Source organism: Lolium perenne, chromosome 4 (assembly GCF_019359855.2).
Source record: "Lolium perenne isolate Kyuss_39 chromosome 4, Kyuss_2.0, whole genome shotgun sequence".
Taxonomy (NCBI): domain Eukaryota; kingdom Viridiplantae; phylum Streptophyta; class Magnoliopsida; order Poales; family Poaceae; genus Lolium; species Lolium perenne.
Genome location: NC_067247.2, coordinates 24,943,125 through 25,014,328, shown reverse-complemented (window position 1 = coordinate 25,014,328; position 71,204 = coordinate 24,943,125). Strand labels below are relative to the sequence as shown.

Genomic DNA, 71,204 nt, shown 5'->3' with positions numbered 1-71,204 from the left:
GCGGGATGTAGTGCGGCGCAACACCAGGGATTCCGGCGCCAACGTGGAACCTGCACAACACAACCAAAGTACTTTGCCCCAACGAAACAGTGAGGTTGTCAATCTCACCGGCTTGCTGTAACAAAGGATTAACCGTATTGTGTGGAAGATGATTGTTTGCAGAAAACAAGAGAACGATATTACGGTATGATTGTATTTCGATAGAGAATTGGACCGGGGTCCACAGTTCACTAGAGGTGTCTCTCCCATAAGATAAACGGCATGTTGGGTGAACAAATTACGGTTGGGCAATTGACAAATAAAGAGGGCATGACCATGCACATACATATTATGATGAGTATAGTGAGATTTAATTGGGCATTACGACAAAGTACATAGACCGCCATCCGGCATGCATCTATGCCTAAAAAGTCCACCTTGAGGTTATCATCCGAACCCCTCCGGTATTAAGTTGCTAACAACAGAGACAATTGCATTAAGTATTGCGCGTAATGTAACTAGTAACTACATCCTTGAACATAGCACTAATGTTTTATCCCTAGTGGCAACAACACATCCACAACCTTAGAACTTTACATCCTTTGTCCCGAGATATCAATGGAGGCATGAACCCACTATCGAGCATAAATACTCCCTCTTGGAGTTACAAGCATCTACTTGGCCAGAGCATCTACTAGTAACGGAGAGCATGCAAGATCATAAACAACACATAGATATAACTTTGATAATCAACATAACAAGTATTCTCTATTCATCGGATCCCAACAAACGCAACATATAGAATTACAGATAGATGATCTTGATCATGTTAGGCAGCTCACAAGATCCGACAATGAAGCACAATGGGGAGAAGACAACCATCTAGCTACTGCTATGGACCCATAGTCCAGGGGTAGACTACTCACACATCACTCCGGAGGCGACCATGGCGGCGTAGAGTCCTCCGGGAGATGATTCCCCTCTCCGGCAGGGTGCCGGAGGCGATCTCCTGGATCCCCCGAGATGGGATCGGCGGCGGCGGCGTCTCTGGAAGGTTTTCCGTATCGTGGCTCTCGGTACTGGGGGTTTCGCAACGGAGGCTTTAAGTAGGCGGAAGGGCAGGTCAGGAGGCGGCACAAGGGCCCCACACCACAGGGCCGCGCGGCCAAGGGGGGGTCGCGCCGCCCTAGGGTGTGGCCACCTCGTGGCCCCACTTCGTCTCCTCTTCGGACTTCTGGAAGCTTCGTGGCAAAATAGGACCCTGGGCGTTGATTTCGTCCAATTCCGAGAATATTTCGTTACTAGAATTTCTGAAACCAAAAACAGCAGAAAACAAAGAATCGGCACTTCGGCATCTTGTTAATAGGTTAGTTCCAGAAAATGCACGAATAGGACATAAAGTGTGCATAAAACATGTAGATAACATCAATAATGTGGCATGGAACATAAGAAATTATCGATACGTCGGAGACGTATCAATGATATCTACATGTTTTATGCATACTTTATGTCATATTTATGCATTTTCCGGCACTAACCTATTAACGAGATGCCGAAGAGCTAGTTCTTTGTTCTTGCTTTTGGTTTCGTAAATCCTAGTAAGGAAATATTCTCGAATTGGATGAAATCAACGCCCAGGGGCCTATTTTGCCACGAAGCTTCCAGAAGACCGAAGGGAAGACGAAGTGGGGCCACGGGGCGCCGCCACACTAGGGCGGCGCGGCCCAGGGGGGCCCGCGTGGCCCTAGCGTGTGGGGCCCCCGTGAGGCCCCCTGACCTGCCCTTCCGCCTACATATAGTCTTCGTCGCGAAACCCCCAGTACCGAGAGCCACGATACGGAAAACCTTCCAGAGACGCCGCCGCCGCCAATCCCATCTCGGGGGATTCAGAGATCGCCTCCGCACTCGCCGGAGAGGGGAATCATCTCCCGGAGGACTCTACACCACCATGGTTGCCTCCGGAGTGATGAGTGAGTAGTTCACCCCTGGACTATGGGTCCATAGCAGTAGCTAGATGGTCGTCTTCTCCTTATGTGCTTCATTGTCGGATCTTGTGAGCTGCCTAACATGATCAAGATCATCTATCTGTAATGCTATATGTTGTGTTTGTTGGGATCCGATGGATAGAGAATACTATGCTATGTTGATTATCAATCTATTACCTATGTGTTGTTTATGATCTTGCATGCTCTCCGTTATTAGTAGAGGCTCTGGCCAAGTTTTTACTCTTAACTCCAAGAAGGAGTATTTATGCTCGATAGTGGGTTCATGCCTCCATTAAATCTGGGATAGTGACAGAAAGTTCTAAGGTTGTGGATGTGTTGTTGCCACTAGGGATAAAACATTGATGCTATGTCCGAGGATATAGTTATTGATTACATTACGCACCATACTTAATGCAATTGTCTGTTGTTTTCAACTTAATACTGGAAGGGGTTCGGATGATAACCTGAAGGTGGACTTTTTAGGCATAGATGCATGCTGGATAGCGGTCTATGTACTTTGTCGTAATGCCCAATTAAATCTCACAATATTCATCATATCATGTATGTGCATGGTCATGCCCTCTCTATTTGTCAATTGCCCAACTGTACTTTGTTCACCCAACATGCTATTTATCTTATGGGAGAGACACCTCTAGTGAACTGTGGACCCCGGTCCATTCTTTTAATCGAATACAATCTACTGCAATACTTGTTCTACTGTTTTCTGCAAACAATCATCATCCACACTATACATCTAATCCTTTGTTACAGCAAGCCGGTGAGATTGACAACCTCACTGTTTCGTTGGGGCAAAGTACTTTGGTTGTGTTGTGCAGGTTCCACGTTGGCGCCGGAATCCCTGGTGTTGCGACACACTACATCTCGCCGCCATCAACCTACAACGTGCTTCTTGGCTCCTACTGGTTCGATAAACCTTGGTTTCTTACTGAGGGAAAACTTGCCGCTGTACGCATCACACCTTCCTCTTGGGGTTCCCAACGGACGCGTGCTGTACGCGTATCATACTACTATAGCAACCTCTCCTTATCTATATTTTGTTGCATTGTTGTGCCAAGTAAAGTCTTTGATAGCAAGGTTGATACTAGATTTGGATTACTGCGCAGAAACAGTTTTCATTCTGTCACGAATTTGGGCAGGGTTCTCTGTAGGTAACTCAGAAAAATCTGCCAATTTACGTGAGTGATCCACAGATATGTACACAACTTTCATTCAATTTGAGCATCTTCATCTGAGCAAGTCCAGTGCCTCTAAAAAATTCGTCTTTACGGATTGTTCTGTTTTGACAGATTCTGCCTTTTATTTCGCATTGCTTCTTTTGCTATGTTGGATGGATTTCTTTGTTCCATTGACTTCCAGTAGCCTTGGGCAATGTCCAGAAGTGTTAATAATGATTGTGTCACCTCTGAATATGTGAATTTTTGATTATGCACTAACCCTCTAATGAGTTTGTTTTGAGTTTGGTGTGGAGGAAGTTTTCAAGGATCAAAAGAGGAGGATGATATATGATTAAGAAGAATGAAAGCTCTAAGCTTGGGGATGCCCCCGTGGTTCATCCCTGCATATTTCAAGAAGACTCAAGCGTCTAAGCATGGGGATGCCCAAGGCGTCCCCTTCTTCATGAACAATTTATCAGGTTTCTTCTATAGAAACTATATTTTTATTCCGACACATCTTATGTACTTTACTTGGAGCGTCTGTGTGCTTTTATTTTCGTTTTGTTATTCTCTGAATAAATTCAGGCTTGTGTGGGAGAGAGACACGCTCCGCTCGTTCATAGGAACACTGGTGTTCTTAGCTTTACTTTTAATGTTCACGGCGAAGGTTGAAACTGCTTCGTTAATTGTTATATGGTTGGAAACAGAAAATGCTGCATGTGGTAATTGGTATAATGTCTTGAATAATTTTATACTTGCCAATTGTTGTGCTCATATAGATCATGTTTAAGCTCTTGCATCATGTACTTTGCACCCATTAATGAAGAACTATCGTAGAGCTTGTTGAAATTTGGTTTGCATGATTGGTCTCTCTAAAGTCTAGATATTTTCTGGTGAGGTGTTTGAACAACAAGGAAGACAATGTAGAGTCTTATAATGCTTGCAATATGTTCTTATGTAAATTATGTTGTACCGATTCATACTTGTGTTTGCTTCAAACAACCTTGCTAGCCTAAGCCTTGTATTGAGAGGGATTACTTCTCGTGCATCCAAAATCTTTGAGCCAAAAACTATGCCATTTGTGTCCACCATACCTACCTACTACATGGTATTTTTCTGCCATTCCAAAGTAAATTGCTCGAGTGCTACCTTTAAAATTCTATTCTTTGTCTTTGCAATATATAGCTCATGGGAAAAATAGCTTAAAAACTATTGTGGTATTGAATATGTACTTATGTATCTGATTTCTTAATAAGTTGCTTGTTGAGCGGTAATCATGCTCCTGGGGACGCCATCAACTATTTCACCTTTGTTGAATACCATGTGAGTTGCTATGCATGTTCGTCTAGTCTGAAGTAGGGGTGATTTATCATGAGTTGAATGGTTTGAGTATGCATATTGTTAGAGAAGAACATTGGGCCACTAACTAAAGCCATGATCCATGGTGGAAGTTTCAGTTTGGACAGCAATCCTCAATCTCTTATGAGAATATTATCTGTTATTGAATGCTTATGCATTAAAGAGGAGTTCATTATCTGTTGTCTATGTTGTCCCGGTATGGATGTCTAAGTTGAGAATAATCAAAAGCGAGAAATCCAATGTGAGCTTTCTCCTTAGACCTTTGTACAGGCGGCATAGAGGTACCCCTTTGTGATACTTGGTTAAAACATATGTATTGCGATGATAATCCATGTAAATCCGAGCTAATTAGGACAAGGTGCAGGCACTATTGGTAATCTATGCATGAGGCTTGCAACTTGTAGGATATCTTATACATAACACATATGCTTTATTACTACCGTTGACAAAATTGTTTCTTGTTTTCAAAATAAAAGCTCTAGCACAAATATAGCAATCCATGCTTCCCTCTTCGAAGGGCCATTCTTCTACTTTTATGTTGAGTCAGTTTACCTACTTCCTTCTATCTTAGAAGCAAACACTTGTGTCAACTGTGTATTGATTCTTACATACTTGCTTATTGCACTTATTATTTTACTTTATGTTGACAATTATCCATGACATATGCATGTTGAAGTTGAAAGCAACCGCTGAAACTTATATCTTCTTTTGTGTTGCTTCAATGCCTTTACTTTGAATCTATTGCTTTATGAGTTAACTCTTATGCAAGACTTATTGATGCTTGTCTTGAAAGTACTATTCATGAAAAGTCTTTGCTATATGATTCAGTTGTTTAATCATTATCTTTATCATTGCTTTGAATCGCTACATTCATCTCATATGCTTTACAATAGTATGATTAAGATCATGTTGGTAGCATGTCACTTCAGAAATTATCTTTGTTATCGTTTACCTACTCGAGGACGAATAGGAACTAAGCTTGGGGATGCTGATACGTCTCCAACGTATCTATAATTTCTGATGTTCCATGCTTGTTTCATGACAATACCTACACGTTTTGTTCACACTTTATATCGTTTTGATGCATTTTCCGGAACTAACCTATTGACGAGATGCCGAAGTGCCAGTTCCTGTTTTCTGCTGTTTTTGGTTTCAGAAATCCTAGTAAGGAAATATTCTCGGAATTGGACGAAATCAATGCCCAGTATCTTATATTTCAAGGAAGCTTCCAGAGCACCGAAGAGGGGCCAGAGGAGAGGCCCAGGGCCACCACACATGGTGGCGGCGCGGCCCAGGGGGGCGCGCCCCCTGGCTGCCCCGTAGCCCCTCCGACTCCGACTCTCCGCCTATAAGAAGCCTCCTGACCTAAATCTTCGAGAGGAATAAGCCACGGTACGAGAAACCTTCCAGAGCAGCCGCCATCGCGAAGCCAAGATCTGGGGGACAGAAGTCTCTGTTCCGGCACGCCGCCGGGACGGGGAAGTGCCCCCGGAAGGCCTCTCCATCGACACCACCGCCATCTTCATCACCGCTGATGTCTCCCATGAGGAGGGAGTAGTTCTCCATCGAGGCTAAGGGCTGTACCGGTAGCTATGTGGTTAATCTCTCTCTCCCATGTACTTCAATACAATGATCTCATGAGCTGCCTTACATGATTGAGATTTATATGATGAGCTTTGTATCACTATTAATCTATGTGCTACTCTAGTGATGTTATTAAAGTACTCTATTCCTCCTCCATGATGTAAAGGTGACAGTGTGTGCATCATGTAGTACTTGGTGTAGTTTATGATTGTGATCTCTTGTAGATTATGAAGTTAACTATTACTATGATAGTATTGATGTGATCTATTCCTCCTTTCATAGTCTGTTGGTGACAGTGTGCATGCTATGTTAGTACTTGGTATAATTGCGTTGGTCTATCATGCACTCTAAGGTTACTTAAATATGAACATCGAATGTTGTGGAGCTTGTTAACTCCGGCATTGAGGTGCTCTTGTAGCCCTACACAATTAATGGTGTTCATCATCCAACAAGAGAGTGTAGAGTGGTTTTATTATGTGATCAATGTTGAGAGTGTCCACTAGTGAAAGTATGATCCCTAGGCCTTGTTTCCAAATACTACAATCATCGCTTATTTACTGTTCTACTGCATCTTTACTTCCTGCAATATTACCACCATCAACTGCACGCCAGCAAGCTATTTTCTGGCGCCGTTACTACTGCTCATATTCATTCATACCACTTGTATTTCACTATCTCTTCGCCGAACTAGTGCACCTATACATCTGACAAGTGTATTAGGTGTGTTGGGGACACAAGAGACTTCTTGTATCGTGATTGCAGGGTTGTTTGAGAGGGATATCTTTGACCTCTTCCTCCCTGAGTTCGATAAACCTTGGGTGATTCACTTAAGGGAAACTTGCTACTGTTCTATAAACCTCTGCTCTTGGAGGCCCAACACTGTCTACAGGAATAGAAGCGTGCGTAGACATCATCGTCATAACCAAACTATTTTATTAACATCAATAGTAAGGGGAACCTTAAATTTTTTAACGCGGGGAGTAATATACATTATATGAAATTAACACCAATAGTCTTCAAAAGTACCTGACTTATGATTTTATATCACACTATCCAAATGCTTGTACATTGCTACAAAAGTTTTTGCGCAGCTCGAGTTAGTAGAACTCTTGCCTGCTCATAGTTCTTTACTTTATGCAAAAAAAAATCATCCATCTAAAGTTATGGAGTACAATAATAAATTAATGAAAATTCAACAATTAATGTGTCTATTTGTGGTAATTAATTAATTGGATTACTAAGGACTTGTTTGGAATTTTGTATGCTTCTTACCCATATACAGTAAATTTTTTCTATAGAGGACATTTGTTTTAAAGGATTGAATCCTCCAAAATTCACATGGATTAATTTCCTATATTATAATTTCATAGGATTTCTAGCAAGAGGTTAGACCTCTTGAAATAAATCCTATGTATCTATGATAACTATGGCATGTACTATATCTCTACAAAAAAAAAAATCCTTATCTTGTGATGCAACCAAACGACTTATGCAACTAATTTAGGATTTCACATGTCATGCCATACTATTCGTGTGTTTTTCCTACTCTTGTGCATTTGAAATCCTTTGGATCAAAACAGGCCCTAAGAGTGAACTGACCACCACGAATTCAGATTCTTTATATTTTAAAAATAAACGAAATTAATAGGGTAAATATTGTTCAAAGTTACTGTTTGTGCTTCTTCCTTCTACAGTATTCGGCAAAAGGAAAAAAAAAAAGATACTAATAAAATGTGAAAACATAAAAGAACCCTAAGACTACCCACAATGGGAGTATCATAGGTAGTATCATGCATTCCATGCATGCAAAATGCTGATGTGGCAGTGCAATTAAGGATGAAAGAGAGGGTACTAGTATCATAGGTAGATACTGTATCATAGCACATACTACTAGAAAAGTTAATGCCAAGTAAATCTTGTACATATATTTGCATTGAGATTCTACAAAACAATTAATACATAGAGACTATGATACTAGTATATGATACTATGCATTGTGGAGATAGTAACATGTAGTAGTATCATACGCATGATACTTCTATATGATACTATGCATTGTGACTAGTCTAAATGTCAAAACATAAATAAAAGAACCCTAAATGAGTACTACTACGTAGTACACTAGCAAGTACCGTTTCCCGAGTCTCCTATCTATATAAACACCTGCACCATCTGCTTCCTCTTCGCACAACACTAGCTGGCTAGCCGCCTCAGTATTCGCGCTAGCTCTCGCGCCGCCGGCCGACGCCATGTCCAAGGCATTCACTAAGTCCCTCCTACTCTACAACAAGATCCTAGTCCGACGGCTCAGATCCCTCATCGCCCGCACGCCGCTACCGTCGGTCACCGCCACGGAGAGGCAGCCACCACCTCACAAGAGCGCGTCGTCCATGACGCCGTCGACGGCACCGCCACTAGAAGCGCTCACGGCGCCTGATACGACAACGGACGGGGACAGCGGCGCCAGTGCCGGCACCGTGGTCTGCGCGGTGGAGGGCGGCCTCCTGATGTCCACCTCCACCTTCCCATACTTCATGCTCGTCGCCCTGGAGGCTGGCGGGCTCCTCCGGGGCCTCCTCCTCCTCATGCTCTACCCTCTCCTCCGCGTCCTCAGCCACGAGCTGGCCACGAAGGCCATGGTCATGCTGACCTTCGCCGGGCTCCGGAAGGACGCGTTCGGCCGGCTGGGCATGGCCGTCATGCCTAAGCTGTTCCTGGAGGACGTCAGCGCCGAGGTGTTCCAGGCGGCGACGTCGTCCGCGGCCGCGACGCGGCGGGGACGCCGAAGGCGGTGCGTGTGCGTGAGCGGTATGCCGAGGGCGATGGTGGAGCCGTTCCTCAAGGAGTACCTCGCCGTCGACGCCGTGGTGGCGCCCGAGCTGAAGGAGCTCGGGGGTTACTACCTAGGAATCGCGGAGGACGAAGGCGAGGTGGTAAGGAAGATGGACGTGGAGGAGGTTATTGGGGACAAGGGCGGCGCGGTCGTCGGTATTGGTGGGCTGGGGTGCTCGTTTCAGCAGCTCTTCCAAACGTATTGCAAGGTGAGCAATTACCGGTTAAGGACGTAAGTAAGTGTATTATATTTTGTACACCACGAGGCTTGTTATTGGTAAAACGGCAATTACTATTAAAGTATTAAGTGGGTGATAATTATTTTGTTAACATATATGCTAGTAGTACTAATGTTAGTGGCTCTTTGATTCCCATGATTTCGAAAACGTAAAAATATGAGTATGATAGGATTGCAAGTTCAGAACACAAATGATTCTCAAAACGCATGGATTTCGCGGAATTGAGTTTGAATCACACGAATAGGAAATACATGGAATTGCTAGAAAAACACAGTTAAGTGAAGGTTAAAAATATGACAAAGTAAGATTAGGCTGTTAGTAGGCAATGTTATTGCCTTTCCTTGTTCTTTGTAGATATCATTGCGAAAAAAAGAGGTTTGGGTGAATTTTGATAGTTCCTTTGTTTTTTTTCCTTTGGAACTAAAACTATTAGATATAAAAAGTTCTCCATTTTCCATCTTCCATTCCTTCGAACCAAATGCATGAATAGAAAAAACTCTTATTAATATGATTTCCTTCACTTTTAATACAGTATAACCAAAGAGACCCCTAATTGCAATGGCGGAGGCAGGAAAACTGAATCAGGGGGGCCAAAGTGGAAAAAACATCTGTTAGGGGGGCCGAAGCGAAAAAATCTGTAGCATTTAGCTGTAGTTTGGCATAGAGAGGCGGGGATCTAGGCGTAAATACGAAATCTTAGGGGGGGCCAGGGCCCCTGCTGGTCCCCCCCTGTCTCCGCCAGTGCCTAATTGTGAGTGTCATTAAAGATTTAAAACGAAGAAAGGGGAAATACAGAAGAATATATTACTTCTTCGTTTGGCAATAGATGATGTTTTGGACGACAGGAGATTGTGCAGTGTTGTTTTCAATGATAGTTTTATATGAGTTTTAGATGTTGTTGTTTTTACGACATGCATACTATAGTAGTAAAAATACAAATTTCACTTGACCAAACTAGTAGTACTTCTAATACTTGACCAAACTAGTACTAGTAGTATGAGTTAAAGTTAAGCGAAACTAGATTGACTATATATGCGCATTCTAGGATGCTTGTCATAACTTGCAATAAATTTGCATGCAAGCCGGCCATTTTTTGTTGCTGAGATAACTAGAATAAATTTCTAAACGAAGAAATTTTTGAAAGCCTAGCTATTCTGTTCGGCGAGATCTTTTGAAGTGTGCACTTTTATCGAAATGTTTGTGCAACTCAAGTATATTTTATACAACCAAAAATGCAAGGTGCCCTAGTACTTCAGATATTTTCCATTACACCTACTTTAGTCATGTGTGTAGGTTCTCCATGATGTTAATTCGCTAGGTTTGCGTCGACTTCAATGAGTCAAGCCTATAGGTATACTATATTATCCATGGATGTCATGCACCGATTAATCAACATAGCTAGCCCTCTCTAGGAGTGTTTCCCTGACTGGGATGTGCACCCTCTCATCTTTCTCTCAGAAAATAAAAATAAAAAGTAGTACGTGGTTGAACTCTTCCATGTCGGCCATGAACTGCATGCATCATACGTCTCCTCTAGTCCGAATGCCACATGCAGCTCGATCAGTAATTGCGAACCACCATGCAGCTACCCACAGTCCTGCTACAGTCCGTCTAGAGTTTATATGGAAACGTACATGATCGTGCCAACTAGCTAAAATATATTTTCTAATGTGAATGAGAAAGAGACAGGGGGACTTTATACCGCATGACTCGTGATTGCCATTTCTCAGGTACTCGTAATAAGAGTAGTTATCTTTCATCGTGAAGTACTTCCTCCGTCCTAAAAGAGTGTCATAGATTTATCTAAATTTGAATGTTTAGATAAATACGAGGTAAATTTTTTACATGGAGAGAGTACACTACTACCTCCATCTCAAGGCTTAAGGTTTATTTAAAAAAAAAAGTCAAACAAAGTAAAGTTTGATCAAAATTTTAGAAAAATCTATAAACAAATATGATATTATGTAGATTCCATATGAAAATATATTTCATTATCTATCTAATAATATTGATTTTGTACTTTTCATGTTAATATTTTTTGATAAAAACTTTTATCAAACTTGACATAGTTTTACTTTCTGAAAAAAAAATGTAGGCCTTAAACTTTGGGATAGAGAAAGTATTAACTAGCTACTCCTGTAGGTTAACTATATAAAATATCCATGTGGTATTATAAAGTGAATGGCGTTGAACAGCATATTGTGTGATCACTCATGGTTTAGTACACCCTGCCCGGTGGATCTATGTTGCCGTCCCAGCAGTACGCCGCCAACAGTACAAGAAAGCTAGCGATACTAGTTCTTCAGCACCTTTGGGAAAATGACATCTACGGCTGGTTCTACGTACTCATTAACATATGGTCCCTAAACTCGACCGTATCTAAAACCTCAACTTTGGCATTCAGGACATTAACATGAAGTAGTCTTTAACTTTGATCATCGGTTTGTACAGCACACGTTGGCTCACGGTAAAAATAATTATACATTATGGAACGTACTATATATATATAGTATTATGGAACGGAATTATTTGAGGAATGTTTAACTAGTAAAGAAATGGTAAAGGTGTCTATATTTTGGATGGGGCAGGGTTCTAGTTTCAGAATCTCAGAATTATTCAAAATAGGTGCTCCCGCAAAAGTTTTGCTTTGGTCTCGATCGGTAATTATTTATAGATTTGGTCTCGATCGGTAATTAATTAAGAAGAGTTTACTTCGAGCAATTCGACGCCCAAGGCCCTTGCTCAGCATGGCAGCGATGCTCACTGGAGGAGGTGGGCGTGACTCCTAGGCACAGGAGAAGCAGAAGCCGGACGGCGCGGGGATGCGCGGCATTGACGCCCGAGTTGACCTTCTGAAGGCGGTTTTGTCCGTGCCGCCCTCCATCGAGCGGCGAGCTACAGCCTACAGCCAGGCACCAGGCCGGAGAACGGGGACGATTCCAGATCTAGCGCATCCAATGCATCTGGGCTCTGGTCATGGCAACGGCATGGACCAGCTAGTGGCGGGGTAGGGTTGGGGTCTGGGGAAGGCGTTGAAATATGCAAATTTCAACCACTAAATAAATTTATTTCTGAATTATTTTTAAGAATTATAATTCGATAGAAATATGAACTGTCGGTACTAACAATGTGCTCTATGCATGCAGGAGGTGTACGTGCCGACCGAGTCCGCGCGGCGGCGACGCGGGGCGCTCCACCCGCGGCGGTACCCGAAGCCGCTCGTCTTCCACGACGGCCGCACGGCGTTCCGGCCGACGCCCACGGCCACGCTCACCATGTTCATGTGGCTCCCGCTGGGCGCGCCGCTGGCCCTGCTCCGCGCCGCCGTCTTCCTCCTGCTCCCATTCTCCCTCTCCGTGCCCCTCCTCGCCGCCCTCGGCATGCACAACCGCATGATCGCATCCTCCTCCTCCCCGGACCCCTCGCCAGACCTCGCCGCTGCCGGAGGCACCAAGAAGAAGAACAACAGCCTCTTCGCGTGCAACCACCGGTCCCTGCTCGACCCGCTCTGCGTCTCCGCCGCCGCCCGCCGCCGCGACCTCGCCGCGGCCACCTACAGCATCAGCCGCCTGTCGGAGCTGCTCTCCCCGATCCCCACGTTCCGGCTCACCCGCGACCGTGCCGCCGACCGCGCGGCCATGCAGGCCCAGCTCTTCCGCCGCTCCAGCGGCGGCGGCCTGGTGGTGTGCCCGGAGGGGACCACGTGCCGGGAGCCGTTCCTGCTGCGGTTCAGCCCTCTGTTCGCGGAGCTGGCGGCCGGCGGCGTGGACGTGGTGCCGGTCGCGCTGCACCTGGCGGTGGACATGTTCCACGGCACCACCGCGGGGGGCAGGAAGATGCTGGACCCGCTGTACCTGCTCATGAACCCCGTGCCGTCCTACCTCGTGCAGTTCCTCGACCCCGTCGTCACAGGCGAGGGCGCTGGGAAGGAGGGGGCGCGCGCGGTGGCGAACGAGGTGCAGCGCCGGGTGGCGGAGGCGCTCGGGTACGAGCGCACCGGACTGACCAGGAGGGACAAGTACCTCATCCTCGCCGGCAACGAAGGGGTCGTCGGCGCCGACGACGGCGGCAAGAAGAATTGATCGCTGCTGATCGAAGCCGACGCATGCAGTTACTATACATTGACGACTACTAGTACAAGCTTTTTGTTTCTGTCGCTGCTGAATGCTGATGTTGTACAGTGCATACACGTGTCGTGTGGGCTCGTGGCTCGTCAGGGTTTATGTTGGTTAATCTTTTGTTGTGCTGAGTGCTTTGTGCAAATGTCACAAATATACAATGTAAGACGGTTTTGCTTGATTCTTAGTTGGCTGGAATTTTCGAATTATCCTTCAAAAAAATGGTCGAATGTCATTATGTCATCTAAGCTTATTCCAAACATCTAGCTAGAATCTAAGCTTATTTCAAACAACACAATGACTAGGATGCACAACTGCACACACCAACACATGATGACAAGAAATGTGATGAGTGAGATGAGGTTGATCAGAACTATAGGAATATAGGATGTGTCCTGGAAATTAGGTGTCCAAACTTTCGACTCAATGACCATTCTTTGCTTAAGCTGACCAGATGATGCCAAGGGTTTCAAGGTTTCTGTCATCATCGACCATAACTATGCTATCAAGGAGAGACACGTTAGTGACATGGTGGCTAAGCAGAGACAGGTCACTGTTGCTGTGGCGCTTGTTCTCTACTCACTGGGAGGGCTTAATAGTACCGATGAGTGATGGCGACGTACAGCTTCACGCTTCAGCAGCTAGGATTTGATTCCACCCCTCCCTCGCCATCAATCGTGTTGGCTGGGGGCCTTTTCAGGAGTCAGGACTATACTCTAGAGGCTCTAATGAATCACATCTGATTCACACTCATAGCTGCTTTCGAAGTAACAACACGAAGAGCCACTCTACACCACAAGTCTTGATTTCGAACCATATCACTTGTATAGTCTTACTTAAGTCTGCAAGTCTGATATGAATCGATACCGTACATGGATTACAGACCAAATTTCGTCGCAAGTTACAAGTGAGCAGCCAATATAACATCTCTAAATACAACAACGATCCATGCACCTCTTCAGTTACACCTTGAAACATCCTCGGGCAGCAGCCCGTAACGGCGAGTGCGCTGTTTTCAGACACAAGAAGAAAATTTAATACAAAGCCCACATAAGAGTCATGAGTGCAGAGTTGCAAGAACTTTTGGGGTGAAAGTCAGAAATACAGTAGCAAATAAGTGAGAGCACGAACTTCAATCAGTTGATAGAGAACTTACGTATTCTATGTACTCTTTAAAAGGAAGGCAACGCTGGCGAAGTCGTGACGATGATGATATAGTTGGACTGATGCAAAGCGTCCCAATGACAGTTTTAATAAGGCTTACAGCCTCCTTGTTTGTCAGGTGTACGTCAGGTTTCCTGTAATGATTATCAGAATCAACAAAAACCTCGAGCTTGGTCAGGGCCAGAAGGTGCCGGATACCAAAATCTGAAACACCATTCAGACACTCCATTCTGTGCACAGGAAGTTCCAACTCGAGGTGCTCAAGCTTTGGCATAGCTCCTGCTTGAAACTCCAGTGCGGTCCCACAGAACAAGAGATTCAGCTTGAAATATTTCAAACCTGTGAACCCACGGATGAGTATCCTCCCATTAGTGCCGTGATTGACGCGTAGACTCAGAAAAAGCAAAACTGGCATTGCTCCAAGGATCGCAACATCTTCCGGTCCCATACTGAAGATTAAAAGTTCCAATTCTCTAAGATTTCCAAGTGAGCTCATCCACTTTGGAACCTTGTTGATGCACCATGATGATATGCGGAGCTTCCGAAGACTACAAGGAGTAGCATGGGACCACGATTCTAGCGACATTAGGATATAAAAACTGTAGATATAACGATTGCCAGGGAAATATAGATGATGGAGAGTTTCAGAAGAAATTAATGTCCCCACATGACTCCATAATTCCTTGAATTGCCTTCTTGCTTCATCTACGCTATCTGGGTCTTGAATAGAATCGCTGCATCCTACTTTCAGTGTCCTCAGATTGGTGAGCTTGGAGAATTCTTGCAGAGATTTCACTGCATCCCAGGAAGAGATCCCAAACTCATTAAGGTCTTCTAAGCACCGCATCTGTCCAATTATTCCATCCGGAAATCTTGTGTACTTATTAACATATAGACGGGCCAACCTTGGAAGCCTTGCAAGTGACGACGGCAATTCTTTAATATCTGTATATCTTAAGTTCAATGTTTCTATGTTCTGCAATTGTTCAATGTTTTTTGGGAGCTTATTTATATTTCCTTGTCCAAGACTCAAATACTTCAGAAGAAACATCTTTTGAATATGTGTGAGATCCCAGTCACCTATATCTCTACAACCCTGTAGGTCCAATGTGAGAAGGGATGGAGCAAACATCCAAAAGTTCTTCATGCGACCCAAAGATACAGTAAGTGATCGGACATGAGAGAGTTCCATGTTTTTCGGCATTGTTAGGTCTCCTTTGTTGGGATTGATGACACAAAGCCTGCGCACCTTACAATCTGAATTATGTGTAAGCTTTGTTCCATCAAATGAAGTCATGAAATTCTCTTCAGTAGCCTTGCAGGTGATGAAATCAAGAATGATGTCATGAACTCGGCATGCCTTTGCCTCGCCATATATTACCTTATAAGGCTGGATCAAACTTCTATTGATAAGATCATTAAAATAACCCTCCCCTACTTCATATTTGCTTTGCCCTTGTTTTTCATGAATGAATCCTTCAGCGATCCATCTACTTATCAATATTCGTTTCTTGATAATAGTATCTTCTGGAAACGCAGTCAAGTACAGCAAACAGGTTCTCAGATGGTGAGGAAGATCAATGTAACTAAGAGACAGAATCTTTGTCATGTTTCCGGCAAGTGGGTCCTTTGCAAGTGAAGCACCAATGCCAGCTAGCACCCTATTCCATTCTTCCACGGCATGCCGATCAGCCAACAGGCTAGAGATAGTAATAATGGCTAATGGCAGACCGGCACATTTTCCCAATATTTTATCTGATACTTCTTCTAGGTGAGGATGGTGTAAATTGTCGGAACCAAATGCTCTTGCAAGAAGCAACCTTTTCGAGTCAGTAAAACCAAGGGGCTTCATCTGGTAAACATGACCGCCTTGAGAAGAACAGTACGATGCAACTGGACTAACACGTGTTGTAGCAATAAGTCTGCTCCCACAATTATTATTCACAAATGCAAGCCTCATAGTTTCCCATGCTTCTGTCCCCCATACATCATCAACTACAACAAAGTACCTGCAAAGAGGTAATAGTAAATGCGACTACAGGTACTGAAAAAAATCATGATAAGAAGAAGCCTCGTCTGACAATAAGTGCAGTCCAAAAATATCCTTACAACGAAAATGATATTTGTAAATTCTCGATAATAATATTTTTTATAATATTTTTTCAAAAAGGAGGCAGGAGTTCTATGTATCCTTCTTTCAGAAGGAGAAGAGAGCAAAGAATGTATGTACAAGATCAAGCATCACAAACCGCAGAGTCCCAACCAAAGGAAAAGGCAAAAAATAGAGATCTTTGAACATAATTAAGTAATCTAAATGTGTAGTTCAATTCCCCAGAACAAAAAAATTTATAGTACAATTGTAAAAAAAATACTTAGTTGAAAAATATTGGTCATGTATAACCTTCCATGCTTCCATAAAAAGCATTACTATGTACAAGCTTTGTGCAGCCAAATGCAAGAATATGTGAAGGTCCTGCTCAGCTTCATGAATCTTTTTAATGGCTACTAGAAGTGCCTACCAGCGAGTAAATAATGCATGCAATTAGTTGGTGTAATTAATATATATGTGCTAGTTAGCCTGAAGCGCAGCTAGTGCTGACACTTTCACACCAGATCCACCTAGGAAGATGTGGAATGGTCATAAGAATAAGTCTCACATTATTCAGTACTAGTGTATTCTATATATCAATGATTCTTCCTTCTGGATTAAGAATATATTGACAAAAGGACAAGCACAAAAAGTACATTGTAAATCGTAGTAATGGATTAATCATGAGATCCCTTTCTAAGTTCACCAACACAGCTTCCAAAAGGAATTAGCAAAATATCATCTCATTTAGAACTAAATTGCTCAAATCATGCAATATACTCCGCTACATCGTTGTAGGTGTATATCAAGCTTACCTTTTATCTTGGAGGTATTCTCTGATCCTATCAATGAGTTGTTTCACATCATCATCAGATCTGTAGCTAGTTATCCCCACTCCTTTAGCAATCTCTCTGAGAATCTTTCTGAAATCAGGTTGCTGAGAAACTGACACCAAAGTTGCACATGAGTATTGGCTTTTGAGCGTATTGTAGACTTGGTTGGCCAAAGTAGTCTTACCAAGACCACCTGGCCCAACAATTGACAACACTTTGAGCTGTTGGGAAGAATTGTTCTTCTGAAACCACTCAATGATCTCCTCTTTAGGACCCCTAATGCCGACAAGTTTATCAACCTCCACATAAAGGGCATGCAGCCTAGGATCAATGGCAGGGATGCTAGAGGAAGGTGTCAACCTCCACACAAAGGGCATGTACCCACCGTCAATTTTGTACCTCTCGTGCCTATTGCTCGCCTCAATAGCACGGGCCTTGAGCTCTTCGATCTCGCCGGCAATCTCATGGCGAAGTTTGAGATTCTTCAGGTTTTGAAAGAACCCCTTGAAACCCGTAGGTTCAGAGAAAAACATGAAGTCGTTGATGCAATCTTCCATGTCATAGGAGAGCTCACGAATATGCTCCTTCCAGATCTTCATCTCAGGGTTAAGGTCCTCTGAATCAGCAAGGATATCGAGTGTGGCACTCATGGTGTTGAGCTCATCTCTTATGAATCTGGTGTTCCGGCGCACACCTTTGAGCTTGGAGCTCTCTTCCTCCAGCAGCTTGGTGAGCTTGGCCATGAGCGGCCTGATCACCCCCGTGGCAACACTGACAACAGCAGCCTCCGCCATTGCTCCGTCAGTGAGAGGACCTTCCTGGTATGTGTGATTCTAGAATCTGCGGTTTGGTCAGGACTTGGAGCAACTAAGCAAGAGATTGCGTAGAGGATTTTCTGGTTGCAGTAGACTTCTTGTTCTCTGAGATCCAGTTGACTTGGCACGGACAGAGACAGGCCATGTGCTCATCACTTGCGGAGCATTGGGAGGCACAAAGACAATGCAAAATTAATCATGAACGGACATGGACGATAGTTTGATGTAGATCGAGGAAAAGAAATTAATCAGTCGGCATAGCATTAACAGTAGTTCCACACTTCCACTGTCAGGTGTCCACCGCGGCCGCTGGAGCTTCTTCACCGAACGAACTGGTCTAGCCAGCGGCGGCGGTGAATCGGGCGGAGGAGGTGGAGGGAACAGGCGCCGCAAACCCAGCGGGATGAACAGGACGCGGTGGAGCGCCGCCGGCCAAGCGAGATGCGGTGGAGGGTGGGGCGGCGCTCCGCCGGGGTTGGAGGCGAGGTCGGCGCCTGAGCCCGGGGTGTGAGGCGCAGATCGGGTCGGGGATCGAGAGCACGAGGGAGGGGAGCAGCGCCGTCGGCGGGATGAGGGAGGCTATGCACCCCATGGTTGGCATGTCCAAGACCATGCCTCCTCGGACCGACCAAGTTCCGCCATTGATTTTTTTATGGTGAGTTGATAAGGAGGGGATTTTAAGTTGTTGCGAGACGCGGCTTTGGTTTTTTTTTTAGAGAAAAAGGGGCACGCCCCCGATTCCAATATATTGAAACCAGAACAACAGTTTACAGCATCCAGAATTTATCATCACAGGCACCCAAACTCCACAACATAACACCCAACATATTTTGCACCTAACAGGAAGGACAACACACAAACAGGTGTTTTTGCGAGGAAACAGCACACACCACCACACAGCAACATAAGAACGGCAGGCTAGCCCCAGATCATCCAGCGCACTCACTGACGATCCAAGACCTGGAAGTACGCTCCATCACCCACCAGGACCAAGTCATTCGCCTCCAGGGTCCTTGCCAGATCTTCAGCTGTCATTAGCATTGGGCCAAATCCTCTTGAGCTATTCATCTCACAGACCTCCAGTGTTGTCCTTGCTCTCTTCTGTGGAATCACCCAGGATCCGGCCACAAGAGCAGAGGCCTCCTGGCCACTCCCTCCATCTTGTTCATCATACACATCAGCCCTTCTTTTTCCTCTTCCTTCAGTAAGATCTTCCACTGGGCACAACTGCATACCAAGCGTTTCCACAAAACCTGCATACCCAGCCATTGCACCCGATTGAAAACATGATCATTCCTGGTAATCCAGATAGTTCTCAAAACAGCCGCAAAAATCAAATTATGTTTCTTTTTATTCTTTCTGTCATTCCACAAGGCAGCAACATCATGTATGTTTGAAATTTTCAAATCAATATCTAAAGCATCTAAGGTCTCTTTCCAAATATTAGCAGCAACCACACAATCAAAGAACAAATGTTGACAGGACTCTACTTCATTGCAAAACACACAAGTCAGATCATCAACATTTTGTCTTTTGACCAGGTTGTCTCTAGTGAGAAGCTTATTATGGAAGAGCAACCAGAGGAAAAAATGTATTTTTTGGGGGTACTTTGATTTTCCAAACACAATGTATGTCAATAGTTTGAACTCCCCCAAAGTTAACTCCCCCAAAGTTAACCACAGCATATAAAGATTTGACACTATAAACCCCATTATCTTCCCACTTCCTGATGAGGTCTAAGACCCCGTGTGTGGCCCGATCTCGCGGATTGACTTCGAAACCAAGGGGGAAGATGGGAAAACGCGAGGAACACGAAGAACACGACGAACACGAGGAACTCCGATACTCACGCACACACACAACCCGATACACCCGATGCTTACCTCCGTGGCTCGATGGACCACGCCAATAGAATCTCCGAGGAAGAGACACGTGGTAGAATTCCCCGGGGAGAGATTGGAGTTGGAGAGGAAGAACTTGGTGAGGGAGAGAGAGTAGCTTGTACTAGAATCTCACTCAACAAGTTCAAAGTCAACAACTAAGGTGCCTTGATTACAGAGGGATGATACCCAAGGGAGACTAAGCTCAAAGGTAGGTTTGAGTTCAAAACAAGTCTAAAGAGCTAAAGGGGCGTCCTGGGGGTATTTATAGTCTTACAAGGCTTCATGGGCCGAAAAGGTACAAGTGAAACGATTCGGGCCGAAATAGTGACTTAAGTTGTGCAGGCCGGTCGAGGCCGTCGACCGGGCTCAGGACCGGGCAGGCCGGTTTCAGACCGGGCTCGTGACCGGCGGCGACCGGCGAGGCTCCAAGTCCCCTGGATGGCGCCGGATGTCACGAGCGCAAATCCCGGTTGACCGGGCGGCCGGTCAGAGGCCGGTCGACCGGGGCCGTGGACCGGTGATCCGGTCAGAGGCCGGTCCCGACCGGGTTCGGACCGGCCATCCATCTTCTCTTCTTTGCGCTCTTCGGCGACTTCCGATCCAGCTCCATGTCCATCTTCGCGTCCATCTTCTGTCCATTGCTCCTCCCCTCCCATTGACCATGGTGTGTCCTCCTCTTGGTGACCTTGATGCTCCTTGTATCTAATGACACATAATACGTCGGCATGAGGTAGCAATCCATCCAAAGGGGTACCAAGATCAAGGGTGGTGAGGAGCGAGTTCACCTCATCATGTAGTGCTTTGACTCGGGCTCGTGTCATCGGTCCACTTGGGGGACTTGTTGGTCTTGGTGTAGCGACGTCGGTGACCGGGGCTACATCATCTCCCCCCCCCTTGGGAAAGAGTCGTCCTCGACTCTTGCACCTCCTCATCTCCATGATAGGGTGACAAGTCCGAGACGTTGAACGTGTTGCTCACCAAGTACTTGGATGTTGGTATGTCGATGACGTAAGCGTTGTCGTTGATGCGTTTGAGGACCTTGAAGGGGCCATCTCCTCTTGGCTTGAGCTTGGAGTTGCGCTCATGAGGGAACCGTTCCTTCCAGAGGTGGATCCAAACGAGGTCTCCTTCTTCGAATACCCTTGCCTTCTTCTTGGCGTTGATGCGGTTGGCTTGACGAAGAACATGTGCTTGTATGGTTGCCCTTGTCTCTTCATATAGTTTCTTGACGGCGGCGGTGCGCTTGTCGAAGTCCATGTTGATGCGCTCGTGGAGGGGAAGCGGAAGTATGTCGAGTGCCGTGTAAGGTTCGAAGCCATAGACGACCATGAAGGGGCTCCTTGACGTAGTCTTGTGCTTGGCGCGGTTGTAGGCGAACTCGGCGTGAGGAAGGCACTCCTCCCATGACTTCAAGTTTTTCTTCACGAGGATGCGTAGGAGGGTGGAGAGGCTTCGATTGACCACTTCCGTTTGGCCATCCGTTTGCGGGTGCGAGGATGATGAGAACAAGAGCTTGACTCCAAACTTCGCCATGAGTGACTTCCAAAGATAACTCATGAACTTGACGTCTCGATCCGACACAATGCTTTGTGGTACTCCATGTAGGCGAACGATTTCCCTGAAAAACAATGAAGCAATGTGTGAAGCATCGTCGCTCTTATGGCAAGGTATGAAATGAGCCATCTTAGAGAATCTATCCACTACAACAAATATGGAATCATGACCATGCTTAGTGCGAGGCAAGCCTAGAACGAAATCCATGCTAATATCGGTCCATGGTGCATAAGGAATAGGCAATGGCATGTAAAGACCATAAGGGTTGGAGGTAGACTTAGCTTGTAAGCATGTTGTGCACCGACGGCAAAGGCGCTCCACATCTCGCTTCATCTTTGGCCAATAGTAGTGGGTTGAGAGCATGGCATATGTCTTGTCACGGCCAAAGTGGCCCATAAGACCTCCTCCATGAGACTCTTGCAAAAGCAATTTTCGAAGCGAAGACTCGGGAATGCAAATCTTGTTAGCTTTGAACAAATAGCCATCATGCAAATAGAAATCATCTACTCCTCGCTCAACGGAGCACTTCTCAAAAATGGGAGCAAAGAAAGAATCGGAAGGATAGAGTTCTTTGATCTCTTCAAGTCCCAAAACATGAAAATCCAAACGAGTTAGCAAAAGGGTGTTTTTGCGGGAAAGAGCATCCGCCACAACATTGTCCTTGCCCTTCTTGTATTTGATCACATATGGGAAGGACTCAATGAACTCGACCCATTTTGCATGTCGTTTGTTCAAGTTGTGTTGGCTTTTCAAATATTTCAAGGACTCATGGTCGGAATGGATGATAAACTCTTTTGGCCAAAGATAGTGTTGCCAAACTTCAAGAACACGAACCAAAGCGTAGAGCTCCTTGTCATATATAGGATAGTTGAGGCGTGCGCCATCTAACTTCTCACTATAGTATGCCACGGGTTTGCCCTCTTGCATAAGAACACCACCAATACCAAGCCCACTTGCATCACACTCAATCTCAAAAGTTTTTGCAAAATTTGGAAGAACAAGAAGTGGAGCTTCGGTAAGGTGTTTCTTCAACTCATCAAAAGCATTTTGTTGGGCCTTGCCCCAAACAAATGGAACATTCTTTTTGGTAAGCTCATTCAAAGGGCAAGCAATGGTGCTAAAATCTTTCACAAAGCGGCGATAAAACCCGGCAAGTCCATGGAAGCTTCGGACTTGGCCAACATTTGTAGGGGTAGGCCAATTGTGGATGGCCTCCACCTTGGAAGAATCAACTTCAATCCCATTAGCGGAAACCACAAAACCAAGAAAAACCAATTTGTTTTGAGCAAATGTGCATTTGGGGAGGTTAGCATAAAGCTTTTCATGGCGCAAGATGCACAAGACTTCTCTCACATGTTGCACATGGTCCTCGAGGTTTTTGCTATAAATAAGAATATCATCGAAGTAGACAACCACGCTCTTGCCAATGAGAGGACGCAAGATGTGATTCATGAGGCGCATGAAAGTAGATGGTGCATTGGAAAGACCGAAAGGCATAACGAGCCATTCATAGAGACCAAGTTTGGTCTTGAATGCCGTTTTCCATTCATCACCAATAGCCATGCGGATTTGATGGTAACCACTTCGCAAATCGACTTTAGAGAAAATCGTGGCACCACTAAGTTCATCTAGCATGTCATCTAAACGCGGAATGGGATGGCGGTAACGGACGGTAATGGCATTGATGGGGCGACAATCCATACACATCCGTTGCGTCTCATCCGGTTTAGGCACAAGGATCACGGGAACCGCACAAGGGCTAAGGCTTTCACGGACATACCCTTTGGCGAGGAGATCTTGAATTTGACGGTTGATCTCCTTGGTCTCTTCGGGGTTGGTGCGGTAGGCGGCACGGTTTGGTAGCGGAGCGCCAGGTATGAGGTCGATGCGGTGTTCTATGCCGCGGAGTGGTGGTAGTCCATGAGGGAGCTCGTCGGGGAAGACGTCTTGAAATTCCTGCAAAAGAGACAACAAAGACGGAGGAATGTTGGTTAAGTCGTTAGTCTCCGACGAGGGTCCCTTGCATATGAGCACATAGTGCAATATGGTGGATGGGTTCTCTTGGAGCTCTCTCCACTCACTCTTGGTGGCTAGAAGGACACTCTTGGACTCACTCATATATGGCTTGTGGCGCTCACTCTCTTTGTGGTGGGTCGCTCCCTCACCTCTCATCTCGCTATGGTGGGTGTGGAGTTGTGCCCTCGCTAAAGCCTTCGCATTGTCCGCGATGATTTGGCTAGGAGTCATCGGGCGCAACTCGAACTTCTTGTCGTTGACCTTGAAGGTGTATGTGTTGGAGAGTCCATCATGTATAGCCTTCTTGTCATATTGCCAAGGGCGGCCAAGCAACATGTGGCACACCGTCATGGGTACCACGTCACACTCGATGGTGTCCGCATAAGGGCCGATCTTGAAGTTGACGGTGACGGTATGTTGTATCTTGACGTTGCCCTTGTCACTCAACCATTGGATATGGTAAGGGTGAGGATGCTTGCGGAGAGTGAGGTGGAGCTTCTCACACAACTCGGTGCTTGCAAGGTTATGGCAACTTCCACCATCTATGATGACTTTGATCGACTTGCCACCAATTCCGGCACGGGTTTGGAAGATGTTGCACCGTTGTTCTTCCATATCATGAGGTTGTGTGGTTAGCACCCTTGTGACCACAAGTGAGGGACTTGGGTCATGCTCACATAAGAGAGGATCTTCTCCACTTTCTTGCTCATAAGCTTCTTCACTTTCCACGGTGGCTTGCACAAGGGCTTCATATTCATCTTCATCAAGAGTCTCGATGTCACCATTCTCCATAGTGATCATGACCTTGGTGTTCTTGCACTCAAACGATTTGTGACCTTGGGTGCCACACTTGAAGCAAGTGACACTAGAGGGTCCCGTGGATGCCTTAGAGGAGGCGGTGGAGGAGACCGTTTGCTTCATTCGACTTTGGATAGTCGGTCTCTTGGATGGTGTAGAGGATGCGTCGGCCTTGGCACTTGTAGCATGAGGAGTAGATGTTGTAGTAGGAGTCGATGTAGCGAGCTTGGAGGAGAAATAGGACTTGGCCTTGGAGTACTTGATGTCCTCAATCACTTGGCGCTCGGCCTTCGATGCTTGGTGGACTAACTCAACCATGTTGGAGTAGGGTTGGAACTCGACAATCCTCTTGATGGGATAAGTAAGGCCATTGAAGAAGCGGGCAATTGTTTGCTCCTCGGACTCTTGGATGTTGGCTCGCATCATAGTGAGCTCCATCTCCTTGTAGAACTCCTCAACGGTTTTGGTGCCTTGCTTCAACTTTTGGAGCTTGTTGAAGAGGTCGGTCATGTAGTGTGCGGGGACAAAATGAGCATGCATCTCCTTCTTCATATCTTCCCAAGTGTCAATAGGAGGTTCACCCTTCTCTTCCCGAAGAGTGAGGACTTGCTCCCACCAAGTGTTGGCGTAGTCTTCAAACTCGAGTGATGCCATAGCCACTTTCTTGGCACCGGAGTAGTTGTGGATGCGGAAGATCTTGTCCACCTTGAGTGCCCATGAAAGGTAGGCCTCGGCATCTTCTTCTCCCTTGAACTTTGGCATGGTGAACTTGAGTCTTCCAAACATGTTCTCTTCATCCTCCAAGGTTCTTCTACGAGGAGGGGCGCCGTCATCTCTTGCGGCTAGAGGTGGAATAGGAGGTCTTCTACGGCCAACCATAGCATTGGGTTGGCGTTGGAGTTGAACACTTGCTTCACTTGGTTCACGGTGAAGATGTGGTTGAAGATCTTGTCGCGGTTGAGGACGATGCTCAAGGTTGGGTCTCTCATCTTGATCATGGTGTAGTTCTCCTCGTCCACGTTGATCATGGTGAGGGTGGCGACGAAGATCTCGCCGAGGTGGATCTTGAGGATCTTGGTCTTGGGGATGGCCATCACGCCCATGGTGAGCATGGCGATCCGCTTGGTGACGATCTTGTTGAAGGCCTTGAGCTTGTGGAGGACGCTCATGTGGACGAGCATGGCGATGTATTTCTCCACGCCTAGAGTTGGAGCGGGAGTCTTCATGACGAGCATGTGAGCGATGATGTCGATGATGGTCTTCATGCCTTGAAGAAGAGCTTGGGGACGAAAGGCCACCATGAGAGTAATGGTCTTCATGCCTTGAGGGAGAGCTTGATGAAGAGGAAGTAGAACGGTGTCGACGATGGCGACCCAAGTTGGTGATGGCGCGCTCGAGGCTATCCATGCGCCGCTCCATGTTGGCATCATTGGCCGCCATTTGGCCATTCAAGTTGTCCGTAGCTTCACGAAGAAGGGCCAAGTCTTGGTTCACGGTGGAGAAGTTGTGAGCCACCTCATCGTATTGCTCATCGATGCGCGTCTCGAAGAGGGAGAGTTGCTCCTTGAACTCTTGTCGTTGCGTCCATAGGTTGTGTTGAGTAGCCAACCTCTCGGTGTTGCGGAGGATCTCTTCATCCCTATTGGTATCTCCGTTCCTATCCATGATGGAAAGACAAGAACTATGTTGTGTATGTTAGTGGAAGGAGACTACCTCGCACTCTTACCAAGGTAAGATAGTATTGAGGCAATCCACCAAACCGAAAGCAAGATCAAGTGTATCGGGAACACACACAAAACCACACGCAAAAGCTAGCAAATATGGTGTTAGGCGAGTGTTGTGGAAAGCCAAAAGACAAATCGAAGATCGAGTATGTTGTTAAAAGTGGGTGAGGACCAAAAATCCAAATGTCAATGTGAAGATCACTATAAACACGGAAAAAGTTGTGGAACACACACACGAGATAAGCGGGGTTAGTGCAACCAAAAGTGAGCGGAAAAGTGTATGTATAAGTGCTCGGTGTCACACTAACACAAGGAGAGCCAAAGCTTTGGTTGCAAAGGAAGAGACAACAAGATTCACACGTGGCCTCTCTTCTCCTATCTCTCTTTGCTTAAAAGCTTTTTCTCTTTTGTATATGGCGGCACTTGCACTCGTTTGTATCTTTGGTGGCACGTGGACACTTTGTATGTATGGGCGTATGGATGTATGGATGTATGGATGTATGGTGCTACTCGCACTCTTTTTGTGTTTTTGGGGCTTTTTGACGCACTATGTTAGCGTTAGCCTCGCTTTTGCTATCTTGCCACACGAGTGTTTGCTTGGGTGCCTTACTCAACGCGACACACACTTCACAATGCGGGGCCACGTGCAATGTCTCGCAACACTAGACAAGCAATGCTCGATGGGATAGATCGCAAAAGGAAGAGGGGTTACAAGGTGAAACCTGCAAGTTATACCTGCGATGGTGGTGGTGGTGGTGGTGGTGGAGATCGCCGGAAGACGAGGTCGACGGAGGGGATGCTGCTGCACCCGGTCAGGGGCCCGGTTGGACCGGCTCCTGGACCGGACTGGCCGGTTGTACGGCCGGTTGACCGGATTCTCGGCTGGCCCGGCCGGTCTGTAGTCCGGTCGACCAGCTGCTCAACCGGATTTCGCGGGATGAAGGTTTCTCTCTCCTGTTCTTCACGAAAACCAAGCCAAATCGACCAAATCGAAGGGAAACGATGGAATTGGAGGCTAAAAGTTGGGGAAATAGTAGATCAAGCACAACAACACCAGATCCACGGACCAAAACCACTCAAAACGCAACCAAATCACAGATCGGTCAAGAGGCAATTTAGGGCTATTTTTTTGGGGATTTTTTTTTTTTTGGAAAATTTTCTAGGAACGAAATCGGGTGGGTGGGAGGTCAAATCCGCGGTAACCAGGAGCTGCTGATACCATATGATGAGGTCTAAGACCCCGTGTGTGGCCCGATCTCGCGGATTGACTTCGAAACCAAGGGGGAAGATGGGAAAACGCGAGGAACACGAAGAACACGACGAACACGAGGAACTCCGATACTCACGCACACACACAACCCGATACACCCGATGCTTACCTCCGTGGCTCGATGGACCACGCCAATAGAATCTCCGAGGAAGAGACACGTGGTAGAATTCCCCGGGGAGAGATTGGAGTTGGAGAGGAAGAACTTGGTGAGGGAGAGAGAGTAGCTTGTACTAGAATCTCACTCAACAAGTTCAAAGTCAACAACTAAGGTGCCTTGATTACAGAGGGATGATACCCAAGGGAGACTAAGCTCAAAGGTAGGTTTGAGTTCAAAACAAGTCTAAAGAGCTAAAGGGGCGTCCTGGGGGTATTTATAGTCTTACAAGGCTTCATGGGCCGAAAAGGTACAAGTGAAACGATTCGGGCCGAAATAGTGACTTAAGTTGTGCAGGCCGGTCAGGGGGCCGGTCAGACCGGGCCTGTGTGGCCGGAGCGGGCCGGTTTCGCACCGGGCTGTGGACCGGCGGCGACCGGCGAGGCTCCAAGTCCCTGGATGGCGCCGGATGTCACGAGCGCAAATCCCGATTTCGACCGGGCGGCCCGGTCGGAGGCCGGTCGACTGGCTGTGGACCGGGTGATCCGGTCAGAGGCCGGTCTCGACCGGGTTCGGACCGGCCGTCCATCTTCTCTTCTTTGCGCTCTTCGGGCGACTTCCGATCCAGCTCCATGTCCATCTTCGCGTCCATCTTCTGTCCATTGCTCCTCTCCTCCCTTTGACCATGGTGTGTCCTCCTCTTGGTGACCTTGATGCTCCTTGTATCTAATGACACATAATACGTCGGCATGAGGTAGCAATCCATCCAAAGGGGTACCAAGATCAAGGGTGGTGAGGAGCGAGTTCACCTCATCATGTAGTGCTTTGACTCGGGCTCGTGTCATCGGTCCACTTGGGGGACTTGTTGGTCTTGGTGTAGCGACGTCGGTGACCGGGGCTACATCACTTCCAAATCAAACAATCCTTAGAATCATTCAGTAAGATAGTTTGTGCAATTTGCTGAATTTCAAACCACTGCAACATCAACTTATGGTCAAAACATCTTCTAAATGTCATTTTCAAAGAAACACCATCCCACAGCTCTGCAATAGTTTTATTTTGCTCATTTAACAGGAAATAGACTTCCCAAAATTGAATAGCTAAAGAGCAAGATCCAAACCAATGGTATTCCCAGAACTTAATAGTCCTACCATTCCCAACTTTCCACATATAACCCATCTTAGCAGCCTTGGCAGCCCAAAGCACCCCTTTCCAAAAGGGAGAGGCCCCATTGACTGAGCAAGCAAAAATATTAGGGTTACTCACATTATATTTACTATCAATAATCTGTTTCCAAATCTTGTTATCATCCAAATGATACCTTTTGATCCAGGAAGCTAGGAGGCACATGTTCATCTCTGATAAATCAGGGATGCCCAAACCACCATATTCCTTCTTCCTAGTGACCAGACCCCAATTAGCTAAATGATACTTATGGTGCCCCTCATAATTATCCCACAGACAGTGAGCCATCTGAGAGTTAATAAGGGTAATGGCCCATTTAGGGAACTTAATCACCCTAAGAAGATAAATGGGAATACTGGCCAACACACTCCTAACCAACTCCAATTTAGCAGCATGGTTAAGCAGCTTCCCTCTCCAACCAGCAGCTTTTTTTATGATTTTATCAACAATAGGTTGGATATCCTCTTTTTTAAGTTTGCAATGATACAGAGGAACCCCTAAGTACTGCAGGGGAAACTCACCCAATTTGCAACTCAAAGATTGTGCAAACAGATGTGCATCACTTTCAACCACATAAACAGGAACTAGATCACACTTGTAAAAATTAATCCTCATCCCAGACATATGTTCAAAGCAAGCCAAAATCCATTTTAGGTTAATAGCAGAAGTTAACTTTTTCTCCAGGAAGAGTAAGGTATCATCAGCATATTGCATACTAATGATACCTCCCCTTCCAAGGCTTTGCATAAGCCCAGCAATTCTTCCTCCAGAAGCAGCTTTGTATAAAATCTTAGTAAACACATCAGCCATAAAATTAAAAAGAATAGGTGAAATGGGATCCCCTTGCCTTACACCTCTACTAGTAAGGAAAAAATTGCTATTGCAATCATTGATCCTAACACCAACAGACCCATTATGTAGTAACCCCTCAATGATCAACATCCATTTGGGGCTAAAACCCCTCAACTTCATGACTCTCAAGAGGAAGTCTCTATCAACTCTATCATATGCCTTTTCATAATCAAGTTTAAAAATAAAGCCACTCTGCCCATTATGAACAACATCATGAATTACTTCATGGGCAGACACCACACTCTCAAGTATATATCTCCCCTTAATAAAGGCAGTCTGATTAGGAGAAATAAGCTTCTCACTAACCACACCCAACCTATTAGTAGCACATTTAGAAAAAAATTTAAAACTGCAATTTGTCAATGCAATAGGTCTGAACTTCTGTATAGTTACAGCATCAGGCTCCTTTGGAATCAGGGTCAAAAGAGAAAAATTAAGCCTAAATAGATCAAGATTTCCCTCATTTCAATCTTTAACCATGGCCATAAAATCAGCTCTAATGAGCTCCCAAAAATGTTGATAAAAAAGAAAAGAAAACCCATCAGGGCCAGGAGCACCTTCAGCATAAGAGCCAAAAATAGCATCCTTCACCTCTTTTTCAGAAAAAGGAGCATTAAGCATATCATTATGATCCTGTGACACCATATCTTCTGGGTCCCAGAAATCATCAACTATATCAACATCAAGACAAGGCTCCTTGCAAAATAAAGTCTTATAGTAATTAACAGCAATATCCAGCATACCTTTATTGTCTTCCACCATCCCCTCATCTCCTTGCAATTGGCAAATTTGTTTCTTCCTTCTCCTCTGATTAGCTACAGAATAGAAATATGCAGTATTACGATCACCCTCTAAAATATATCTTTCTCTAGATCTTTGTCTAGCCTTAATTTCCTCATTGCTCCAAATTTTAGTGAGCTCAAGAGAAATATCTTTCATCCTTTTCTTAGAAACAGGGGATAAACATTGTGTTTCAGCAATGATATCAAGCAGATCATATTCAGCAACCAGCTTTTGCTTATTTTTCCTTTGAGCAGATTCAATATTAGCAGCCCAACCTTTTAAGCCTTTTCTAGTATTCCTAATCTTAAAATTCCATCTGTCAATAGATTTTTGGAGATGACAAGGGGCTTGCCAAAATTTGGCAACCACCTGGTCAAAACCCTCAATATTAAGCCACCACTTCTCAAACCTAAATTGCTTATTAACAGGAACCTTCAAGGCCCCAGTATCCACAACCAGTGGAGTATGATCACTTCCAACCCTAGCTTTAGAGGCTAGACTACTAGCAGGGAAAAGAGAATCCCAACTAGTAGTCACAAACACTCTATCAAGTAAAGCCATAACCAAATTATTTTGATTATTAGCCCAAGAGAATTGCCTACTAGGATTCTTAAGCTCCATCAAATTAAATTTATTAATCCAATCATTAAAAAGATTAGCCCAATGTTGATTGATGTTCCTAGTGTTTTTCTCACACTTTTCTCTAATGAGATTGAAATCACCACCAACCAGGGTAGGACCATTCCAACAAGACATGACATTATGCAGTTCATTAATAAAGTCTAGCTTGTATTCCTCATATGCAGAGCCATATACAGCAATAATTCTCCAAGGAATATTATCTTTCTTAGCTTTAATGTGCACAGATACACAATAAGAAAGAATATCCCATTTAACAATATCAAACATATCACTACTAACCCCAACAAGAATCCCTCCAGCAGTTTTTACAGCAGGCAACCAATTCCAGGCAAACTTTTCCTTTGGATCTAGTTGCTTAAGCTGTAGGCTAGAGAAATCTTCTTTCTTAGACTCAGAAAAACAAATAATATCAGGACATGTCTCTCTAATGAGGTCATGTACTCTAGTATGTTTATCAGGTCTATTTAGACCTCTAGTGTTCCATATTAGAGCTACTACCATTTTTAAAGATCAATTTTCTTCTACCCTTCTTCCTACTATGGACTAGTGTCCAAGGTTCATCCTCATCAGGTATATCACTAGTGTAATCTTCCTGATCAGGAACAACCTCATCCTTACCATCCAAACCCACCCTCAGTTCTTCCAAAGATAGACTAATATCACTAGGAAGAAAACTCTCAGGGTTTGAATTATGAAAATCAACAAGCCTTTTAGTTTCAGCTTTTTTAATTTCATCAATAACATAGTCAGCATTAAGATTTTTGTGGCCCAGGCTAATGCCAGCAATTTTAGCAGTATCATGTAAAGTTGAATTATCAAGGGCAGCAAAAGAATTTGAGAAGCCATGTATTTTATTACCTTTAGGAATCTCCAAGTTCTTGGCCTTCTTCAAATCTTGAGCTTTCTCTATGGCTGATTTACCATCCCTTGCAATTCTGGAACTCATTCTTGTAGCTTGTACAGGTCCCCAGTTCTTCTTTTCTTTCCAAGCCATGGGAGGCATCACAAGAGCAGGTTTGTTAGGCACCAAGTTACTTTCCTCCTGATTGCCATCATCAGCTTCTTCATCACTCTCCTCATCAAAGTGCTGAAGGAGATTCTTCCCAATATTTTCCTCAGCTCCCCTAAGGACAAGAGCATTACTGACTTGGACAATTGGTTCTTTTCCCAGCACCTTTTCTTGGACAGACACTTCCAAATTCTGGTGAACAGCAGATTCACTCCTTCCACCAAGAGGCATGGCTGGCTCTGTCTCCATCTTACTGTTATCTCCATTTCTTTTACCCTTTTCCAAGCTCTTGAAATCATCTCCAACCTCATTATCATCATCCACTGTATCACCCTCATTGCCCTGTCCAGGATCTTCATCATCATCTTCATCTACATCAATTGCTTCTCCTTCATTCTCAACTTCAAAATTGATTAGATAAAAGCACTGTTCCATTTCAAAAAGCTTGTTAGTTGGTATCTTGGACTTGTCCCTCACAGCCACCTTAACCCTGACCTCCTTGTAGAAACTTCTGAATATCCCTTGCCAATCAATATTGACAAGCACACCCAGAGAGGTTGAGATTTGACAGATAGTTTTCCAAGTCAACCATTTTGCAGGAATACCATAGATTTTGACCCAGATCTCTTGGAACTCCTCAAAAGGCTCAGCTTCACCCTCCCATTTCTCAAAGTAGATCACCACACCATCTTTTTTTAGGTTGATGGAGGGATATTCCACTAGATCTTTAATCCTTTTACTAGGAGGAAACCTCACTAGGAACTTCTTGGGGCCAACCTGTCTAATTTGCCAAAACCAATTAGCTTTCCACATGTCAATGAAACACTTCTCAAGTTCATCAGCTGAAATATCACCTTCCTTAACCACCACCACACCCACATTATCCATGTTTCGCGGCTTTGGTTTTTAGCTTAGGAAAGTTGTGTTGTGTTTGCTTGGTGAGTGGTGCACAAATGTAAAGATGTTTTAGACATTTCAAAAATAGATTAGATACATATTAAAAGAAGTGAACCTACATATACTAAAATTAGACTAAATACAAACAGAAGTGAGTGAATCAAAAAATAGCTAAAACGTCGTTGTACCGATGGAGTAGTAGGAGTAGTTGTTTTCGGACTGTGCGGTGTAGAGTTGATTTAGGAGCTCGCGAGTGGTGTCATTTTTGTAATTAAACCTCTGTCCTTCTAAAAAGGTATGGTGCCTTTTTAATGTATTTTCAAAAAAAAAGATAGTCGTAGCTAAGATTCGGATAGATTCACTTAGGCCGTCAGGCCGTCTCTAGCGGGGCGGTCCAAATAGTTATGTCATGTTTCGACCGGTCCACACGTACAAGTGGATCAGTTGCGTACGCTTTTGCGGCGTGACCCAAACAAATAGATCCATCTGGCATGACTCAATCGTCCACAAAATTGGGGAACGGATGCGTCTATCCATGCAAGGGTCTGCATGGCAGCGATCCAACGGCTTTCTTCCTCTAGCCATCAATAGAGGTAGGTTGACTTCAAAGGTGCCATCATCGTCTGCGTTGGCCGCGCTAGGCGACTTCTGGGCTAGTCGCATGCTTTCATCAATGTCGGCGTTTCAGCCTCCATGTCAGCATCCAATGCTTTGACTTTTTTTTAACAGGCGTTTTAGCCTTCGTGTCAGCATCCAATGCTTTGGCCTTTTTTAACAGGCGTTTCAGCCTCCATGTCAGCATCCAATGCTTTGGCCTTTTTAACAGGCCAATGGCGGCCATTTTCTTCCACAACCTCATCTTCTCCAATCCCCACCACCACCACAAGCATCCCGGCAGCGATGGTTTTCTACTATATAAGATTTTTATTATATGCAATTTGCCCCAACATTGGACAGAATGGGTTATCAGTTGGGTGCACTGGCCTGGCCGGCCGGACCGTGGTCTAAATTCTAGCCATGAGCGACCCAAACGAACAGATATGAACCATTTAGATCGCTGATTTAAGTAGCCCGCTGGAGTTATCATTAGCTCTTATCTTCAGTTAGAAAATAAAACAAGAGTGTGCCTATACAAGATTTATATTTTCGTGGCATATAGGATACGGCTGTCGCGATATGGCACGAACCATCGTGGTCGTGCTTAGTGGCAGAAGATCGAGGGGTGTGGAATGGCGCATCCTCTCATTCCCCCCCCCCCCCCCTCTCAACTCGTTATAGTTCCTGAGTCCTCCCTCGTTCCCACCGGGCCGCTCCTCCTCCCTCTCCGCCGGGCTAGCCGGCTGGAGTTGGAGAGGAGATGGCGCCGGAGTAGATAGGTGTAGTTTTAGGTCTAGTTTATGGTCCTATATGGCGTATGACGTTGATGCCGGGAGGGAGGAGGACGATCTCTATGACCAGATCTGGCTCTACATCATCTTCATCCTCTGCTTCATGGTACTCCGGTGGTCGGAGTCGAAGGTGTGGCTGAGGAGTGAGGCGAAGAACTCCGTAAATAAGGTGGATTCCTGTGGATTTGGTGGCCGACGAAACAACGGTAAGCTCCTTCTCCTTGTTCGTCATGGTGACGAGTACGGGGATGAGTTGTTGCTCACTGTCGGTGGATGGTCGATGCATCCACAACAGGGGAGTGTGAATGCTTCTCACCGGAGCATTACCACGGCGCCGCTGTCGCCGTATTCCATGGCCGAAGGGTGGCTCCTCCAACCTTGTGTGACGGCGGCAGATCCAGGCCCGGCCCTGAGCACGTGCAGCCAGTGCAGCCGCACTGGGCCCCAGCCTGCTGGGGGCCCTCATCCAGGTACATACATGCATGTTCATTAGCTTAGGGAAAAAACTTCATCTGAATCAACCCAATCGCTGGCAGATAAGGTAGTCAAACAACGTAGATTTCGCTAAATAAAATAGGATCGAACATACGCGCATCGCTTCCAGTTCATATCTTCTCTCCCTGTCGCATCGTCTTCTCCTCTCGCCTCCTGCCCTCCTCTCCTTGTTCTTACCCAATCATGGCCGACGATGGGGCGCCGCCCTTCTGTTAAGATTTTTAACCTCTTTGAAGGAATTAATGAAGGAGGATATTCTAATTTGTTATTTCCAATAGTTCCTTCCTTGATCTGCAAGAGTCGGTAGAATCCCCTCCTAAATATCTTTCTTAGATTAGTCTGTTTTTGTTCATCTGATCAATTTTTATTCATTCTCCATAGGTTTTACTTGAGATTTGAGAGACATATAAGTTGAAGAAAGAGATCAAATGCAAGGGGAAAAGGTGATTGGCGGCAGCGGCAGCCAAGAGGCATGCGTCCAGTGCCTAGCGAGAGGTGGCAAGGGGATCGGCAGCAGTAGCACTTGACAGCCAAGATACGAGAAGGATGGCCCAAAAAATAACTAGTAGTAAGTTTCATCTTTGCTCCAGGTGCTTTTGTTTTAACTTTCAGTTTTTTCTCATGTCCTATTCTTCTAGTGTCTATGTTTCTACTTTAATGTTAAAATGTCATCCAGAAAGCATATGTGTGCTTGTAAAAAGCGACAAAAGAGCAGATTAATGTTGTGTTGTCTATATGTTTTTGAAGTTTATGTGTATAGGGATAATTGTCAATAAGACCATATGTAGTTTGTCTGTTTGTGTATGAAATTTAGAGAGAATCATGTACAAGGGCTATCTGTGCAAAGGTTGCTATTTAAATGTATAACAAAAAGCTCTATAACTACTTGTATACAAGGGCCCCATTCTTTTTACCTTGCACCGGGCTCCCGATATCTCAGGGCCGGCCCTGGGCAGATCTAGGCCGTCCTCGGGGCATCAACAACCTCCAGGCACCTTTGTTGTTGTGGAGGCTCTCTAGTTTCGCTGGAGTTGGCTCCCACCTCTGCGCCCCAAGTGGTTATGTCCCCGGCGGCGTGGAGGTTGACTCCGGCGAGGCTCTGCGTGGTGGAGCAGGATCTGGACCTGATCGTGTTTTTTATCTTCTTTCTGAGGTCCTTAGTGCAAATGTTAAGGGTTGGACTGTAATTTTCATTTTCTTTACGACCCTTTCTATGAATTGTAACTCCACCGTTGTCAATGAAATGAAGCTCTAGGTCCTTCGGGACCTCTCCTGTTCAAGAAAAAAAAGAATGGCGCATCCTTTTCGGTTTCGGTTTCGTCTCTCCTAAGTTTAGGTATGATTTTTTCGGGTAAAAGAGATATATTAAATGATAGTGTTTACAAAGAGGTCTTGGCCGTAAACATAGGACAAACCCAGGTCTGGAGCCAATTCATACTACTGATATTTCCTCTGTCCTTGAAAAATATACGAGTGAGTGACTGATACGTCTCCGACGTATCGATAATTTCTTATGTTCCATGCCACATTATTGATGATATCTACATGTTTTATGCACACTTTATGTCATATTCGTGCATTTTCTGGAACTAACCTATTAACAAGATGCCGAAGTGCCAGTTCTGTTTTGCTGTTTTTGGTTTCAGAAATCCTAGTAACGAAATATTCTCGAAATCGGACGAAATCAACGCCCAGGTTCCTATTTTGCCCGGAAGCATCCAGAACACACGAGAACCGCCAGAGAGGGGGGACAGGGCCACCAGACCCTAGGCCGGCGCGGCCAAAGGGGGGGGCCGCGCCCCCCTATAGTGTGGGCCCCCCAGAAGTCCACCGACCTTGCCCTTCCGCCTATTTAAAGCCTCCATCGTGAAAACCCTGATACGTTCGATGAAACCCACAGAAACCTTCCAGAGCCGCCGCCATCGCGAAGCCAAGATCTGGGGGACAGGAGTCTCTGTTCCGGCACGCCGTCGGGACGGGGAAGTGCCCCCGGAAGGCTTCTCCATCGACACCGCTGCCATCTCCACCGCCATCTTCATCACCGCTGCTGTCTCCCATGAGGAGGGAGTAGTTTTCCATCGAGGCTCGGGGCTGTACCGGTAGCTATGTGGTTAATCTCTCTCCTATGTACTTCAATACAATGATCTCATGAGCTGCTTTACATGATTGAGATCCATATGATGAGCTTTGTATCGCTATTAGTTGTGTGCTACTCATATGATGTTATTAAAGTAGTATATTCCTCCTGCATGGTGTAAAGGTGACTAGTGTGTGCACCATGTGGTTCTTGTCATAGGCTATGATCATGATCTCTTGTAGATTGTGGAGTTAATTATCATTATGATAGTATTGATGTGATCTATTCCTCCTTCATAGTGTAATGTGGACAGTGTGTGCACTATGTTAGTTCTTGGTTTATTTTGCAATGATCTATTATGCTCTAAGGTTATTTAAATATGAACATTGAATTGTGGAGCTTGTTAACTCCGGCATTGAGGGTTCGTGTAATCCTACGCAATGTGTTCATCATCCAACAAAAGAGTGTATGTAGCACATATGAGAAAGAGTTATTTATTATGCGATCAATGTTGAGAGTGTCCACTAGTGAAAGTCTAATCCCTAGGCCTTGTTCCTAAATACTGCTATCGCTGCTTGTTTACTGTTTCACTGTGTTACTACTGCTGCGTTACTACTGCTGCGTTACTACTGCTTGTTTACTGTTCTGGGCAAAGCACTTTTCTGGTGTCGTTGCCACTGCTCATATATATTCATACCACCTGTATTTCACTATCTCTTCGCCGAACTAGTGCACCTATTAGGTGTGTTGGGGACACAAGAGACTTCTTGCTTTGTGGTTGCAGGGTTGCATGAGAGGGATATCTTTGACCTCTTCCTCCCTGAGTTCGATAAACCTTGGGTGATCCACTTAAGGGAAAACTTGCTACTGTTCTACAAACCTCTGCTCTTGGAGGCCCAACACTGTCTACAGGAAAAGGAGGGGGGCGTAGACATCAAGCTATTTTCTGGCGCCGTTGCCGGGGAACAAAAAGCTACAATACAGGGATTTCCTCCCTCGTCAACCACGCGCCAGTTGTAGGCAGTCAAGCTATTTTCTGGCGCCGTTGCCGGGGAGGAAAGGTAAAAGGTACTCACACTCCGGATCTCGGCTACTAGGCTATTTTCCGGCGCATTGTAAGTACTCGAAGCTATTTCCTTTAGATCCTGCAATTGCATCTTTTTGTTTCTTGTTTACACTAGTTTGGTATAATGGACAAGAATGAGCTTCTTATGCTATTTCCTGATTTAAAACATGGATTGTTTGATGCGAAAATTAAAAAACCTATGGAATCTTATTTGCATGCTGGTAGTAATATTAGTATGAACGCTTTGAACACCATTGTTGATAATGATATAGAAGGTTCTAAGCTTGGGGAAGCTGGTTTTCATGATCTTTTTAGTCCCCCAAGCATTGAGGAGAAAATTTTCTTTGATGATACTTTGCCTCCCATATATGATGATTATAATGATAGTGGTCTTTTGGTGCCACCTACTATGGAGAGTAAATTTTGTTGTGATTATACTATGCCTCCTACACTTGATGAGAATAATAATGATAGCTACTTTGTTGAATTTGCTCCCGCTACAACTAATAAAATTGATTATGCTTATGTGGAGAGTAATAATTTTATGCATGAGACTCATGATAAGAATGCTTTGTGTGATAGTTACATTGTTGAGTTTGCTCATGACACTACTGAAAGTTATTATGAGAGAGGAAAATATGGTTGTAGAAATTTTCATGTTACTAAAACACCTCTCTATGTGCTGAAATTTTTCAAGCTACACTTGTTTTATCTTCCTATGCTTGTTACTTTGCTCTTCATGAACTTGTTTATTTACAACATTCCTATGCATAGGAAGCATGTTAGACTTAAATGTGTTTTTAATTTGCCTCTTGATGCTCTCTTTTGCTTCAAATACTATTTCTTGCGAGTGCATCATTAAAACTGCTGAGCCCATCTTAATGGCTATAAAGAAAGAACTTTTTGGGAGATAACCCATGTGTTATTTTGATACAGTACTTTGTTTTATATTTGTGTCTTGGAAGTTGTTTACTACTTTAGCAACCTCTCCTTATCTTAGTTTTGTGTTTTGTTGTGCCAAGTGAAGCCTCTAATCGAAGGTTGATACTAGATTTGGATTTCTGCGCAGAAACAGATTTCTATCTGTCACGAATCTGGGCTGTTTTCTCTGTAGAAAAATCAGAAAAATATGCCAATTTACGTGCGTGTTCCTCAGATATGTACGCAACTTTCATTAGTTTTGAGTTTTCTGATCTGAGCAACGGAAGTATTTATTAAAAATTCGTATTTACGGACTGTTCTGTTTTGACAGATTCTGCCTTTTATTTCGCATTGCTTCTTTCGCTGTGTTGGATGGATTTCTTTGTTCCATTACCTTCCAGTAGCTTTGAGCAATGTCCAGAAGTGTTAAGAATGATTGTGTCACCTCTGAACATGTGAGTTTTTGATTATGTACTAACCCCTCTAATGAAGTTTATGAGAAGTTTGGTGTGAAGGAAGTTTTCAAGGGTCAAGAGAGGAGGATGATATACTACGATCAAGAAGAGTGAAAGCTCTAAGCTTGGGGATGCCCCGGTGGTTCATCCCTGCATATTTCAAAAAGACTCAAGCATCTAAGCTTGGGGATGCCCAAGGCATCCCCTTCTTCATCGACAAATTATCAGGTTCCTTCTCTTGAAACTATATTTTTATTCGGTCACATCTTATGTGCTTTACTTGGAGCGTCTGTATGCTTTTATTTTTGTTTGTGTTTGAATAAATTGGATTACATCATGCTTGTGTGGGAGAGAGACACGCTCCGCTGTTGCATATGAACACATGTGTTCTTAGCTTTTAATATTCATGGCGAAGTTTCTTCTTCGTTAAATTGTTATATGGTTGGAATTGGAAAATGATACATGTAGTAATTTGCTAAAATGTCTTGGATAATGTGATACTTGGCAATTGTTGTGCTCATGTTTAAGCTCTTGCATCATATACTTTGCACCCATTAATGAAGAAATACATAGAGCATGCTAAAATTTGGTTTGCATATTTGGTTTCTCTAAGGTCTAGATAATTTCTAGTATTGAGTTTGAACAACAAGGAAGACGGTGTAGAGTCTTATAATGTTTACAATATGTCTTTTATGTGAGTTTTGCTGCACCGGTTCATCCTTGTGTTTGTTTCAAATAGCCTTGCTAGCTTAAACCTTGTATCGAGAGGGATTACTTCTCATGCATCCAAAATCCTTGAGCCAACCACTATGCCATTTGTGTCCACCATACCTACCTACTACATGGTATTTCTCCGCCATTCCAAAGTAAATTGCTTGAGTGCTACCTTTAAATTTCCATTCTTCACCTTTACAATATATAGCTCATGGGACAAATAGCTTAAAAACTATTGTGGTATTGAATATGTACTTATGCACTTTATCTCTTATTAAGTTGCTTGTTGTGCGATAACCATGTTCACTGGGGACGCCATCAATTACTCTTTGTTGAATATCATGTGAGTTGCTATGCATGTTCGTCTTGTCTGAAGTAAGAGAGATCTACCACCTTATGGTTAAGCATGCATATTGTTAGAGAAGAACATTGGGCCGCTAACTAAAGCCATGATTCATGGTGGAAGTTTCAGTTTTGGACAATATCCTCAATCTCATATGAGAAAATTATTAATTGTTGTCACATGCTTATGCATAAAAGAGGAGTCCATTATCTGTTGTCTATGTTGTCCCGGTATGGATGTCTAAGTTGAGAATAATCAATAGCGAGAAATCCAATGCGAGCTTTCTCCTTAGACCTTTGTACAGGCGGCATAGAGGTACCCCTTTGTGACACTTGGTTAAAACATGTGCATTGCGATGATCCGGTAGTCCAAGCTAATTAGGACAAGGTGCGGGCACTATTAGTATACTATGCATGAGGCTTGCAACTTATAAGATATAATTTACATGATACATATGCTTTATTACTACCGTTGACAAAATTGTTTCTTGTTTTCAAAATCAAAGCTCTAGCACAAATATAGCAATCGATGCTTTCCTCTTTGAAGGACCATTCTTTTACTTTTATGTTGAGTCAGTTCACCTATTTCTCTCCATCTCAAGAAGCAAACACTTGTGTGAACTGTGCATTGATTCCTACATATTTGCATATTGCATTTGTTATATTGCTTTGCATTGACAACTATCCATGAGATATACATGTTACAAGTTGAAAGCAACCGCTGAAACTTAATCTTCCATTGTGTTGCTTCAATGTCTCTACTATGAATTTATTGCTTTATGAGTTAACTCTTATGCAAGACTTATTGATGCTTGTCTTGAAGTACTATTCATGAAAAGTCTTTGCTATATGATTCACTTGTTTACTCATGTCATTTACATTGTTTTGATCGCTGCATTCACTACATATGCTTTACAAATAGTATGATCAAGGTTATGATGGCATGTCACTCCAGAAATTATCTTTGTTATCGTTTTACTCCGCTTCGGGACGAGCAGAACTAAGCTTGGGGATGCTGATACGTCTCCGATGTATCGATAATTTCTTATGTTCCATGCCACATTATTGATGATATCTACATGTTTTATGCACACTTTATGTCATATTCGTGCATTTTCTGGAACTAACCTATTAACAAGATGCCGAAGTGCCAGTTCCTGTTTTCTGCTGTTTTTGGTTTCAGAAATCCTAGTAACGAAATATTCTCGGAATCGGACGAAATCAACGCCCAGGTTCCTATTTTGCCCGGAAGCATCCAGAACACACGAGAACCGCCAGAGAGGGGGGACAGGGCCACCAGACCCTAGGCCGGCGCGGCCAAAGGGGGGGCCGCGCCCCCCTATAGTGTGGGCCCCCCAGAAGTCCACCGACCTTGCCCTTCCGCCTATTTAAAGCCTCCGTCGCGAAAACCCTGATACGTTCGACGAAACCCACAGAAACCTTCCAGAGCCGCCGCCATCGCCAAGCCAAGATCTGGGGGACAGGAGTCTCTGTTCCGGCACGCCGCCGGGACGGGGAAGTGCCCCCGGAAGGCTTCTCCATCGACACCGCTGCCATCTACACCGCCATCTTCATCACCGCTGCTGTCTCCCATGAGGAGGGAGTAGTTTTCCATCGAGGCTCGGGGCTGTACCGGTAGCTATGTGGTTAATCTCTCTCCTATGTACTTCAATACAATGATCTCATGAGCTGCTTTACATGATTGAGATCCATATGATGAGCTTTGTATCGCTATTAGTTGTGTGCTACTCATGTGATGTTATTAAAGTAGTCTATTCCTCCTGCATGGTGTAAAGGTGACTAGTGTGTGCACCATGTGGTTCTTGTCATAGGCTATGATCATGATCTCTTGTAGATTGTGGAGTTAATTATCATTATGATAGTATTGATGTGATCTATTCCTCCTTCATAGTGTAATGTGGACAGTGTGTGCACTATGTTAGTTCTTGGTTTATTTTGCAATGATCTATTATGCTCTAAGGTTATTTAAATATGAACATTGAATTGTGGAGCTTGTTAACTCCGGCATTGAGGGTTCGTGTAATCCTACGCAATGTGTTCATCATCCAACAAAAGAGTGTATGTAGCACATATGAGAAAGAGTTATTTATTATGCGATCAATGTTGAGAGTGTCCACTAGTGAAAGTCTAATCCCTAGGCCTTGTTCCTAAATACTGCTATCGCTGCTTGTTTACTGTTTCACTGTGTTACTACTGCTGCGTTACTACTGCTGCGTTACTACTGCTTGTTTACTGTTCTGGGCAAAGCACTTTTCTGGTGCCGTTGCCACTGCTCATATATATTCATACCACATGTATTTCACTATCTCTTCGCCGAACTAGTGCACCTATTAGGTGTGTTGGGGACACAAGAGACTTCTTGCTTTGTGGTTGCAGGGTTGCATGAGAGGGATATCTTTGACCTCTTCCTCCCTGAGTTCGATAAACCTTGGGTGATCCACTTAAGGGAAAACTTGCTGCTGTTCTACAAACCTCTGCTCTTGGAGGCCCAACACTGTCTACAGGAAAAGGAGGGGGGCGTAGACATCAGTGACTCACTCTATTTTATTTTTTATCGATAAAGGACACTTTATTACTTTTGAAGCAAAAGAACATGGCATCTGCATAGCTAGGATGCACACAGCCGTATCAGTACAGTTATTACAACCATGAACTAATAAGAGTATATGAAAGTAAAACTGTGTGGGAATACAAGACGGTCGTAAAGTCTAATCCGGTGAACCTAGACGGTTGTCACGCTGCTACCCATGATGGGAAAAAATATCCCTCTCCGTATCCTCCAATCGTGTAGACACCTCCATAAAGAGGTCTCGATGTTCCACCGTTAAAAAGGCAACCATGAACGCAGAGTAGCCGTGCACCGGTATATGACCTGCATGAGATTAGAAGATATATTGTTAAAAACCTTGTCATTTCTACATAGCCATAGCGACCAAATAACGGCAATCGCTCCCATCCTAATAAGATGTTTAAACCTAGTATCCACACCATTGAGCCAGTTGCCAAAAATATTCACAACACTACGTGGTGGGTGTAAGGTAGAGCCTATCTGGATGGCTGACCATATGGATCTAGCTAATTTACACTGGAAGAATAAATGTTTTATAGTCTCGTCATGATGACAAAAGACACACTTCTTACTTCCGTGCCAATTGCGTTTAGCAAGGTTATCTTTGGTGAGGATGACTCCTCGACGAAGATACCACGTAAACACTTTTGTTTTAAGTGGTATCTTCATCTTCCAAATTTTTGAGTTATTATCAACAGGAATGTCCGGCTGGATTAGCACATTGTACATAGAAGCCACCGAGAATGAACCACTCTCAGTAAGATTCCAGCGAAACTCATCTGACCCATGCGATAGATGTATCGACTCTAGTCGCTGTAGAAATTGATTCCATGAATCCTGCCCGGGTCCAATGAGGCTTCTTCTGAATGCCACATTCGGTGGGAAAGTTTCCAACACCCTAGCGATAGTATCGCCCTTGTGACGCACAATATTGTACAATGCCGGATATTGTTCTCGAAGTGTGGCATTACCTAGCCATTTATCCTCCCAGAAACGAATCTCCGACCCATCACTAATAGATAAAGTTCCATATGGAAAGAAGAATCTCTTCGTTGCCATAAGACCAGCCCAGAAATGCGAATCCCCAGGTTTCCAATATACCTGGCATAACGCCTTCGAGCCAATATACTTCCTCTTTAGGAGTGTTTGCCAAATGTCATCCTCGGTTAGTAGCTTGAACAGCCATTTACCAAGTAGGGCCCTATTCTTAACCTGGAGGTCTTCAATGCCAAGATCGCCATGCTCTTTAAGGCGGCACAACACATTCCATCTAGCCAGACGGTATTTACGCTTTTCACTATCCCTTTGCCAGAAGAATCTTGATCAGAAATAATCAAATCTTTTTAAGACTCTTTTAGGTAGCTGGAAAAAGATATCATATACAATATCATATTGTTTAGTACTGTAAGAACTAATCTTCCGCCTAGGGATAGTAATTTGCCTTTCCAACTACATAATCGAATTTGTAATCTTTCCTCCACATATTTCCAGTCCGCATTGGTAAGTCTCCGATAATGAATCGGGATTCCCAAATAGTTGATAGAAAATTGGCCTTGTCCGCAACCAAATAAATCAGCATACAGAGCAACATGATCTTGGGCCTCGCCAAAACAAAACAACTCACTCTTATGGAAATTAATTTTTAGACCCGATAATTGCTCGAACGCTGAAAGAATTAACTTCAGGTTTCTAGCTTTTTTGATGTCATGTTCCATAAAAAGAATTGTATCGTCGGCATATTGAAGAATGGAAAATCCACCATCCACTAGATGGGGAACAACTCCTTCAATTTGACCTTCAGACTTTGCACGTTCAATCATATCCGCCACTATGTTAAATAGGATTGCTGATAATGGATCACCTTGTCTTAGTCCCTTCTTGGTTTGAATGTAATTACCAACATCGTCATTGACTTTAATGGCAACACTTACCCCCGAGACAAGACTATGAATTAGAGCGCGCCACTCTTCAGAAAAAACTTTCATTCTGACAGTTTGTTGCAAGAAAGACCACTTCACCTTATCATAGGCTTTTTCGAAATTAATCTTTAATAAAACCCCATTCAACTTCTTTCGATGTAGTTCGTGAGCTGTTTCATGGAGGACACCCACCCCATCCAGGATGTTACGCTCTTGCATAAAAGCAGTTTGTGAAGGTCGGACTACATGGTCAACCACCGTTTTCAGCCTAATTGTGGCAACCTTAGTGAAAATTTTAAAGCTAACATTAAGGAGACAGATAGGTCGATATTGTTGAATCCTTTCGGCTTCATTAACCTTAGGCAGTAAAATAATCTCACCAAAGTTTAGGCGAAACAACTCTAGTTGTTCCAGCATGAAGATCAGCAAACAAATCTAGAAGATCGGACTTGATGACATCCCAAAAAGACTGATAGAACTCAGCAGCGAAGCCATCAGTACACGGGGCTTTGTTGTGTTCCATTTGGAAAACTGCCTTTCTTATTTCGTCCTCTGAATAAGGCGCAGTAAGAAAGTTATTTTCCTCATCGAAAACTTGGGGAACATCATCTGTTCTAGACTCATCCAGAGAGAAGTTTCCTTCCACTGGTGCGCCGAACAGACCTTTATAGTAATTTGTAATATACGACTTCAGCTGATCATGGCCCTCAATCGTGCCCTCTTCTCGTACCAGAGAATGAATAATTCTCTTCCTATGCCTGCCGTCGGTAACACAATGGAAGTATATTGTATTCGAATCTCCTTCAAGAATAAATTGAGATTTATATTCGTTGGTACCATTTTAAGCTCCTCTTCTCGCAAAAGTTTTTCTATATCCGCATTGGATTGGTTTTTTAGCTCAATCTCCTCTGCGGATAAAAGACAAACTTCTGCAATAGACTCGAGGTCATCTATGATAGATGTAAGTCGTTGCTTTTCTTTCTTAACTAAACCTGTTGTATGACGAGCCCAACCAGACAGGTGTTTGCGTAATGCATGCATTTTATTATTCCACCTCTGTATCGGGGAGCCATTTGCAACAGGTCTTTCCCAAATTCTTTTAACCATATCATGAAAACCATCCCGTTCTAGCCATCCAATTTCAAACTTAAACCGGCGGGTAGACGGTGGTCTAGGTGTTCCAGTGGTCAAAAGTATGGGAGCATGATCCGAAAAACCTATAATGTGTTCTAGAGCACGTACTGTTACCATTGGAAATTTCAATTCCTAGTCGGTGTCCATCAGTACACGATCTAGTTTCTCATATATAGGTTCCGGAAGATTATTAGCCCAAGTAAAATGTCTTCCAACCATTGACACCTCTCTTAAATCCAAGTTATCAATGACTGCATTGAATAGAAAGGGCCAGTGATTGTCAAACCTGCCTCTACTCTTCCCGAATGGAAATCTCAACAAATTAAAATCCCCCCTATGAGCATAGGATGTGGGTTATCTTTTGCAAGATTAACCAATTCACGAAGGAAGGCAGCCTTGGAATCCTCCTGGGCAGCCCCGTACACGGTGATAAGACTCCAAATGAAGTTGTGAGCTCGATTTCTAATGTGGAATTCCCCCATTGAATGAGCTAACACCTCCATCGTGTCTGATCTGACACCGAGCAGGATACCCCCGGATCTACCATGGGGTGGACTAGATATCCACGTAAAGTCAATATCACGGGATATACGGTTAAGTAGACTTTGCGAGAAATCCCGTCTACCCGTCTCAGAAATAGCCAAAAAGTCCAAATTATGATCCCTAATGCAATCAACAAAATGCAAATGTTTAACCAATTCACCAAGACCTCTGCTATTCGCAAACATGCCATTCATTGGGAAACAATGGGGGATTTGGAAAAAAAATACCGTTTCCGCGGCTTTAGAGGAAGATTTGGATTTCCGGCGAGATGCCTTTAACTCATATAAAGAGTAGAGGTCTTCCTCATCCAAACCCACCTCCGACACCTCACCCACAAGATGAGAAAGAAGCTGACCATCTGATGTGGCAATCGTTTCATCCTCATCCAAATAGGTGGAGTCCAACACGGTCGAAACTTTAGGAATAACCGTAGTACGATCAAATTTCATATGCCTCAAGACCCTAGTCGAAACAGAAACTTCTTTTTCATTACTACCCAGTTTAATGCCTAAACTATTGAGCTTAGAGGATATAACCGGAGACGAAAAAGAAAGAAAAGACTTAGATGAATTGTGCATACCAGAAGAGTCCAAGTTTTGTATCGCTTTACGACGCATCGCCTTCTTCATGGTGTCCTCATCCGTGGCAGACCCCCCATCCGTTGTGAGTCCGAATCGCCCACTCCGGCGTGCAGAAGAGTCGCCACCCCACGTCGCCGATGCCCTCGGTGGAGGCGTAGAGGGTGGTGATACCACAACCTCAGTCCCCAGGAGCACCGAAGGTGTAGTAGTCGGCGTCGGTGAAGGAGTCGTGGCCGGAAACAGTGAAGGAGACGACGTTGGGGTCGGTGAAGGAGATGTAGCTGGGGTCGGTGAAGAAGGCGCAGCCGGGTCGGTGGAGGTGACGTAGTACCCGAACCTGCTGCCGCGCCTATAGTGGGGGGAGGGATAGACTCTGTCAATCGAGCATCCACCCCTCCCTCCTCCACAAACGAAGACGGCAGTGACGAAACCATAGTGGTGCAATAATAATAGTTCTATTACCCTTACACAATTCTCTAACATTTGTTATCAGATGAGCTAATGGTGACCGGTCTCGAGTTTTCTCATTTATAGTATCGATGAGAACTTTGCAATCTAGCTCAAGCATCACCGGCTTATCACTCCATTGCATGGCCAACAACACACCATCCTCGCACGCTATAGCTTCAGTTTTAGCTTCTTCAGCATAGGTAGAATTTAAAGTTGCAACTTTTAGGGGTTGCATGTATCGTGCTGCTGTTTGTTGTAAAAAAATCAAATATTTAAACCTACTTTTTTCAGAGAAATTGATTGCATAGATCCTATCTAAAGTTAAAGCATACCCAAGTTGCCCCTTGATTAGTTATCCTTCAAAACAACTACCACCGCCTTTATCAAACAAAAAGCAACCATGCGGAAAAATTCAAAGAGAAAAGCTATGAAAACGCAAATACAATAGCTTAAAACCGTAAAACCATATACCTTCTCGGTAAAAATACATTTTGAACATATTGTCATCGAGATGAATGGATTAGCTTCGCCTTAAGTAAGTAAACACTGCTTGTACTTTAGGGCCTACAAGGTGATTATGATTTCATCTGATCCAATGTCGGCGAGCATCGGCATGGGGCAGGTCGTAGCGGAGTTGCTGCTTCCACCGACGCTGGAGGGGCTAGTGCAGGCATGGGCCGCCGGTCCCATGGTACCTGGAAGGGGCCTGCTCAGGCGCAGGCCAATGGCTTGATGATGTACGGGTCCATGGCGATGCAAGCGAGGCCGAGGAGGATCAGTGCATGTGCAGCCCAGCGGTGTGGCTTCCCCGATAGAGTGGCAGGAACCCCGCGCTAGCGACGACAAATGCAGCTGCAGGGCAAGGCCCACCAACTCGGTGACCTTATGTGGCTCTCCTCTTCCTCCAGCACGGGTTGCATGATGGGGGGTTGGTCCTCCATCTTCATGGCCTTGGCCTTCTTTGCCTCTCATGCGAGGAAGCCAAGATAGTCATCGGTGTCGCCCTAGACATTCTTCCCCGGGATGTTCTCACCAGTCACCACTGAACAGCTCCCTCTCGACGGTCGGCGGCTCCTCCTTCTCCATCTTCACGACCTCGGTCGGGGCAATGTCATAGTTGATCTCGTCGTCACCACGGAACCCGGAGCAGCGCTGCAGTTCCCACTCTAGATGATCATACGTGTCTCGTAGCGGGCAGTTGAGGGCGTAGGCTGGGTCCTCCAGTTGATCCAGACGCAGGAGCGCCTAACGGGTCCACCACAAACGTGACTAAGATTTTAAAGTTTGTGTTATTATACAAGACAAGTCATTGTTGCCGTCACGGTTGGTCCTCCTCCAACTCGTCCCCAACTAATGTGTGCGTGTGGAATGTGCCTAATGAGTGATGAAAAATATTTACCAATGCGATGCAGCGTCCAGTAAGAAAACAATGAGAACTACAGCAAACGAAAGCTTCCAGCACTATTTTGAGCAAACTCCTCTCTTTTTGGCAAATTTGTACTCAGAAAAATAGAAGTTTGCAGATAATGATATATTTCTTGCACTTAGGATAGCCTTTTTGGGCTTCAACAAGTTGGTAAGAAAGTCACATATCCACCAGCATTCCCAACACATACATGCTCTTTTTTGTCTGAATTTCGATTCTCGAAATTTTGAAATCTTACCCAGTTGAATCAGGATGGTTCACACTCTCTTACCAAACCTAGCTAGCCAGTCTGCATCCAGGAAAAACCATGTTGGCCGTTGTCTTGCGTGGATATACTCAAAATCGTTTATTTATCTTCTCCCTGTCCAGAATAGTGACCATCATTAACCTCCTTCAGTTACCATTGCTTCTTTCCCTTCCTCTTTTTCTTGTTACTGTTACCGCCACCACCACCACCACCACTACTACTCTTTGCATTATTTCCACTGCCCGGAGATGGAGGGTCACCGGAATTTTCAAACGCACCAGACTGCATAGCATTCTGCAGCCACTCAAAGAACTCCTCATCGATCACTCCATCCATGTTTGCGCCGTTTGGGAACCCTCCACCCCTCGGACCTGAGGTGCTCCCTTTGCCACTACCTTGCTTTGCCAAGCTCGCGTTAACATGGAAGCTCGGCTTGTGGGTGTTCGCTGGGCATCTCATTCCCTGGAGAAGAAAACAAAAATTTGGATATGTCAGTTCAGAAAGTTGTTTACTTCTCCATCTACTCACTAAGTGGGGTGCGAAATTACATCTACACATGGGTGTGTGTATTACTCCAAAGGATACCTTAGATTTCAGATATGATGCAAATTCTCTATATCTTTAACTATACTCACTTAATCAGTCTACTATTTTCCTGTTCATGGCATATTGTTTTTTAACTTCATAAATAATACTCCCTCCGTCCCATAATATAAGATGTTATTACAACCAATATGCTCACATATTGGGTAAAATAACATCTTATATTATGTGACGGAGGGAGTACAAGAAAACTGGAGACAGTCCACCCAGGCCCTAGGCTAAATTTCAAACTAACATTGGCAACTGGTCTCCTTACTGAAATTAAGACAATAGCTAGCACGAAGTCCTTGCTCACAGAGTAATAGTTGTCATGACCTAGCAGTGGATTTCAGTGCTTGAAATAGGTAAACGTTTAGGCATGATGTACAGTAGTCATGAATATATACTGACCAGAGAACATATTTATGAGCAGTCAATCTACAGCACAGAAAGAATTCATAGAAATATCTAAAAATTTGTATCAAAGATCTGAATCACCTGACAGCTGAACCACTCGGTGACATCGAAAATGTTGCTTTCAGCACAGACAAATGCATGAGGCGAATCGGGCTGCATAACAGTACATACCATAACACGTCAGTCAAAACACATTTGTGATGGATAAAGTATTTGTGAGTGTTCACATTATGGGTTTCAATAATCTGGCATTACCTTGTGCAGCATCCCAAACAGAACAGGTTGAAATGACTGTTCAACCCATCCATCGCCATCTTTAGCTTGATGAAACTCTTTGCAATCCTGTGACATAGAAAATAAAATAACTTTTAGAGAACATTCATTAATACCTGAAAAGCAACCACAAGCATATAACAAAAGAAAATACCTGACACCATCTGCCCTGCAACTTGGGTCTTCCTGTATAAATCCACAGATGGAAATCACCGCATTTCTTGCAGGCTATTCTTCTTGATAGACCAGAAGGTCCTTCATCAACACCTTCAGAAGGGCTAAACCCTTGATAGAACGTACCATGTCCTCCTTTCTAGTAAAATTAAAATAAAACAGCAAAGAAATCACACCTATCGGATGATTACATCATATTTGATACTTTGTAAGGAGGATAAATTTATAGTAAACTGTGAAGACTATGAACCTGCATTAATATTTAGATACTATATATATTGTTGTTTTCTATTTTTATCTAAGACCATCTTGACGGAATGGGTTGTTATTTGTTAAACCAAAATAAACATTTCCCAAACACTAAACTAACATAAAGCATTGATGGAAAAATTTCAAGAATATTTTTTTACATTCCTTAATATTCATAGTGAGAACAAATGGCTGCACTGAAAACACATGAAGCTATCATGCATTCATCTATGACATGATTTTATTTTTATTTCCAACAATTCAAACTGTCTACTGTATAAAGTCGCTTTCACATCAAAAAATATAGCAGCAAAACCATAATCCAGCTTTTTTGCATCCAAATAATCAAGGAAACTTGGTGTACAAAACAATTGAGCCAGTCTCACCATTCAAACCATCAGCAACCATGTATATATCAGTGCTTGAGGACAGCTCAATATGATGTTCTTCCAACACATGGTGTGCCCACAAAAATATTTAACTTAACAAAACTGACCAGTAAATTCCATACAAATCCCTTGGTCAAATCAACTTTCACTAACTATAGCTAAAACAATTCCTGAGGCAGGCTTTTAAAATTCAAATAGATTCCTAAAATAATTGAGACCGATTTTTTTTTAATAAAAAGAACACACTGCAATATTGCAAATCCAGTAACCTCAACTCGGGCAAAGCCCGATTCAGATGGTAAGTAGTCAAGTGACTTCTGTCAGTTCAGTTTTACTCCACGCAAACCCTCATATAGTCATATGCACTTCAAAAACATGTCAAACTAACTGAAACTTGACCAGAATTGGGTAATTCTTCAGTCCAGCTAAACTGGGTACCTTTCCTCTAACAGTAGATTAGAAGCAGTTGAAGGCAGTTACAAGAATGACACCTAAAACTACTTCGAAGAAAGAAGATATAAGGGAAGTCAAGTAAAGCGTAAACACGAAACATCATTTGGTAAAGAGTAACTAAGAAACCTTTTGAGAAGCACCCTGAAACCGCCTGAAGTAGTTTAATAGCTCCTCTCTCCTTAACTCATCGTCATATGTCTTCCTTTTCAAAGAATCAAGAAGGACCTGTGTGTTCAGTTGCGACCTCATGAATACATGATCTCTTACAAAGATGCATTTTAATTGGGTACCTGACTATTTCAACAAGGAATAGATACAGACCTCGTATGCGTTTTGAAGCTTTTTAAATGCATCAGCAGCTTTATCATTGCCCATGTTCTTATCAGGATGGACTAACATAGCCTGCAAAATCAATAATCACAATCAAGAAAGAGTGAATGAATATTCGTATGAAAATGCATCATTTGAGGAAATAAAAGCACTCATACAAGTGAAATCAGTTTATATTTATCATCACCTTTTTCTTGTATTCTCTCTTGAGTAATGACACATCTATCACTTCATACGGACGGAATCCAAATGCTGAATAGTGATCAGTACAGTTCAATAGACGTGCCACTTCATCTTCAGAGGTTAACTCTTTCTCAGCCCCGCTTGTCGACGGATCACCTGGGCCGCGATCAGATGATTGGCCATATCCAGACTGTGAGGTGCTATCTTTTGATGATTGTTGAAATCCGCCAAAGAAGTTGCCTGATCTGTCTGAATTTTGCTCAGAATTCCTTGAAGAATCATTAAATTTTTCACTGTCCACATTTTTCTTCAGGAACTGGACTAGAACGTCACTTGAAAAAAAAGACAAGTTCAAGCTCAAAAGTAAACCAAGCCATCCAATGTAGCTTCTTGCACAATACATTGAATATAGGCAGGTCACAAAGAGAGCAAATCGTTCATGCTTCAACAAAAAGGAAGCACCTGTAATTTAAGCGATGTTAGAGAATTTTGTACGCTACGAAATGTCTAATAAGACTGGTATCAGAGGAATAGTAAATAAGTCGTAGAATATGACCTCCAACAATTATTACGGTGCTTGTTATCCAAAAGCTTCCATACAACCACAAAATCACCACCGCAAGCACAGCAACAATCAGGACAGCAAAACCAAGACCAACAAAGGCAGCCACAGAAGCAGCAATCACCTAGATCACGAAGAGAAAACAGCAAGGATGAAAACATCACCAAGACATTAAGCACATCTGCTTTCACTGAAAATTTGAAGTTTTAAGCAAGGGAGTACAGTAAAAAAAACTGGTGATCAGAATCCTGAAACTACGTTGACACTCATGGGAGGGAAGTGCAGCCAATAAATATGGACCAAGTGAAAACTTATGTTGATAACCTAGTCAACTAAAAGGAAGAAAGATGATTGAGACATACCATGAACATGACCGTTTTCGTTATCCCAATCATTGCAAAAATTGACAACATGCTGCACCAAAGCACAGCAAGAAGAGAGTTTGTCCCCAGACGTAGCAAAGAATCGAAGCCCCTTATGTTGCAGTCTAACCAAACAGTCAATAAGAGCAACATCAACTTTCCAGCACTAAACATCCAGGCCCGAACAATAGGATAAACATACTCAGTTTTGCTAAGGACATAGGTACGCCCTTTCTCTGTCATAGCCATGAAAGCAGTGATAGCTGGCCTATTTCTCTCAATCAATACTTTGCTTTCCTCCATCACGTACATCATCGAGGCTCTGAAAAAGGATGCAGCCATGGAAGCAACCTGCCTGGTCTTCTCCTTGACTTGTTCTGTCAAAATACGCAATGGAGTCTGTTCTACTGATGTTTTTTTACCAAAGCCACGCCTTGAGGATTTCTTGCTGTCTCTTCTTAATTTTGTAGTGTTGAAAGGTAGCTCACGTTCTTCTGGATTTTTCGTATCAGTACTGGTATCCACTGGTTGCTGTTTACATGAAGCTATGTCATCAGATTTACCCAAGGAGGAGTCATTGCTTCTGTTATTCTTGTTGTTGGTTCTTGTTTTCTGGCCACTGTTCCCTCCAGAACCATCTGGTTTACCTTGAAGATGTGAACTTGGATCTTCGCTGTGCACTGCATCTCTTTCTGGTGTATTTAGTATGTCACCATTAGTTGTATTTTGTCGGTTAGGTGAAGCGTGATTCGTACCACTTTTACTTTGACTTCCTTTTCGAGCCATGATTTCACTCAAGACGCAGTAGATCCACAGTTTAGTCAATGCGTCACAGCAGCTCACGCGCAAGGAGTTCCATCTTCCCTTGGTCAAAGCCTACCTGCAGATACAGAACAACATATCAGAGATATTGATTTGAAAATAGATTATGCTAACACTCACATACTTCAAAGCAAGTAAAGGGTCAAGAATTCAAGATTATTTATAACTGCTACACGGGATTATGCTGATCATGGATTTACGTTGGCATTCGTAATTAGCAACAGACCATATTGAACAAATCATGGGGCTGGACTAATCATGTGAAAAAAAAAAAACAAGTGAATGTTTTCCTTTGGGGCTTAAACTAATTGGATTCAGAATCATCATGGGATCAGATCCTGGTGAACTAACAACTTCAGCCAGAACTAGACATTATATACAAGCCAACTGTTTCTTATTATTTGGCCCCTGCTCACAGTAACTAATTTTCTTTAGGATTTGTGTAAGCTTCTCTTTAAATTGAGTAGCAAAGAAAACCCAAAAGCAGCTGTGACCAGAAAGGCACATAGCTCAAAAAGATGCTGGCACTTGCACGCTTAGTTATTTGTATAGACTAACATACATCGAGTTTCATAATCCATCCAACCAGGACATCTCAAGTATACAATGAAGATTTCTTGCAAAGGAAATTTAACCCTCTACGGGAGGCAAAAAAGCAACCAGAGAAATATGATCCCAAATACTGAAGTGTAGCACTCATCTTGATAGGCAACGATAAAAATATCATTCTTAAACCAAATTTTGCTTGCTAAGTTGCTTGCCTAATGCCACGGAGCTCGAGCACATCATCCCCAATAACAAGCCCATGATTCTCCGTTTCTAACAAACTCCGAATCGACAAATTCACTAAGCCACAGCAGAAACTTCCAGCAAGACAAGAGAACCAAAACAATCGCTCTGCTTAACACGAAAACAGATCGATCGATCAGCTAAACACTATTCCCAGATAAATTCACTCCCAAACACTGATTCCTCTACAGGGACAGTCGCATTCCAGAAATAAGTTCACGAGTCCAGCAGATAAGTTCCACGGGTCAGAAACAGAGCAGCATCACATCTCTTCCGCTTCTCCTATCAACCTCCACCCCCAAAACCTAGGGTTTATTAAGGGACTGGAGAAATCACGAGACGGACGTACAGGGGAGCGAAGGACCGGCACCTGGAGCCGCAGTTCGGCGGCGGCGGCGGAGCTCCACGGGGAGGGCGGGTACGGGGAGGCCGCACGGCGTCGGGGCTCGACTGATGGGGAGGGCGGCGGCGGAGGGAGCGGGGTGGGCGCCTGGCGGCGTCGGACCTCCGCGGGGAGAGCGTGTTCGGGGCGCCGGAGCTCCGGGCTGCGGGCGGCGTCGGCGGGGGCAGGGGCGGCGCCGGTGAGCGGGGGAATAGAGCGAGAGGCAGCACGGAGAGGGGACCAGCGCGAGATTGGAGGGCGGACAGGGGTAGTCTGGTCTTTTCTCGTCCCGGAGACGGTATGGTGGAGCCGGTTCTACGTGGAACCTTATCTGGCCGTTGATGAGATTCTAGTCCAACTCGGATCAACCACCAGATCAAGGTTTCTCCTTCGTGTAGTGTTGATGGGGCAGCTGTCTATGAGTCATGCTATGCTCTCACTTGTGCAAGTGTATACGCTTTCCTCGCTCCGTCTCTAAAACAAGCTGCTCGAAAAGTCATATTGGATCATGAGCATCAGTGCTCTCACCGTATTAAAAAAATCGAAAATTATATTTATATGTTTTAAAAAATTATGTAAAAAGTTTCTTAAATTACCTAATGATGTACCCCACTAACCTACAAAATCTCAATTTCAAATGTTTTGTTTTTTTACCTATACAAAAATGACAAAATCTGTTTTCTTTTTGTAGATTTGAATCACTATACTCAGATCTATGCATTTGTTATTTTTGTGCAGCCTAAAATACACATTATTTTCAGTTGAAAATTTACACGATTATGGGATACAATACCGGCTACATCATGATTTATTTTCAGATTTTTGTGAAGCTTAGAAATATGATTTTTAAATTTTTTTTGAAGTGAGATCAGTTGTGCTCATGTGCACCAAATCTCTGTCCCTCAATTTTATAGATATATTTTAGTTATAGATACATCCATCGTAGAAAAAATTGAGTAACTATTTTTTGGACGGAGGAAATGCAACAAACTATGTTCTTGAAAAACATGAAAACCAAATCATCTTGGATGTGGTGGCCTGCAAGAATAACAAGCTCGTTGAATTCCACTCGAACCAATCGACATAAAGATGAAACTATCCATTCGGCAATAAAAGAACAACTAATGGTTTGGGTGCCCAAAAAAATGAAACATATTGTAGTATCATGTAACTCCAAAGCTATTTAACTCACGGTGGTATGTTTTCATGCCATGCTTCGGTGAAATGAAACCTTGAATTTGTTTCAAACTACAAGAGTGTGGCTCCATCAATGGAAAATACTGCTTTCGTGGCAACGGGGAATTGTTTCGATCATTTGAGTCCAATGCTTCCACGAGCAACTAAATGATTTCCTCACTTATTAGAAAAAGTATCTCCATTGACCATTGTAATGATTACATTTGTTTCTCATGGAAAAGAAATCATTCCTACAGAAAACAGTGTGCACCCCTCTTGGTTTATGGGGAATTTGCTTCATACTTCACCTTATGCTCCCCCTTGCCACGCGTTCACAATAGGCTTGTTTCTTTTTCTTTTTTTTGAGAAACACAGTACAAACGCAGACGCTCGCATACACGCGCATGCACTCATCCCTATGAACGCACACACGCACACCCTACCCCTATGAGCACCTCCGGAAGACTGAGCCGGCGGATTGGATCTTGAAATTGACGAAGTCACCACAGGCGCCTCGCTGTCGACGGGAACGTCGCCTCCCACTGAATGAATATTCCGCCTTTTATGAGACACACAGATATCAAACCTGGGGTTTGAACTCTGGTGGGCTGGGGATACAACCATCCTCCTAACCACCCAACCTCAGGTTGGTTCTCACAATAGGCTTGTTTCTGAGTTTAGTCAAAGTTAAATTTGGTTGAATTCACGTAAAGGATAAAATATCAACATCTACGTATAATGCAAAATATATAGTACTAACTCCGTCCAAATATATGTGACTCAACGTTGTCGTATCTAGACGCTTTTTTAGTGTGTAAATACATTTGTATCTACAAAAAGTTTGAGTCGCTTATTTTTTGACAGAGGCAGTATTAGAATCCTCATAAACTATATTTTCATATTACATATGGTTGTTGATATTTTTCCGGAAGCAAATTTGGTGCACATGAGCACCAGTGCTCTCAGTTTTTAAAATATTTAAAAAATTGTATTTCTGCGTTTCAAAAAATTATCACATTTATTCCATGAATACATACATATGTTCTGAATATTTATGCAAAGTTTCGGTAGAAATTGCATTGTATTTTGAGCTACAGGGAAAAAACAAATTTGTGGCTACGTATAGATGTATATATTTGTCAGAAATTTGTCTTTTTTGTATAGCTTAAAATATAACATATTTTTCTCTAAAATTTCTACCGTACCTTCAAAATGTTTATTTATGTGTGGATATTTAATTTATGATTTTTAAAAATCAGGAGCACTGGTGTTCATGTGTCAAATACACTTTTCGTATTTTTCCTATACTTTTTTGTCAAATTTGATAAAGTTTGGTTTTAACCAAAGTTAGAACGGAAATTAAATAAAAACTGAGGGATTAACTAATTAAATACCGACGCCACACGGACACGGTGGTGCATGACGTAATCCCAGGTCCGCCGGCCACCGGCCACCGGCCAGCACTACTTACGTTTACGTCAACACGGCCCGAATGCCCGATGCATGCACCAGTCGTTGTGGTTGCCGACCAAGAGCACGCAGAGGGAGAACCATAGTACCATACGCTACAGCTAGTGGCAGTGCTCGACGACGTATGCATGCCACAGCCTCATCAAGCAAATTAAGACGTACGCCGATCGACGATCTCGACCAGCGCGGGCCATCCGGCCATGTCAGACACATGGTTTTAGACGATCGAATGTTAACACGATAAGTAAAATTTTGGTAGAGTAGGACATTTTTTTGGCAAAAACCGAAGCTGAAGATGGCGGAGACAAGGACGACGAAGGTGATGTCTGATGTGGAGGAGCAGACGAGGAGTTGGACCAAGAAGGAGCGGCTGCGCATGGTGGTCGAGGGCAAGAGGATGGTGGAGAAGCTAATTGCCATGGAGAAGGTGCGCCGCGTCCTCGCAATCAACCCCAAGCCACTCATCATCCACGAGGACGAGGACGACCCGCTGAGCATCGCCTCCATGAAGCATTGCGAGTTCGGCGTCGACAAGATCCGCGAGTTCCAGGACAACATCCGCCGTGACCTCGACACCAAGGGCTACGTTCTGGGCTGGGCCACCGACGAGGAGGACGAGTAACTAAGAGTGGGGTTATTTTTTAAGCTGAGCTACTAGGAGTAAGATCGATGGAGCGAATTAATCTGGGTTCCAAATTTTATCTATTGCTTGTGGGCTTGTGCCGTATGATCAACTTGAGTTGTACTACTACTATGACTTAAGTTATTCAATCATGTTCTGCAATTGTCCAGCACCAAATCGGCCGTGCTCTTTTCTGAACGGAACTCATCCCTAAGTTGATGCGCAAGTGCGCAACTGTAGGACCTGAACGTAATTCATCAGGCTAGTACCAAGTCCTAAGATTTCAGTGTGCTACAGATTATCTAAAGCAGAATCCATCAAAGCATGATGGCATCATCATCATCATCTAAAGCAGAATTCATCAAAGCATGATGGCATAAAAGCATCATCTAAAGCAGAAATCATCAAGGCGCAAACAGTGTCATAAATATATATAATTCCTGCATTTCTGTTACTACGATTCTCAATTCTCAGTCGTTCCGACAATTTTCTCAAGTCAACTTCAAGTTCAACATAACACAAATAGTTTACCAAAGCAAATAACACGGATACCACATGACCTCGTTGTCCCGACGCCTAGTCTAGGTACGATAAGAGATAGTCGCTAGCATGACAGACAGCACAGCACAAGAAGCTGGTAGGCCAGATTCTACAGCACTAGGAAGGGGCACTGGTTCCTCGCGTGCTCGGGGACCAGCTTCGTCGCGACCTCCATTGGAAGCCCCTTCAGCTCTGCCAAACACAAAGGATGAAACGGTAAGAAACTTAGTGATTGATCAATGATGTCGGTGACTATGTAACACGACTAACAGATGCATGCACTGACCGTGAGCCTTGAAGTTGAAGAGCGGAGGCAGGAAACGGCCGTTGGGGAGGCGAGTGTTTGGGTCACGGAGCTCATCGAAGAACGGATGCATCAGAGCATCCAGCTGCATGAAAATCAGAATATAGCATTAGATAAATTTTCAGACATGCAAAATGCATGAAAGTGTGTAGTATGCAGGCGCTCACAGCTGAGGACCGTAGGTGTGGTGAGTACTGAAGAAGCCTGGAGACCAGATCCACTGCTTCAGGTGGTATTCTCTTGCTGAACACCTAGAGTTAAGTGGAAATTGTCAAAATTTCAGCATATAGTAATTACCTAGGAAGCACCAAAGTTCCATCTGTACAGACATACCTTATGCCAAGGATGAGCTTTGATTTGGGGAAACTTGAATTCCGTGTAGTTCGGGTTCATACATTTAATTTCTTCCCTTGTAGGTGTGCCCAGAACCTGCGACAACGATCACAAACTTGTGCATGAATGACCTATAACGGTATGAATTGATAGCAAGATCAAGCAGTAGAATCACCTTGATAATTTCAACGAGCTGATCAACTGCGCTTTCACCAGGAAAGAGAGGCTGTAAATCAGACCAGTTATAGATGTGAGCTTCACAATTTCTACTTAAACAAGATTATCTATTCACAGTGGCTTTTTCAATAGAAAGATAACAATCAGGAATCCTGATTTTTTAAGTTCACCTGTCCTGATAGAAGTTCAGCTAGAACACATCCAGCAGACCAGATGTCAATTGCTGTTGTGTACTCAGTGGCACCAAAAATAAGCTCAGGTGCCCTATAGTACCTAGAGCAGATGTATGATATGTTTGGTTCGCCTTTCACCTATAGAGGAGTGTAAAATAGCATTTACTAACCTCAAATACAACAATAACGAGAAGACTCGAATACAACAAGTATCAAGAAGGGTCAAGATAAATACCAGAACTTTTGCACTCCCAAAATCACAGATCTTTAGCTGATGAGTGTGTGGGTTAACCTAGTAAAAAGAAGCAAAGTTTTGAAATATAGTGGGAGGCATGGTAATCTGATGAACTACATTGAAAATAATGCCTAGATACATCCAGGTTCCTGAGACGGGTATTATATTGTGGATTGTGTATAGATGGAGTTAACTACAAGCACCAGACAAACATCTAGGGCCAGATATAGTTTAAGAGTCACGTGCTTAATAAAATATTGAAATTACAAAGGAAAAAGTTGTTGTGTTTTGGACCTGATCCTGAACTTTCAAAAGAAATGAACCACAAACAACACCAGAAATGAAATCACAGTAGGTATTGTTAAGAGCAGTGTGTGGTTAGTCAACACAGGACAGCACTGACGTTCCAGATATTGATCTTTGGTATTTGGTAATGAAAGAGGATGTTCAAGCAATCTTTTGCAGAAAATGAAATAACTTGTAACCTATGGAACCAATCAAAAGAAGCTCAAAGAAAGAATATGATGTCTTCAATTTACCAGAAGATTTTGTGGCTTTATGTCCCTGTGACACACACCAACAGTCCGATGGATATAGGCCAGCGCCCTACAAATCTGCCAAGGTAAATAAATAAGAAAACCATCGAAATAAAAATGGGTTAGTGAACCAATATTTACATAAGGGTATCATATATGTTCATACGAAAGTACAGCCAGGTCCACTTGAACTATGTATGAAGTTTGACATATTAAAAGCACAATTCAGAAAGTGCAAAAATATGAACTACACAGTCAGAATAGATCAACAATATGCGACAGTATCACACTATTTTTGTGAAGTTCACCAAGTAAACCAAAAATACAAAGTAGGACCCATAATTTGATACTCTAAACTGTATAAAAATCAAATTAGTGCTTAAGTTATTTGCTTGCGAACACTACGTGCTCACTCGAGTTGCATCAGTAAGGCAAGTACCACGAACCAAGCTAAAGAAAACCTAGCACTGAAGTTAATGGTTACCTGATAAGTATGTAGCTTCACATAGATGAGTGGCATGCGTTGGTTCATCTTGTTGTAGTGTCTGATGACGCGGTGGACTGTCTCAGGAACATACTCAAGCACCAGATTCAGATAGAGTTCATCCTTTTCAGTGGTTGAGAAGAAGCAATGTTTCAAAGAAACAACATTTGGATGGTCAAGCAGACGCATCATTTGCATCTCACGGTTCTTGTATCTCCTATCCTGAAGGACCTTCTTGATAGCTACTGTCTCACTTGTCTCCAAACATTTTGCCTGCCAAGCCAGAAGTAAAATCATGCACTTATGATTAAGTTTTGTGCTTTGCGGGAAAGTAAAAGAAGGAGCAGTTTTAACTGCCCTCAATAGATTCTTATTTGCAAACATACCTGGAACACAGTACCAAATGACCCTTGCCCAATAACTCGCTCGGCCATGTAACTTATGGTCTGCCATTCACAACAATTGAATGCTAGTGTCAGAAGCTGTATACACCTAAGTCAAGTAAACAATAAACAAAGAAAATTAAGCCCCATCTACCTGCTTCCTTTGGCCATCTTTGCCTCCAATAGTTGTAACTATGATATGACCAGTTTCTGTTCCATTCCCATTAATGACTGTTGCCTCTACTTCCTGCAACAAATGAACAAGTTAGATAAGGTGTAAATTTCCAGCAAATCCGGTCTAACAATGTAAACAGAAAGACCATAAAATATAAATCATACCTTCTCATCTCTTATTTTCATATTACTCATTTGAGCTGGCAGTTTATCCACTGCGAGAGTACTGACACCGGCATCTCTCTGCCCAGATGCCGGTGCTACACCAAGGGAGGCCATTGGTAGCTGACTTGGAATCACAACACTGAAACCAAAAGAAGCAAAAGCAAGGAACTTGAGTTGCTATTACAAGTATGTCGGTGGAAAGAATAAACATCAGAGGCGTGTATATCTGACATGAACAGTAATAGCCCTAAAACCTCCAGGAGAACAGACTAACTAGAAGCAGAAGAGAAGCAAGGTTTTCTTATTGTGAAACATAAACACTTGAGTGAATGGTTGCATAATGATTCACGGATACTTAGAAGGTAATTCCTGAACCAAGAAAACCACATACAGAATGGATAAACGCAGAGGCAGGTACTACTGAATATAAATAATTAAGAAGAGAGTAGCGTATTGGTATGGCAGGGTTATAACATGAATCAACCCAAGCAGAAATTACACTTTTCACCTGAAATTGTGCAGGTGCAAAAAAAAGTTATGTTGGGCTAAATAGTGGACAACAACAGCTACAATCCTGGATAACAACTATACGAACAAAGTTACTTGATACAAAGGAGAAAAGGAATCCATGTTTCTAGAGAAAAGAATCTGAATGAACACTAACTGTTGAGAAGAAAAAAAATTGATCAACTATTAGAACCAGTTCCCATATTACACAGCCAAAGAACATTGGTTAGTAGGATTCTACCCTTCTCAGGTAAAGAAGAAATGACTATTTGGGTGCTCCCATCAATCATGTCTTTTGCTGTCACATGCTTGATCCACCTCCACGCAAGAAATAGAGTACTGGTAAATAACTATAAATTCCCCATAATCCCATTTCGAGGACATCAATTTCCTTTTAGTAAGAGAACAGCAGCTGATGCATTTGCTTCGTATGCTTTTTTTTCAAATCAAGAAATTCCACCGAGTAATACCTCATCAATAGAAAAGAACCATAACCTAGGGTAACTCATTAGGTTATTATTAACTGTATGTATGTACTAACTCACTACTTTCAGCAGTAGCTCCCACAGGCGTTTCTGTATGTAGAACTGGGGAAAATCCAATCTCAGAATTGGTAGCCGCGAGCTATATGCATTTGCAACAGTTGAAACTGTAAAATTGAATGCTTGCAATTCCATGGCTCTGGAAGAGAACACGGACAAGACAGCAGAGAAATCAGAGCCCTGAGCACTGAAGAACACGCCCCTCACTAACCACACCGCCGCCCAGCAACCCAATGCTGCTCCGACGAAGCGATCGCGCCTTCCCCCCCACGAAAAACCCGCCGAACCTACGCGAAATTCCAGCGCTCGGGAGCGATCCCCCCATGGATCTGGCCGCTCGCCGGTTCCATCCAGGCTTGGTTCGGAGAGCGTACCGGGTTGCTGCGGCGGCGGCGCCCGGGTCGACGGGACCATAGGGCTGCGGCAGCGGGCGGATCGGAGAGGGGCCGAGGAGGACGAATCGGCTGCTCTCCACTGACGTCCACTCCACTCCACTCCACTGCAGTCGCGTCGCGTGGTGCGGTGTGCTGGTCGGCGTGGGCCGGTGGGGAGATAGGAGAAAACAACAATTCCGCCGCGCTCTTTTCCGTTTTTCTTTTTCTTATTATTATTATACAGGCAGAAGTAAAAGAGTTATGAAAAAACATAGCCTTCCCAAACAACAACAAAAAGATGCATATAAAATATGCTATATTTGTGTATAAACTTTTCTTTGGGAAAACATTGAAACTAGGCAGTGTACAATTGGTATAGATGGAATAGAACTTGTCATGTTTATAAGAAAAGACGGACGAAAAAGGATACCCAACATCTCTTTTAAGGAAAACCGGGCTGAAAAGCCGCAGCCACAACGAATCAAGGTTTGCCATGCTACGCAGGATGGCAGTCAGCCACATAGTGTTGGGCCTTCTTGCCAGCCTACGCCGATCCATCATTAGTGTTATATCACGTTGTTGTTGTTCGGACATGGATAGGCCAGTCATCAAGCGCCAGATCTATGACGGACATCTCACAACCTCCACCCATGGCCATCCTAGGACACGCCGACAACATCAGCTGTCGTCAAGCGCTAATCCATAGGTAGGGACTACGGATCTCGCCGAGGGCCATATCCACGGGGAGGCACACCAGAACCCGATGAACGCCCGATCCATGGGCGGAGGCACCAGATCCCGCCGAGATCCAAATCCACGGGTGGGGGTACTAGATCTCGCCAAGGGCCAATCCACTGGTGGGACCACTAGAACCTGCCAAGAGCAAGACTAACGGGGGCCACAAGATCCTACCAAGATGCAGACCTGCGGGCATAGGACCAGATCCTGCCAAGGGATAGATCCACGTAGAGGGACACTAGATCTTGCCAAGGGCTAAGTCAAGGGCAGGGTTCTAGATCCTGCCAAGGGCCAAATCCGCGGACACGCGCACCAGATCCTCCCAAGGACCAGATCCACGGCCACGGCCACTTGATCCCGCCAAGGGCTAGATCCACACGTAGGGGAACTAGATCAGCTCGGGCCAACCATGCGATGACTACGATAGCAACAAGGCGCACAACCCCTCCCACGCACACAAGCAGCTCGTCGACTACCAACACATGCAAAACATTGACATAAAGTTCAAGCGAAGATTGATTTGAGCACGTACCTAGTTGTTTCCATGGCGGTGATGCTATAGTAGACCAGGCAGTAGGGTTGCAAATATGAGAGGTCAAGAAGGATGGATCGACTACTCGGACTTATCTCCACTGCACTCCACTCCTGTGTAGATGCTACAGGTGGGGGAGGTGGGGAAGGGTCACGTCACGACGCTCTTTTATGTTTCCTTTTTCTTATCTTTTCTTAAAGAGAAATAAAATAGTTCCAAAAATAGCCTAACCTTATCTATCTACCCGCCTTGCTTGCATGAGAAAAAAAGAGTTATATTTAGATTAAAATTTTATTTAGGAGAACATCGAAACGAAAGAGCGCCCGGTTCATATAGAAAGAATGCAGTTGGTCCGGTTTATGAGGAAAATGAGGCAAAAACCAAACAGTCGGTTTACGAGAAAACGGGTTGAAATGTGACACGGACAATGAAGCACCACTTGACATGAAGTTTGTGAATGAAAAGATCGGTACCCGAGGATTCGGTTAGCCAAGGAAAGTAAAAGACAAAGATGGATGTAAAGCATATGATATGATTGAAAGATCCATAAATAATGTTTATACTGGTTACTAAGGGGCAAGACTATTAAGTGATCATATAAAAGAAAAAAAGAAAAGTGTTTGATGAATACCAAACTTCACGCTCTTCTTGTCATTTAGAAATTCATTTTCTTGTAACTAGATGCTCTATGAGAGTTTATCTTCGGTGCAAAGGCGTAGTAAAGAAGAACAAGCTGGTAAAAGGCCAAGCATAGAAGTGATCTAAATTTATAGACACATGTGAAACATTGTTCGGTTATCCAACATGCAATGGTTGATCGTGTTCAAACGGTAAGAGGTAATTGCTAGAGTTTCTATTATGAAGTTCATGTTTGTATGATTGTTGGTTCAGAAATCTTTCTTTACAATTGAATATGCATAAGTTGATGATACAATGCTCGTATTTCTTTTATCAACCACAAGCTCATTGATTTGCTCGAGAACAAGCAAAGGTTTTGATCTTGGGTGAGTTGATTCGTGCATTTTGCATCATCATTATTGCTACATATAGGATTAGTTTCTATTGTTATTTGCATTCATACACCGTTATTTATGCATTTTTAGATGATTTTTGGGACTTTCCTACAAAGTCCCCTTCATTGGTATTTAATTCCTAGGAGTCAGAAAACCTATTTTTCATATTTTATTTGTTTCGGGATTTTCTTGATCGCTAAAAATCGAGGAAAAAATAACTGATCAGTTTTTCACCCGAAAAAAGGCCGCGAGTGAAAGAACCACGCGAGAGGGGCCACGAGGTGCGAACGAGCATAGGTGGCGCACCCTACCTGTTTGAGCGTGCCACCCTACCTCGTTCGCTCCTCGAGCGTCGCCTCGGGGCCCCCTTTATACCCGAAGCTCTGTTTCGCCCAAAAATCTAAGCCATAGTTTTCTCGAGATTTATTGAGGCGGTGGAGGAGGCGAAAGTCCTCTCCTACTCCGGGAGAGGGCAGATCTTGCTGCAACGATGCCTCTGGTGAAGCGGACATAAACGCCATCGACACCCCCACTCCTCCTTGGCTTGGGAGGAGGCATCTCCATCAACATCTCCATTAGCACCACCATCACCACCATCTCCATCTACGAGATTTACGTCACCCCCTCATAGTTTGTGTTGAATTGAACCCTGAATATTGTTTTTAGTGCTATTGCATGTTCGTGATTGGTACTTTGTCATTATTTGGTGGGGAGATTATATATTCAAATTGTGTTGTAACCATTATGCCTCTGGTCCATATCATGTTTGACACTTGTGAGTAGTTCCCTACGTTCCTGAGGGCATAGGATGATCTGGCTATGATTCTATATGATGTGCAATGAGTATTTGGTCAAGTTTTCTATCTTTTATGTTGTTTTATGATGGTTTTATGCGAACGTTGACTGCATATTACTTCACCTATAAGGGCTCATAGGGCTGCACTTTGATGTAATGCATTAGTGTTTGAGGGGTTGAAATGACAGAAACCGTCTTCCAACACTATGGGTTGCATTAGAGGGGTTTATGTCGGGGACCCGAAATCTTATGGCTATGATGGGACATTTATGTCTTAATGATTCCTATACTTGCTCATGAAAATGGCTCTAGGACTCATCATAAGGGGTGTATTTGCACATATCTATGGCTGCAACTAACTAAGGCTCCGCACCTAATTAAATAAAGTTTGATAAGATATTTACCATGTTGTTTAGAACTCAGATGCTAGTGAATCCATACCGCCCTCGGGAACTTTAGTCTCATATAATCACACACACACTTGAGCTTGTCCTCTTGCTGCATAGAGGATCGGGCTTTTATCTCATCGAGAGAATTTACTTATTTTCTATTTACTTTATGCACTTTATGTTTATCGCAAACTATATATCCAAAAACACAAAAATCGTTACTTTACTATTACTGCTTTCTTGTCGTTTCTGCTAATCAATACCTTCAGATCCTCATGGGTTCGGCAACCTTTCTTATTGAAAATTACTACAATTGATCTCCTGCACTTGGGAGCCATCACAACACAAGTTAATTCTAGCGTAGTGAAATAAGAAAAATCACAAGATCATCTCCATGCGAGAAACTATCCTAGCTAGACCCTAGTACTTGTGATTAGATTATAACCTTTGCAGGTAACCACTTCTTATTCGTAATTCTTGATGAGCTGCTGAAGAACCTCCCTGCTTGTCTTTCTCCAACGGCTCTTGATCTTGCTCTCACTCTCTCTCATAGATCTCTCTCTAGTTTATATGTGTGTGTTTCTAGTCTAAACTGAAGTGTGAGTTGTAAGCTCTAGGGGTGGCCGAGCTCACATAGTTATAGTTATCTAAGGGATTGTGGTAATGACATCTTCTACATGCAGTTAGTTGACTCACCCTACTCTACCGCCTCTGGTTTTATTTATATGTCACATGGGATGTATTCGGTGGCTAGTCGACTATAATTTTGAATTCTAGTGGGTTTGCCTTTTTTGGTATGTTGGTTCTTAAATTGGTTTGTTGTCCTCTAGCTAGTTTGGACAGTGCCAATAAGGTTTTAATTACTTGTTTTTATTCTATCAATTCCTAGAATTATTCCTAGAGTTGTTAGTTTTTATTTGATGCATTCAATAATTGTTGTAGCAAGCAATGCTTATAGTTTGGTAGGTTTAGTTTTTAGAAATTCTTGATTTGATATTTATACTCTATTTGCTATTTTATTTTCCATGGATCATAATAATAGTGAGGTACTACATATCGTTTCTATTGGACAAGATTTAATGCATTTGATACTTTGGAAATATTTCTATTGTATTGTTAGGATTTCCACTTCCTGAGTTTACTGTTCATTTCCTTAAGCTGTTGCTACTTGCCATTGGTTACTGGTTGCTTGCATATGCTTGGATATTTCTAGGGTTTCACTGCTATCTGTTAGGTTCCTATTCTTTGGCTTGACCTACCATTGGTCTCTGCCAAAACTATGGTTGGCTATACTGCTTTATTTGATCTCTATTCTGGTCTTTTAATTCTAAGGTTTCCTTCTTTCTTCCTATAACTTTATTTTGGTTTTAAATTCATATGTAAAATGACTTTGAAAAATATTCTAGTATGATTGGAAATAAAATTATATCCCATATCAACTGACTTCATATTTTTATGAATTTTATTCAATTTTATGATTACTTTAAATTTGAATTTAGGTATGAATTATTCAAACATCTATTTTGAATTCAAATCCATTTGTAGTGCTAAATGTATTTGGTGTGTTGACAATCATTTTAGTGAATTACCTCCTTTGAAACAAGAAAGGTCATAATAAAATTTTGAATTCAATTGCTAGGGTTGACTTAGTCAATTTCAACTATAGAATTCAAATTTGAATCTCCCTGTATCTTAATTTGAAAATTTGAAAATTACCCATATTTTCTTGATGCATGAGATGCAAGTGCAAAATTCACAATTCTACCCTTTCCCTTATCCTATTATGGGTTGTTACAATTATCGAACCTGTTGGGTCACACTCTTAAGGTGGTAGAATCTGTTGTGAGAGTTCCATTTATGTTATGTGGTTGAGAGAAGCTGTTCGGAGTAGTTCTAGTGGATTTCGAAAGTGTTCGAGAAATTTTTGAATAAGAGAGAAACTACCGGAAACACTTCGAGGTTGTCAAAAGTGATTGGTAGCATTGTAAGTGTTTTGGGGTCAATATATATGTGAAATTATTGTTGGAATCATTTTAATGATATTCTGTATAGGGCAAACCTAATTCCGGTGAAGTCCAGAGTTTTAGGAGGACTTCAAAATAAGAGAGGGAAATGTTCTAAAGGAATAGAAGTGGCCGGTTGGGCTGCCTGGACCCTCAAATGGTCGGGCAGGCCAGCCCAACTTGGCGAGCCGACCATGACCCTGGCGGCCCAAGGCGCCCCTTTCGGAAGGAGGGCCCTTGGGTTTGGGTGGGCTAGCTCAACCTTGGCTAAACCGACCTAGAGGAGGCGGTGGCCAACCCAGGTGAAAGGACATGGATGTCACCTAGAGGGGGGATAAATAGGCGGTTTAGAACTTTTACAAGATGGGCTTTAAAAAATATGAAATAAAATAAGTGTTTACTTTGCCAAGCACAAAGACTATATAAACTAGGATTCACCTATGTGCCCAACAACTTGTGCTAAGCAGGGCAAGCAACTATGTGATAGCAAGATATATAACTTCAAGCACGAAGTCTGGTGTGGGCATCCCTATCGGCTACTCACCGTTACCATACCTGGTGTGGTCCAACCAGAGACCCACGAAGCCCAATAAGGGCCGACGGTTACTAAAGGGGCCAAAGTCCAGGAACCTGACGTGTGACGCAAGAACTAGCCCATACAAGGGAACCCTAACATGTAACTGTAGGATAACGTTGCATAGAAAACAAAAAATTTCCTATCGCGAACACGCAATCCAAGCCAAGATGCAATCTAGAAGACGGTTGCAACGAGGGGGTATCGAGTCTCACCCTTGAAGAGATTCCAAAGCCTACAAGATGAGGCTCTTGTTGCTGCGGTATACGTTCACTTGCCGCTTGCAAAAGCGCGTAGAAGATCTTGATCACGATCGGTTCCGGCGCCACGAACGGGCAGCACCTCCGTACTCGGTCACACGTTCGGTTGTTGATGAAGACGACGTCCACCTCCCGTTCCAGAGGGCAGCGGAAGTAGTAGCTCCTCTTGAATCCGACAGCACGACGGCGTGGTGTCGGTGGCGGTGGAGAACTCCGGCGGAGCTTCGCTAAGCGTGCGGGAAGTGGAGGAGCGGGGCGGCTAGGGTTTGGGGAGAGAGGGGCGCCGGCCACTATGGGGTGCGGCCACCTTGGTGGTGTTTGAGGTGGCCGGCCCCCTCCCCCTTGGCCCTCATTATATAGGTGGAACCCCAAGAGTTGGTCTCCAAGTCTTCGAATAAGACCCGAACCAAAAACCTTCCATATGGAGGGGAAACCTAGCCAAGCTAGGACTCCCACTAGAGGTGGGAGTTCCACCTCCCATATGGGGGGTGGCCGGCCCCCTAAGGGGGAGTCCACTTGGGACTCCTCCCCCACTAGGGTTGGCCGGCCATGGAGGTGGAGTCCCATGTGGACCCCACCTTCCTTGGTGGTTTCTTCCGGACTTTTCTAGAACCTTCTAGAACCTTCCATAGAACCTTCCGCGTCAATTTAATTCACATAAAATGACATCCTATATATGAATCTTATTCTCCGGACCATTCCGGAACTCCTCGTGATGTCCGGGATCTCATCCGGGACTCCGAACAAATATTCGAACTCCATTCCATATTCAAGTATTACCATTTCAACATCCAACTTTAAGTGTGTCACCCTACGGTTCGTGAACTATGCGGACATGGTTGAGTACTCACTCCGACCAATAACCAATAGCGGGATCTGGAGATCCATAATGGCTCCCACATATTCAACGATGACTTTAGTGATCGAATGAACCATTCACATACAATACCAATTCCCTTTGTCACGCGATATTTTACTTGTCCGAGGTTTGATCTTCGGTATCACTCTATACCTTGTTCAACCTCGTCTCGACAAGTACTCTTTACTCGTACCGTGGTATGTGGTCTCTTATGAACTCATTCATATGCTTGCAAGACATTAGACGACATTCCAACGAGAGGGCCCGAGTATATCTATCCGTCATCGGGATGGACAAATCCCACCGTTGATCCATATGCCTCGGCTCATACTTTTAGGATACTTAATCCCACCTTTATAGCCACCCATTTACGCAGTGGTGTTTGGTGTAATCAAAGTAGCTTTCCGGTATAAGTGATTTACATGATCTCATGGTCATAAGGACTAGGTAACTATGTATCGAAAGCTTATAGCAAATAACTTAATGACGAGATCTTATGCTACGCTTAATTGGGTGTGTCCATTACATCATTCATATAATGATATAACCTTGTTATTAATAACATCCAATGTTCATGATTATGAAACTAATCATCCATTAATCAACAAGCTTGTTTAAGAGGCATACTAGGGACTTCTTGTTGTCTACATA

The 71,204-nt window shown here is 43.7% G+C and overlaps 4 protein-coding genes across 6 annotated transcripts; 1 reads left to right on the top strand and 3 right to left on the bottom strand.

Moving 5' to 3' along the window:
- Window positions 1-8,273: 8,273 nt before the first annotated feature.
- On the top strand, window positions 8,274-13,452 carry LOC127291949 (probable glycerol-3-phosphate acyltransferase 2). The gene is made up of 2 exons (XM_051321280.1): window positions 8,274-9,123; window positions 12,300-13,452. The coding sequence occupies exons 1-2, from the start codon at window positions 8,332-8,334 to the stop codon at window positions 13,233-13,235; spliced, it is 1,728 nt and encodes a 575-aa protein (XP_051177240.1). The 5' UTR covers window positions 8,274-8,331; the 3' UTR covers window positions 13,236-13,452.
- Window positions 13,453-14,073: 621 nt separating this feature from the next.
- On the bottom strand, window positions 14,074-18,841 carry LOC127291948 (disease resistance protein RGA5). Of its 2 annotated transcripts, XM_051321279.1 has the most exons (4): window positions 17,542-18,841; window positions 17,340-17,469; window positions 14,428-16,444; window positions 14,074-14,280 (listed from the first exon to the last, which is right to left on the bottom strand). In XM_051321279.1, the coding sequence occupies exons 1-4, from the start codon at window positions 18,149-18,151 to the stop codon at window positions 14,230-14,232; spliced, it is 2,808 nt and encodes a 935-aa protein (XP_051177239.1). In that variant the 5' UTR covers window positions 18,152-18,841; the 3' UTR covers window positions 14,074-14,229. The 2 variants fall into 2 exon arrangements, with proteins under 2 accessions (XP_051177239.1, XP_051177238.1); XM_051321278.1 differs by having other exon boundaries at window positions 17,340-18,841.
- A 30,223-nt stretch (window positions 18,842-49,064) lies between these two features.
- LOC127291947 (uncharacterized) lies at window positions 49,065-55,430 on the bottom strand. Of its 2 annotated transcripts, none has more exons than XM_051321277.2 (10): window positions 55,162-55,430; window positions 53,202-54,081; window positions 52,834-52,963; window positions 52,282-52,739; window positions 52,086-52,166; window positions 51,891-51,989; window positions 50,654-50,812; window positions 50,482-50,568; window positions 50,308-50,379; window positions 49,065-49,689 (listed from the first exon to the last, which is right to left on the bottom strand). In XM_051321277.2, the coding sequence occupies exons 2-10, from the start codon at window positions 53,985-53,987 to the stop codon at window positions 49,378-49,380; spliced, it is 2,184 nt and encodes a 727-aa protein (XP_051177237.1). In that variant the 5' UTR covers window positions 53,988-54,081; window positions 55,162-55,430; the 3' UTR covers window positions 49,065-49,377. The 2 variants fall into 2 exon arrangements, with proteins under 2 accessions (XP_051177237.1, XP_051177236.1); XM_051321276.2 differs by having other exon boundaries at window positions 55,183-55,430.
- A 3,433-nt stretch (window positions 55,431-58,863) lies between these two features.
- Window positions 58,864-63,562, bottom strand: LOC127291946 (shaggy-related protein kinase alpha). Its single transcript, XM_051321275.2, has 13 exons — window positions 63,390-63,562; window positions 61,967-62,105; window positions 61,782-61,874; window positions 61,631-61,690; window positions 61,245-61,517; window positions 60,764-60,838; window positions 60,225-60,281; window positions 59,987-60,127; window positions 59,815-59,865; window positions 59,640-59,735; window positions 59,474-59,557; window positions 59,289-59,391; window positions 58,864-59,194 (listed from the first exon to the last, which is right to left on the bottom strand). Exons 2-13 carry the CDS (start codon window positions 62,078-62,080, stop codon window positions 59,112-59,114), a joined length of 1,230 nt encoding a protein of 409 aa, XP_051177235.1. The 5' UTR covers window positions 62,081-62,105; window positions 63,390-63,562; the 3' UTR covers window positions 58,864-59,111.
- Window positions 63,563-71,204: the final 7,642 nt, after the last annotated feature.

What these genes read in the sequence shown, in the direction of transcription:
- LOC127291947 (XM_051321277.2), bottom strand. Translation starts at nt 53,987, where the DNA reads ATGGCTCGAAAAGGAAGTCAAAGTAAAAGTGGTACGAATCACGCTTCA. An exon ending in CGAAAACGGTCATGTTCATG is followed by an intron (nt 52,964 to 53,201) that starts GTATGTCTCAAT and finishes TTCGTGATCTAG; the next exon opens with GTGATTGCTGCTTCTGTGGC. An exon ending in TGCAGGGCAGATGGTGTCAG is followed by an intron (nt 50,569 to 50,653) that starts GTATTTTCTTTT and finishes TCTATGTCACAG; the next exon opens with GATTGCAAAGAGTTTCATCA.
- LOC127291946 (XM_051321275.2), bottom strand. Translation starts at nt 62,080, where the DNA reads ATGGCCTCCCTTGGTGTAGCACCGGCATCTGGGCAGAGAGATGCCGGT. An exon ending in CATTTGGTACTGTGTTCCAG is followed by an intron (nt 61,518 to 61,630) that starts GTATGTTTGCAA and finishes CTGGCTTGGCAG; the next exon opens with GCAAAATGTTTGGAGACAAG. An exon ending in AAGCTCATCCTTGGCATAAG is followed by an intron (nt 59,558 to 59,639) that starts GTATGTCTGTAC and finishes ACTTAACTCTAG; the next exon opens with GTGTTCAGCAAGAGAATACC.
- LOC127291949 (XM_051321280.1), top strand. Translation starts at nt 8,332, where the DNA reads ATGTCCAAGGCATTCACTAAGTCCCTCCTACTCTACAACAAGATCCTA. An exon ending in TCTTCCAAACGTATTGCAAG is followed by an intron (nt 9,124 to 12,299) that starts GTGAGCAATTAC and finishes CTATGCATGCAG; the next exon opens with GAGGTGTACGTGCCGACCGA.
- LOC127291948 (XM_051321278.1), bottom strand. Translation starts at nt 18,151, where the DNA reads ATGGCGGAGGCTGCTGTTGTCAGTGTTGCCACGGGGGTGATCAGGCCG. An exon ending in GAATACCTCCAAGATAAAAG is followed by an intron (nt 16,445 to 17,339) that starts GTAAGCTTGATA and finishes ACCTCTTTGCAG; the next exon opens with GTACTTTGTTGTAGTTGATG. An exon ending in TTAAAGAGTACATAGAATAC is followed by an intron (nt 14,281 to 14,427) that starts GTAAGTTCTCTA and finishes GTCTGAAAACAG; the next exon opens with CGCACTCGCCGTTACGGGCT.